At 43.0% G+C, this 72089-nt stretch overlaps 2 protein-coding genes across 2 annotated transcripts in view; both read right to left on the bottom strand.

Annotated features, from left to right (window-relative positions):
• The window catches only part of LOC137256013 (probable G-protein coupled receptor 139), a 19579-nt gene extending 17381 nt beyond the window's left edge, over window positions 1-2198 (bottom strand). Inside the window, exon 1 of the mRNA XM_067793668.1 lies at window positions 2110-2198. Coding sequence (XP_067649769.1) covers window positions 2110-2136 — 27 coding nt within the window. The 5' untranslated portion in view covers window positions 2137-2198. The remainder of the gene's footprint in view (window positions 1-2109) is intronic.
• Window positions 2199-18276: 16078 nt separating this feature from the next.
• LOC137255804 (ephrin type-A receptor 5-like) lies at window positions 18277-61243 on the bottom strand. The gene is made up of 21 exons (XM_067793345.1): window positions 61181-61243; window positions 60812-60900; window positions 52696-52788; window positions 51261-51356; window positions 50726-51007; window positions 48475-48607; window positions 44246-44453; window positions 42219-43066; window positions 37307-37430; window positions 36534-36725; window positions 35464-35500; window positions 33515-33772; window positions 30594-30650; window positions 29822-29958; window positions 29313-29511; window positions 28972-29091; window positions 28302-28456; window positions 27310-27438; window positions 23067-23181; window positions 22258-22351; window positions 18277-19814 (listed from the first exon to the last, which is right to left on the bottom strand). Exons 5-21 carry the CDS (start codon window positions 50940-50942, stop codon window positions 19667-19669), a joined length of 3171 nt encoding a protein of 1056 aa, XP_067649446.1. The 5' UTR covers window positions 50943-51007; window positions 51261-51356; window positions 52696-52788; window positions 60812-60900; window positions 61181-61243; the 3' UTR covers window positions 18277-19666.
• Window positions 61244-72089: the final 10846 nt, after the last annotated feature.

Genomic DNA, 72089 nt, shown 5'->3' with positions numbered 1-72089 from the left:
CCTAACTACATTTCTGTGAAATCCCCAAGGAAAATAACACACAATAACACAAGCAAGGTTTTATGTGCAATGAAGGGAGTAGTTTTGCCCGACGAAAGTGAATCTATCCATACATGAAACAAAGATGACAACAATGCTTTTTGTTGAGCTCCTGACAAGGTCGGAGATGGAAGTGTATGTTGGGGCGGGGCTGTCACCACGTGTCGACACGTGTACACAGATATCAAAACGTGTTCTGCCACGTCATGACTGGTGCTGTGTTCACTCAAGTTTACCTTTCAACTTTGCCCAGGTATCTGATTGTGTCAGTGCACTCTTATCTGATTCTATCAATCATTGCATGTGTATCTAAAGATGGCACTGTACATTATTGACTGTGTCATTGTAAAAGCATCTGGATTGTGTCATTGAACAGGTATCTGATTGTGTCATTGAACAGGTATCTGATTGTGTCATTGAACAGGTATCTGATTGTGTCATTGAACAGGTATCTGATTATGTCATTGTTCATTGATCTGATTGTATCCTTGTACCTTATTCCTCTATGATGCAGTTGTAATATTTCTGTAAACACTCTGCGGGCACATGGGGATTTAAGGGTAATTGCACAGGAAATTCATGCATTTCAAATATTGACTACAATTTTCTATGACAGCATGACAAATACAGCATAAAACAAGAGAAACGACAGAACAGTTCAGTGTGGTAAAATGTCTCAAAAACGAAAAGGTCTCCTTTCGCCCCGTCTCTTTAAAAGATTATTTCACGGAGTTAATACGGCTAATGTGAACTCAGTAGGGTAGGTAACTACAGATGTGACAAAGTGAGCATGGAAAAGTGAAACGACCGAACGATCATGGAGTCACAACGAATAAGTTCCTTCTAAATGTGCCGGTGTTCATATAACGTCCATAGTAGCTGTGTTCATATAACGCCCATAGTAGCTGTGGTCCTTGCACACATAATATTTGTAACGAGTCTGACGGGACTTATGAACCATGTAATTTCCCTAATGTCAGCAATATTCTATGAGTCTTATGAGTAAGAATACATTTCTGGTTTGTTTTCAAAGTTGGTCTCGTCAGCACATGGCTGGAATAATGCCGATGTGACGTAGACCTCACCTCACCTCACCTCACCTCACCTCACCTCACCTCACCTCACCTCACCTCACCTCACCTCACCTCACCTCACCTCACCTCACCTCACCTCACCTCAACCCAACCCAACCCAACCCAACCCAACGCAACTCAACTCAACTCAACTCAACGCACCTCAACTCAACTCAACTCAACTCAATCCAACTCAACTCAACTCAATTCGTTAAGAGAATTTTTGCTTCAACCATGTGGAGTGAATAGGCTACTACTCTGAATTGGCTTCTACTGTGAACGTGCTACTACTAATATTGTTACTACAACATTCACTGGAAGTCAGTCGTACATCTGCTTAGGCCTGCGCGTTAGTTGGAATGAATTTCAACCGTTATTGCTCATGTTGATTTAAACATGAGACATATTTTGATAATTGTTTCACTTCACAATTAGCGTTTTGCCGTTTGAAAAATCCAGTTGACTGAATGTGTATCAACAACACAGTTCATAACCATCGGTATTTAAGCACATTGATGTTACCTGATAACTGGAGAATGGTGAAGAATTAGGCACAGGTGTCACATGTACTATCACCGTATCAAGATGGCTCGATCAGCCAAGCAGGGTACACTAGACTTTACTCTTGATAAAAGACTTCCACTGCACATGATATGGTGTTGCTCGCATTTATTAACATCTCTGGAAGGCATAGAAGCAGGAGGAGTAAGAGCATTTCTCTTATAAATATTGTCGCATGTTTTTATTTTATGTTAACGTTTTATGATCACGGTTCACGGACATAATGAACGTAACTGCACTAAGTCACAGGTGAAGTTTGTAAACATCACCTGAACATCAAAGATATACAAGTGTAAGTAGAAAGTGTAAGTCATACAAAACTATCCGTGCGTCTATGTCCGGAATACTAATATGCGTTTAAGTAGTCTCTCATTTGTCATTTTCACATACGTAAAATATACATATCGAATAATAAAGTATGGTGTATACCACCTACCTCAGAGATTTCCATACACGTTTCCATCCATCCCTCGTCTTCTCCTTAATGCCTATATTTACACTTAACCCCCGCGCTGCGCTGCGCCGTGTCGGCCAGTGTGGGGCTCCACACAGACTAGCCGACTGCCAGGAATAGGCCGAGGAGGCGTCGATACATCACTTTGTGTGATGGAGTGTACAGATATAGTCTTATGTTCAATATGTATTCATTTTCCATCTGGTTTAAGATAAGCGATATGTGCGTTCACAATGTCAAACGTTTACGGAAAGGATGCTGGTATGTGTGGATAAACGATGTGCAGCCTGGAGATGCTTTTCAGATGTTGATTAGACAAACATTAAAAGACTTGTACGGATGCAAAAATGGCTTTGTATGACACACTCTGCTGGTAAATATAATTACTGTAAAATTTATACCCCCCATGTATCTTATCTAAATCTTCCATATATACAGTAACTTTAACACATTGTAGCTCACACAGATTCTTGCCCGAAGAGAACGATCCGTGAAGAAAGAACATAGATGAGTACATAAGATAGTTTAATTAACATTGAAGATGAAGAGCACTTGTTGCCAGTCTGCTGTAAATATATTATAATGAGACATAGTATTTTATCTTACCTCACACATAAATGTCGCTAAGCGCTTTTCTATTATTTTCAATGCACCCCACTTACAAGCGAGGTACATTGCAATGCACCCCGCTGCCAATGACAACTCACTCGGTTCTTCGTGGTAGTAATTCTTGACCTCGAATAACATTGAATGACGCATGATGCACAGAAATTGCCGATGTTTTGCGAATGCAAATCGATCGAAGGGAGATACCTCTAAGTCTGAATTCTTAGAAGTTTGGCTCCAAACGTTCACATGTAGTCCCTGTGAATATTAACACCGTAGTCCCTGTGAAATACACCGCGCTGAATTTACTAAATCCTGCTGGAAAAACAGCAAGATGCAAGATTCGAATCGTTTGATTTACACATTTTGGCTAGAGTGTACAATCCGATATCTATGCTTCAAACAGTTCAAAATTAACAATTAATTAATGTGTTCGGTAAGATAAATACGTCGTTCACTGGTCCCTCGAAGCCCATGGATTGATGTACCAGAATGATCGTAGCCTAATGTACCATCGATGTTTCGGGCTCGGAGAACATAAACAAACATCGCGGGTGCATCAACCATTGGCCCTTTCGTGACCAGTGCACATCTTATAATGTACACCCAAATATTCATCAATCTGTATCTTTATATTATCGTCACGTTGTGTTCAAGCAACACGAGACTTGATCATGTATCATGCAATGGTAAGGAGATAAACAAAGAGTCATCCACCGACATCGACCCCTGATCAACAGAAATCAAGGTTACTTCATCCCCTGAGCACAGGCCGAACTCACCAACTTACCCTCAGTGCTTGTGTAACATGCATAAACATGTCCCAACTCTCCTGCTCTGCACATCTCACTGACCTCTACATGTAATCCCCTGTCATTCTATAAATGGTTACTTACCAACGAATTTCTTCTTGTTCTTGTTAATTATGTACTGTGATATATACATATGGAAATTAATTAAGCAACACCAAATTCAAAGACACATAAAAACTTAACAAAGTTTAACGAAGTAATTTTGATGATTGATTATTCAATTTTGATGTATTGACATACAGCATGAGCTTTTCATGGGTTGATATGACGCGCGTGAAGCTTGCACAGCGCACGTGCATTGCTTTAACCTCAACTTTCGAAAAATGCACTTTTTCCCTGGGGTGTTTACAAGCGCAGGTTGTCGATTGCATTCGGTTTTTCATTCATTTCAATGTCATGGCACGTAGGAAATTATCAGAGGACACTCGTTGGCAAATAATCGGCATGAGGAATGCTGGTATGTCTCTAAGACAAATCGGGACTCAAATCGGACGACATCATTCCATAATTTCAAAACTTTTGAAAAAATACCGGGCCACTAATGAAGTTAAAAACCTGCCTAGACCAGGAAGACCCAGGAAGACCACAGTCCGGGAGGACAGAGCTTTACTGAGACTTGTACGGCGCAGGTCCTTCGACTCGAGCTCTCGGTTGAGACAGGAGTGGCTTCCAGGGAGACCCATCTCGAACAGGACTGTTCGGAATCGTCTGAAAGCTGCAGGATACCGGGCAAGGAGGCCAATCAAGCGACCCAGACTGTCTCCAGCCCATAAGGCAGCCCGACTGGCCTGGTGTAATGACCGTTTGCACTGGAACATTGCCTCTTGGAGGAAGGTCCATTTCTCAGATGAGAGCCGGTTCTTGCTGCACATGGTGGACGGTCGTACTCGGGTCTGGAGGCAGAGGAACACAGCAATGGCTCCACGGAACATCCAGGAGACTGTGGCCTTTGGGGGAGGTTCCGTTATGGTATGGGGGTGCATTTCCATGAACTGCAAGTTGGATATCATTACCATCCGTGGCAACCTTAACGGTGTTCGTTACCAACAGGAGGTTCTTGACAGGGCTGTGGTACCTCATTTTGAGAACCATCCTCTGGCAACGAGACCCATATTTATGGACGACAATGCTAGACCTCACAGGGCGCATGCTGTAAATGATTTTTTGCGGCAAAATGCAATTGACAGAATTCCATGGCCTGCCATGAGCCCTGACCTCAACCCCATTGAACATTTGTGGGACTTTATTGGCCGTCGTGTGAGGCAGAGAGACCCACCAGTCCATAATCTCAACGAATTGACGGCTGCCCTGCATGAGGAGTGGAACAGGATCCCCCAGAATCAGATCCGGAGACTCATCCAAGGAATGAGGAGGCGTCTGGAATCGGTGGTGCGTGCGCAGGGAGGACACACTAGATATTGATGAAAGTCGGTGTGCAGACTCTCAGATGACTGTTCTTTCTTTCCATGTGACATTTGTGTTAATACACCTGACAACAACGTCTGTGGATGAATAGTAAATTGTGTCCATTTTTTCATGAATTTAAGACAGTTTTAAGAATTTGGATTTCGTTGCAATAAAGCAAAGTCTTGATACTTTTTCCCTTTAAGTTGTTTGTCAGAGATCGTCTGTTGAATAAAAAAGTGTCAAACTATATCAACCCGGCATATTTTGATTGTCAGAACACTTCAAAGTTGCTCCAATAGAAAAAATTGGGGTGTTGCTTGATTAATTTCCAGGTGTATATATATCTGTCAGCTGTCTTTTCTGCCCCATGCTTCAACGCTACAAGAGTCTGTATCTAAACGGCGCGTCTCGTGAATAGAAAAGTTGTTTATGCATACAGTTTGTCCTTATCTGGTTCACCAACTTCTAAACATGCCACTCAAAGAAGTTAGACAAACAAGGATGCAAGTCTTATCGTGTCCTGCCGTTAGTCCATAGGATCTGCCTTCCATATCCCCCTGCTCATACAGCAGTGTATCAGCCTCACAGTAACCATGGTTCAGCTGACAGATTCCGAGTTTCTGTACCTCCCTATACATTGAAGATATCCTTCTAAAACGCGGCTGCTGCTGTGATATTGGATTCTCTCCCTTTTGCCCACAGGTGCGCTCTAAAGACCCATCTGTTCCTTTATTACGGACAATTGTTCAACCTTTCAGTTGTATGCGTGGGTACAGCACCATATGAGTTGCTTTGTTATTCTTCAGATTAAGGTATAATAAATCAGAAAGGCTATACTATTATCATTCAGCACACTACCATTGTTAGACAGCTTCCTTAGACAGTATTTAAAATGGACATGTGGCCCCACAATACTTATATGAAGATCAGAGCAATTGAGACAGTCAGATGCGTGGATGAGGTCACGTGAGGAATGGCACTGATGGACACAGGTAGGTGCGTGGATGAGGTCATGGTACCTTCATGGAGCATGGTACCTTCATGGACTGAATTACCCCAGACATGGATCACGTGTGAAAGGCTGTTCGAACTTTAAAAACGGCATGCCAATACGAAATAGCACAATGCTGTTTTAACTAAACTACAGTCTAGAAACAATACCGTATATAACAACATGCAGCTGTGGCGAATGGGCATTGGGAGTTCACAAAATGATTAAATGTATGAGGCCGTAATGCTTGCCTTAAGAAGGTATTTAGACCCTGATGCCGTCACACTGCAATATTCCTGCCACAGGGCAGCTGGCAACTGCTAGTCAGACAATATTCCTGCCACAGGACTGCTGGCTACAGCTAGTCAGACAATATTCCTGGAACTGGACTGCTGGCTACAGCTAGTCAGACAATATTCCTGCCACAGGACTGCTGGCTACAACTAGTCAGACAATATTCCTGGAACTGGACTGCTGGCTACAGCTAGTCAGACAATATTCCTACCTCAGGACTGCTGGCTACAGCTAGTCAAACAATATTCCTGCCACAGGACAGGGGGCTACAGCCAGTTAGACAATATTCCTGTCAGTTACCAGAGCTTGTCCTTTGCTATGCTGAGTTGCACCTGAATGTCTGATTGTGTTGTTCCACAAGCCGTTAGTCAATGCTCGGTGTGAACCGTAAAATACAATATTACATGATGGTTTCTTACACAACTTCTTTCGCGATCAAACCTGAAACGTCATACTTCAGATCTTGTTGGGTACACAGGTGTCAGGACCATGTGTCTCGTGTATGTTTTATGCACTTATCCCAATTTCGAGTTATTTAATCATTACTGACTATACATGCAGTCAGTGTTATTATCATTCTAACCAGGATATTATGTAGATAGGAAAACCGTTCTCGCAAAAACATGATATTACATTCAGGGTCATTCTAACCAGGATATTATGTTGGTAGGAAAACCGTTCTGGCAAAAACATGATATTACATTCAGGGTCATTCTAACCAGGATATTATGTTGGTAGGAAAACCGTTCTGGCAAAAACATGATCCTACATCCAGGGTCATGCTAACCAATATTTCAAATGTGGTTTTTATCGTATACTCTATACACACACGATATCTTCCATTTGTTCGGGAGATTACAAAGTGACTCCCTGTTTATCAATGTACGTATGCGCTTATAGCGTCACAATGTCAAGGAAGGCGGCAGTTGCCTAGACCAGACGTTGACTTTCACGACAGATGTTCAGGAAGTCAGTACGTGTCGTTATGAGATACGGTTATCAAAAGACCTCGTCTGCATAACGCGCTACAATTAAGGAAATCTGGAAATTTTGATTTGAACTTCGCGTATTAGAGCTGGCTTGACACGTCCTCTGTCGACTTCTTGTACACATCATTCATTGCAAGTCCCTGCAGTCCCTGCCGCTTTCCTCGAGTCTCGTATTTGAGGGAGGAAACAGTGCCCCAGAGCCTCCCGTCACACTCCACTGATAACGTACATGTAGTGCACTCTGTTCAACTTGAACTCCGTCTCTCTCGGATTGCTGTTTAAACCGGACAATAGTCGGTTTATCTATCGTTTTACAATCAAACTTCGATAATCGATTTTTAAAAATCCAATGGATAACACTGCATACTATCTGAAAGAAAAACATAAACGATTGGTGTACGTACAAGATGTGTAAATACTTTGAGTTCAACGTTTCTCAAGGATCGCATATACGATAAATAGTGATCTAAATTCATATTTAATTCATCAGCAGTATTACAGTAAAATATCTTCCGGCCAACACAAAGTTTTGACCAGGGAATAATTCGATCCTTCAAGCACTGATTTAGGAAATTTCTCTGTAACTCGGACTGCCGTCTAATTCGGATCTTTTGGTCGGCCCCAAGCCGGTCCGAATTAGACAGAGTGTACTGTAATCGACACTGGCGCAGTCATACCATTGGACCTTCAAGTGAAGGTCTCGAGTACAACATTTCATGCAGAGCCACTTTGATTATTCTGAACCCCTGTGGAGTCATGTTTTTCACATCGAAACCAAAGTAAGCAAGCTGCACTGAAATGCTCTACCACCGATGAGTGATTCACCGGCTTTAGCTTTACAGTGTTGATTCTCGAACTATTATTGGGCATTGGGAGTGAGTGAGTTTAGTAATATTCCAGTTGTATGGCGGCGGTCTGTAAATAATCGAGTCTGGACCAGACAATATAGTGAGCACCAGCATGAGCATCCATCTGCGCAATTGGGAAACCATGGCATGTCTCAACGAAGTCAGTGAACCTGACCACCCGATCCCTTTAGTCTCCTCTTACAAGAAGCATAACTTCCTTTTATGGCAAACATGGGTTGCTGAAGGTCTATTCTACCCGGGCCTTCACGCTTGTATTGGGCATTGGCGTGATAGTATCTGATGGTCACAAGTGTTGACATCATCATGAGTTGTTATAATCAGGGTTTATTCAAAGGCATATGCAAATATAAAACTCACTTTAAGAGGTAGCAGACCATCAATGTACTGCCATGTAGTCGTCACTCCTACAGAACTCTCCCCTACAGAATACGATGAATATACTCCTTAAACTAGACCAGACACGGTCATTAAGCTTGCATAAGTGGGCCGATAAGTAGCTGCCGTTCAGAGCCACATCCACCATTTAATTATCACTGTTTTGTGTCTCGTTACTATACAGCCTTTTAGTTTTGACTAGTTGTCTTGAAACCCTATGTGAATAACTTTTCTGTAAGAGGATAGTCCCATCCAACAAACAATCACTAAAACTGACCCGTCTATACCAAGTTTAGATTCATTCTGGAAGGTTCTTAACGACAAACAATATCTGCAAGTCTGTTCGCAGCGGGAAGGAAGGGAGATGTGTAACTCGGGATGGTGACTATGCAGAGACATCATAACGACATGGAGGTGAAATATAGGTTCTGTCCTAAATAGGTCTCCGCGATAAATAGACCTTTTTATTACATCCTCGTATAATAGTCGAGTGTTCTACTGCCTATTGTGGGTGTGTAGAAGCAAATAGAATGTTCAGTTTTAGTATGTTCTAAATTATTTCTTTCCCCGAAAAAGAAACTTTATATATAATTCGATTTAGCTGACAGTTTCTGTTCTCTGGTCGCAGTTTTCAAAAGTGTCCTTCGAGCGTAAGTGCTTCTTGTTTCTTAAGAGCATAAGGAAGACCATTTCCATCTTTACAGTGATGAATCAAGAGGTGCATGGTCAGATCAACTGTACATTGTTGAATCAAGAGGTGTAAAGTCAGGTCAAGTACACAGTGTTGAATTAAGAGGTGCATCTTCAGATCAACTGTACAGTGTTGAATCAAGAGGTGTAAAGCCAGGTCAACTACACAGTGTTGAATCAAGAGGTGCGCGGTCAGATCAACTGTACAGTGTTGAATCAAGACGTGTAAAGTCATCCTGAACAAGTTCTACCGGTCATGATATCGATAATAATTCGTAAAGCGTGGAGGTGTCCCTGACAGGTTCATGGTACATTTTCATTCTATTTCTCCAAACTTCAAAACCCTACCTATTGGAATACTAAGGACAGTCACCTAACACGCCAGGAACGAAGCTAGAAGTGTACTTCTGACTGCTCAGCAAAGTTACTGGTTTGTTTCTGGTTGGCAACACAGTTCCCCATTTGTTTCTTGTTTGTCAGCACAGGTCCCTACTTGTTTCTTATTAGTCAATACAGTTCCCCACGTGTTTCTGATTAGTCAACACAGTTCCCCATTTGTTTCTGGCTAGTCAACACAGTTCCCCACTTGTTTCTAGTTGGTTTGTAGAGTTCCCCACCTGTATCTGGTTGGTCTGTAGAGCTCCCCAATTGTTTCTATTTCTTCTGTAGAGCTCCCCACTTGTTTCTATTTGGTCTGTAGAGTTCCCTGCTTCTTTCTACTTGGCCTGTAGAGCTCCCCACTTGTTTCTAGTTGGCCTGTAGAGCTCCCCAATTGTTTCTATTTCTTCTGTAGAGCTCCCCACTTGTTTCTATTTGGTCTGTAGAGTTCCCTGCTTCTTTCTACTTGGCCTGTAGAGCTCCCCACTTGTTTCTACTTGGCCTGTAGAGCTCCCCAGTTGTTTCTACTTGGCCTGTAGAGCTCCCCAGTTGTTTCTATTTCTTCTGTAGAGCTCCCCACTTGTTTCTACTTGGTCTGCAGAGTTCCCTGCTTCTTTCTACTTGGTCTGTAGAGCTCCCCACTTGTTTCTACTTGGTCTGTAGAGCTCCCCACCTGTTTCTACTCGGCCTGTAGAGCTCCCCAATTGTTTCTACTTTGTCTGTAGAGCTCCCCACTTGTTTCTACTTGACCTGTAGAGCTCCCCACTTGTTTCTTGTTAGTGAATCCCCACCTGTGTCTAGTTGGTCTGCAGAGCACCCCACTTGTTTCTTTCTAGTCAATACAGTTCCCTACTTCCAGCAAGACATTTACTCAATTATCTCCACTTTCAGAGTTCACAAATCCGTATTTAGTACACATGGATCTTCAGTTTCCACCTCGCTACATCCTTTTCCAGTTTCCTCCTAGCTTCACAGAGTTCATCACTGCATTTAGGGTTGTGAAACAGGGCCACGAATTCATCATCAGATACTGTAGATCACGCGCACACCAGATGCTTCGCCTGCAGACGCTAACAGAACGTAGTACATTTCCATTTTATATGCGACTTGCTGGCCGCGTTCTTTGCAACAGCCTTACATATGTATATGTCCGGTATGTATGTATGTATGTATGTATGTATGTATGTATGTATGTATGTATGTATGTATGTATGTATGTATGTATGTATGTATGTATGTATGTATGTATGTATGTATGTATGTATGTATGTATGTATGTATGTATGTATGTATGTAATGTATGTATGTAATGTATGTATGTATGTATGTATGTATGTATGTATGTATGTATGTATGTATGTATGTATGTGTGTGTGTGTGTATGTATGTATGTATGTATGTATGTATGTATGTATGTATGTATGTATGTATGTAATGTATGTATGTATGTATGTATGTAATGTATGTATGTATGTATGTATGTATGTATGTATGTATGTATGTAATGTATGTATGTATGTATGTATGTATGTATGTATGTATGTATGTATGTATGTATGTATGTATGTAATGTATGTATGTATGTATGTATGTAATGTATGTATGTATGTGTGTGTGTGTGTGTGTGTGTGTGTGTGTGTGTGTGTGTGTGTGTGTGTGTGTGTGTGTGTGTGTGTGTGTGTGTGTGTGTGTATGTATGTATGTATGTATGTATGTATGTATGTATGTATGTATGTATGTATTATGTATGTATGTACGGATACATGCATGCATGCATGTATGTATGTATGTATGTATGTATGTCTGTGTGTGCATGCGTGTGTGTATGCGTGCGCGCGTGTGTGTGTATGACTAAGGCCAATATATATATCGTCATCAACATCAACGTCAGTTATATCATTAATATACAATGAAAATAGCCGTGGTGAAAGCTGGCAACCCTGTTTCACTGTACTCACACTGTCAAACAGTTGCATGTAGCCATCTTGTAATGATATACATGTACACATTACTGAATGTTTGTGCAGATATATTTCTCATTAAACTATATACAATGCAAAGTATGCGTGTGCGTGTCTCTCTGTGTGTGTATGTTTTCGTTTGTGCGTGTGTGTATGCATGTGTATGAGTGTGCGTGTCTCTGTGTGTGTGTATGTTTTCGTTTGTGCGTGTGTGTATGCATGTGTATGTGTGTGCGTGTCTCTGTGTGTGTGTATGTTTTCGTTTGTGCGTGTGTGTATGCATGTGTATATGTGTGCGTATGGGACATTATGTTGGGGCCAGTTCAAAGTGTGAGTGGAAATGTTTAAACGTCACGCCGAAGACCCGGTTTCGATTCCCTACATAGGTACAATGTATGAAGCCTATATCTGGTGTCCCCCGCCGTGACATTGCTTTAATATTGCTAAAAGCGGTGTAAAACTAAACGCACTCAAAATCGAAACTTTTATCTTGATGGAAGAGGCAGATGTCTTGGTGACCTTCTCTGAGTAAGATAAAACGCGTGTCACATGGCAGCATTACCTTGTTAGTGTAACAGCATGTATGGTGGTGTCACTGACCTGTATTAAATATGTCTGTCGTCTTGTAGTCTTGCGAATTTGCCAGCGTTGTTTGTACTTTTACACAACAAACTGAATTAAATGCATAGTGTTCAATGTATCTGGACTTTATGGGGAGTATAGAATGGGGTTTTGTCTTATGAAATTCCCAACGTTTGAAGTACGGATTAGTGGGAACTTGCTTTCTCCTGTTCCGCCAGGTGGCGGAATTTTACTGTTTCAGGTTATCAGTTTGGTGGATCGTAGATGAATGTAGATGAATGCATGCATATGAAACGCTATGCGTTTCAGTGTTTGCTCATTGGGCTGGTAAGTCTTTATAATATTGCATCTGTTCTCTATGAAGGTTGTGACTGGTAAGCTATTATAATGCTGCGTGAGATTGTTCTTTCTGGGGCTGGCAAGCCATTAGAATATTGCACATACCTGCATAAAATGTATATGTGAAAGCCATGGGCTGACAAGCCATTAGAATATTGCGCATTTCTGTCTTCCTATATCACACACATATGTAAAAATGTAAGTTGTATTTATCTGGTTAGGTAAGCGTTTACATTGTATAGGAAATCTGTAATTTTGTTGATTGAACATTGTTGGACTGGTAAGCCAGTATAATCTACCCGTGTCATTATATATTTTAAAAACGACCTTCAATTCAGTTCCAAGTTGTGATGTTTAAAATTTGTATTCCAGTGTTCTATGGGTTAAGTAATGCATTGTATAGTGCATATCTATACAAGATTGTACTGTAAACCCTTCATTATAATATTGTTACATTCGTAGAGGGAACACGGTTCCAGAGTGTTCTTATCTCTGGTTTTACGTGTCGGGTTTCAGCATGCATACTATTATTTTCGTTAAGTATACAATGGTTTTTTTTTTAATTTTTCTTTGAATACTAGAGGGAATAATCTACACCAAGTTGTTTGAAGTTCATGAAATACACCGGTCGCACCAGTCTCAAGCGTATTCCAGTAAACTGTGTTGTGTTGTGATGTTGTGTTGGGGTTAGGAGAACTATGGTGATGCCATGAAGCACTACAACGGATCCATAATGTCTCAGGTTTGCCGTTCATGTCGTCGTCTCTAGATAATAATGACCAATCAAAAAGTGTGAAATGAATCGGAAAATATGACATGCTTGATTTTGTGTTCCCCACTGACGATTTCATCGTTTGCCAGTTGGTATCTGGGATTACTTAAGGCACGGGACAACACGCGTCAACTACACACATCATAACTGTGTCACCCAGTTCACAAACAGACCATGCTACACACCAGACGAGGCTCGGGTCATGTTGGGGAAACGTATACTCTATGAAATTAATGTACATCAAGATAAGTGACCTCGTTTGCAACTATGACAGCTGCCCTGCACTTACATAATTATGCTAGGCATATATAGAACCTGTGCGAGGGAGGGGGTCCGACACGGCGTCCCGCCATACAACCTATCCTGAAGCAACAACATCGACCAGTCCGCCGAATGTGGTGCCGAAAACATATCCGCAGACCCTTGTTTTGGTGGGGAAATTTTGTTTTTACAGATGTGTTCAGGTTTAACATAGTGATGGACGTCAACATGCCTATAGAACGTTATGCGCAGGCCTGTGTCTTGGTGTGGAATCGCTTTGGTGGTGGTGGTGGTTCCGTGAAGATTTGGGGTGGAGTAAGAGCACGACAAAGAACTGTTTGGTGATTGTTCAGGGCAACTTAACTGGTGTGGGCTACAGGGATCAACTTCTTCGACCTGACGCAATTCCTCTTCTGCAACGTCGTGGCCCTGGGTTATCATGATTCCAACAGGACAATGCCCGCCCTCATACGGCAAGGGCGGTTTCGGGCAACAGGACAGCGTTGACTTACTGCTTTGACCTGCAAATGTTTGAGAGAATCTGGCGTGAAATCCCACAAGCCTTCCTTGCACGTCTGATAGGCTCTATGCGTCGTCGATGCACTGCTGTTCTCAATGTCGATGGTGGACAGACAGACAGACAGACAGACAGGCAGGCAGGCAGGCAGGCAGGCAGGCAGACAGGCAGGCAGACAGGCGGGGAGGCAGGGAGGCAGGGAGGCAGGGAGGCAGGGAGGCAGGCAGGCAGATAGAGATAACGGGAGAGAGAGAGATGTGAAGATGGCTGTTGGGGCGAAGGGGACAGAAAGGCAAGGGCGGAAACGGCGAGTACCCAGTCCCGCCATCATGTCTAATAACAACTGGTGTAACCCATCACTAACTCACACTTAATAGCTCAAACATCCTACAACACACACGATCACTAAACCGTTTACATTCAATCAATAAGATGCATAACAAGGCACAGAAAATCATTAACTCAAACGATGGCAAGCACATGCAATCGTTAACTCTCACAATGGTTTGCACATACAATCATTAATTTGAAAATGGCAAGCACAGACACTCATTAACATAACGTTCACTAACATGTATCGCCATTAACTCACACAAACTATAAACCACATGTACACGATGACTGATGTTGTGACGGCGGCTTCAAGATTTACTTCATTTGTCGGTTGGGTTTGTACATGGGTTACGAGGCGATTTTTGAAAACCATATTTGTCGTGTTTCACGATTGCCTACAATCCGACGACGTGTTTTTAAAAAAATAAAATAAAGCAACATAGAAGTAGTATTATTAACTATACATTGCAGACAGAGTTCCTGTTCTAAGACTTGAAAAGGTAACAGATTAACTTAGGTAGTGTTTGGTCACGCCATGTGTTTAACATGGCCAGGTCGCACGAGACAACATGTACATGTACAGCAAAGCCAATACGACGCTGCACGGTCTGGCGAGATGGGGCAATGATCTCTCAATGTGATTACTGCTCGACTGCCTGTGGGGGCTATTCTCTTACAAACGCGTGTTTCAAAATGCATCTCCTATGCTAAAGGGGGCAGATGAATGAAGTCTCCGAACAACGAGTTGCAAGATAAATAGTATTTGAACACCGGGTACACTGTTTTCTCAAAGTGGGGAACTGTCACATAACAAATCGATATGTTTACCCGTACCCTGGCCAACTGTTTACTACAGTAACTCAAACCTAGCCTCACCAAACAGACGTGCCATACTCGTGTGTCCCGCCCCACACAGGTGTCATAAGTTTGTGACTGGGTGCAAGTCAAATGATGTGTTTAATCTTCGGCACCTGAATACTTTTTGATGGCGATAGATCGTTTGCAAGTTTCATGTTGCATGTTGCTTTGTTGAGAAAATTTTCTTTGTTGTAATATTTTAAACGATGCTTTTTAATATGTATTACCATTATCATGTAAATCTGTCAGATATCAATTTGCTTAAGATTTTCTCTTGGATGCTAGTGTTGTTTCCAGTAATCTGTAAACTGTTCCTTTTCACATCTGTTCAGCGTCTTTTGCTGTTCTCGACTGGTAACTCCCTGATTCATGCCAAGGAACATTCTCTTCCCATAGATCTGGAGGGTCCTCCACTTAACCCCTGTTCTAACATGGCTATATTTCCAACCCCTGGTGCAAAAACTCGCAACATGAAGTATGTACCTTCTTTCCATCCAATCAGAACACGTGTTACATCGACTCAGATCAGTGGAGTCAGCTGATCAATATGGGATAGATGTACTCGATATTTCATGTTTAAATGAAAATAAGAAACTAGCAATACGAAAGTGGGACTAGAAATATGTTGATGTGACTCACAAGACATTTATTGGCTAGCTTGTCCGTTGTCAACGAGGGCGAAGGAAACGTCATCGGTCCGCCATTACACGACTCAATTCTGTCTAAAGAAGAAACGTTTGGCCATCGGAAAAGGTTCTACTTTTTCCGAAGTATACAAAAATTACCAAGGCTTTTGATTGCACAACTAAATCTAACTTCAATTAATCACGAATCTTGAACACTCGCATCATGAAAGGGTCGTACTAGAACAGTGGTTACGCGGGAAGTAGGAAGAGAATGGCAAAGGGCAGTAGCTACTGTGCATGTTTCCTAATGTAAGGCATTCAAGCACATAGAGTTAGAGAACAGGACGGTACATAACTTACACGTTCACAGGTAAGACTGAGTGAGTGAGGTTTGTTTTACGCCGCTCTCTGTAATAAAGCAGTTATATGGCGTGAGTCTGTAAATAATCGAGTTTGGACCAGACAATGCAGTGATCAACAGCGTGAGCATCGATTTACGCAATTAGGCTACGATCATATTGTTCAGAAGTTTAACCCTCAGGTCTCACTCTGTGGAGATTTACGCAATTAGGCTACGATCATATTGTTCATAAGTTTAACCCTCAGGTCTCACTCTGTGGAGATTTACGCAATTAGGCTACGATCATATTGTTCAGACGTTTAACCCTCAGGTCTCACTCTGTGGAGATTTACGCAATTAGGCTACGATCATATTGTTCAGACGTTTAACCCTCAGGTCTCACTCTGTGGAGATTTACGCAATTAGGCTACGATCATATTGTTCATAAGTTTAACCCTCAGGTCTCACTCTGTGGAGATTTACGCAATTAGGCTACGATCATATTGTTCAGAAGTTTAACCCTCAGGTCTCACTCTGTGGAGATTTACGCAATTAGGCTACGATCATATTGTTCAGACGTTTAACCCTCAGGTCTCACTCTGTGGAGATTTACGCAATTAGGCTACGATCATATTGTTCATAAGTTTAACCCTCAGGTCTCACTCTGTGGAGATTTACGCAATTAGGCTACGATCATATTGTTCATAAGTTTAACCCTCAGGTCTCACTCTGTGGAGATTTACGCAATTAGGCTATGATCATATTGTTCAGGCGTTTAACCCTCAGGTCTCACTCTGTGGAGATTTACGCAGGTTGAGTGTTATTTTTGAATGCTATGATATGATTTGCATGGTATTTCATTAATGTATGCATATTCTAAATATATAGTGGATCCTCACCTTGTGAGCGTGCTGTCCGGGTTATCCGATTACTGATAAGGAGGTTCGTGGTTAGCATTCGGCACTAGTGTTAAAATTTTATGTCCGCTTCTTATACTAAACGGTAAATGTTCAGCAAACTGTACCAAAGCAGTGTACAAGTAGGTATTGTTCGAAGGTAATTATATAACTGTGTTCTTTGTGTGAACAGCGGATTCCCATAGGTCGAGATACAAACTAGCATCGTAAGATTTATAATTTTAGTATTGCCATATGCTAATCTGATGAGAGTTGCCGCCCCTGTATCATGTCTGAATTTACGCTTTTCCATGTGGTGACAACGTCACGAACATTTCCTCCACCGTATCATACGACGTCGACTCAACGGCACAGCAGTCGGAGTGCGTCGGTCTTAGTGTATTGGTGAATAGTCACCCCACCCCACAACCATCAACACCGTTAATCCATTTGGAGGTCATACCAGGCACTAGCTACAGGCAACATGTTGATGAGTAACACCTCACAATCAGTTCCTCTGCGGGTCGACTAGGACAATGTCTAGGATGAGATTCCATGATATAGCATGTATATCTATATAGCCATTCGCATATAGGTTTAGAATTACACACTCGTACTGCTGTCAATGTCCCTTCAATGTGTTTCGCCGGGGGGTTTCGGGGGATTAAAAACTTTATGAGAGCTCTGTATTCAGGTTTATCCATTTCTACCGTTTCAACAGGGGTACATGTGATCAGATGTCACGTGACCGGAAACTAGCGACATGCGCATGTCAGTATTACGATAGTATTAGTATTTCAATATCGCACCGTTATTTTTATCACACACATATCAGCAGTATTTTAGGGGCTTTGATAGCCCCTCGTACTTTAAACACTTAGATTGTATTATTTTATTCACTCATTCATTGCCTTTTTCGTGTGTCGGAATTATTACTCCCATGGCCATATTTTTGGAATCAAGAGTGAACATTATGAATACTGTCGCCGCCACAATAGAATAGAATGGAATAATGCTGAGAGGTGCTTTGACATTTAGTGTTAGTTTTTAGGCATCAACGTGTGAATTACTGGGAAGCATTTCTCCTCAGAACAAGGTACAAACATGAACGGAAGAAAATGTCCTTCAAAGATTTAAACATGAACACGTATCATGTACTTTCACCAGGGCTTGTGTCCTTACAAGGAAACTACAGTTATGAAAAGAAATACGATTTATTATTTTATGAAAAAAAACAAAGAGAAAACAGCATCATATGTAGAAATGTTTATTCAAGCAAACAGAGATGTTAAGAAATGATAACGACAAGCAGCACCAACAAGCCGTATACATTTTATTCGGGGAAAATATATCAGGGTATCGCAAACCTAGTCGATGGATAATTACACACAACGTAAACGAAATAGTTCACAGGTAAAGGTCTATTTTTAATGTGCTTTTGCCGAAGACGAGAAGAATTGCCCGAAACTCACCAGATGACTAGTGTTACTAGATTTTTTTATGTTACCAGATGACTAGTATTACCAGATATATTTAATGTAACCAATAATGTTACCAGATGACTGGTGTTATCAGATGTCTTTAATGTTAAAAGGAGGGTGTAACCAGAATGCTAGTGTCACCAGAAGACTAGTGTCACCAGAAGACTAGTGTCACCAGAAATAGAATAGCATTACCAGATGTCTAATGTTAACAGATGTTTACTGTTACCAGAAGACTAGTGGTACCAGAGGACTAGTGTTACCAGATGACTAGTGTCACCAGAAGTCTCTAATGGTACGAGACGACTAGTGTTACCAGATATTTTAAATGTAACCAAAGTACTGGTGGCACCAGATATCTTTATTCTTACCCGAAGACTGGTGTTAACAGATATTTTTAATGTTACCCTATGACTGGTGTGACCATATGACTAGTGTTACCAGAAGACTAATGTCACCAGAAGACTAGTGTAACCAGATGACTAGTGTTACCAGATGACTGGAGTCGTCGTCTTCAATGTTACCAGCCGACCGTGTTACCAGAAGATTAGAGTCACCAGTAGACTAATGTTACCAGATGTCTACTGTTACCAGATGACTAGTGTTACCAGATGACTCAGAGAAAATGATATGTTTATGGCACACATAAAACATTATCAAGCATACATCCCAATCGTATATGATTGACGTCAAGCAGTGTAGCTAAAAACAGTGATACAGTTTGAAAATAATAAATCTTTAAAAAACATTACGGTTTCGTGTGCAAAATTAATACATTGAACATATAACATAAAAGATAACTTCATAACAAAAAGACAATATATCAGTTGCATAAAGCACAATTGTGAACACGAAATCTAAATTGGTGAAAAGCGAAACAGAAGAATAAATGATGCTGTGACATTTAGAATGTATTCATAAAAACCAAGTTAATATCAAGATAAGACAAGACACTGGATTTCACTGGAGCACATTATGGATAAAGGGAAGAATTATGGACTTAGATGAAATTAGGGTTTATGGAGAATTAGTATTTAAGGTAAGACATATTGCATCGGGAGAGAGCGGCGCATAGTGTTACAGTTATCAGCCAATAACAAGATGGTTCCACTGATAGTCAACACAGAGGCCACTTCAGCAGCTCTTTATGTTGAATCTGGTCCTAACGCTTATATATGGAAGAGTAGGTGGGATAGGTGTTGTCGGTGTGACCGCCTCTCATGACTTTGTTGTATGATTTCTCAAGTTCCCTGAACTTCGGTCTCCGTCTCGGTTCCTGCTCCCAGCACCTCTGCATCAAATCGTAGTTGCTGCAAGGAAAACACTCTTATCTGAGAAACAGGCGTCAGAACACGCTGTCCATACCTCTGCATCGTTACAACATGTCTCGAGGCAGCATATTCACTTACTTTCCGTCGGCACGTCTTTAGGCAAAATAGACACATATTTCTTTACAGCACGTCTCCAGGCAACACGTTTTTCCTTACAACACGTCTTTAGGCATCATATACACGTTTTTCCTTACAACACGTCTTTAGGCATCATATACACGTTTTTCCTTACAATACATCTTTAGGCATCATATACACGTTTTTCCTTACAACGCGTCTTTAGGCATCATATACACGTTTTTCCTTACAACACGTCTTTAGGCATCATATACACGTTTTTCCTTACAACACGTCTTTAGGCATCATAGGCATCATTTCGTTACATCACTTGTCTCTAGGCTAGGTATAAACGTATTTATTTATAAAGATAGTTTTAATAGGCTTTCGTAGCCACGATTTAATCATGTGTAGGCAGTGCGTACAGATATGTCTATATTACAGGGTCCATGCACAAGTATGTTGTTATAACTCACGTGTCTGGGCAGTGTGTACAGGTATATCGGTAAAACCACGTGAAGGCAATATGCACAGGTATTTCGTCATAGAGAGTGAGTTTAGTTTCACGACAGACTCAACAATATTCCAGCAGCGTGACGGTCTGTAAATAATCGAGTCTGGACCAGGCAAACCAGAGGTCAACAACATGAGCATCGATATGCGCAATTCGGAACCGATGACGTGTCAAGCAAGTCAGCGAGATTGACTGCCCGATTCCGATAATAGCTTCTTACAACAAGCATGTGTTTCTGAAGGCTATCATGCAAACCTTGACCTCTACGGATCGTATAAAGTTACAACCAAGTGTAGGCAATATGTACAAGTATTTCGTAATAACCACGTGTAGGCAGTATGTACAAGTATTTCCAAATAACCACGTGTAGGCAGTATGTACAAGTATTTCGTAATAACCACGTGTAGGCAGTATTACGGGTATTTCGTAGGCAGTACGTAGAAGTAGTTGGCAATAACTACGTGTAGGCGTTATTACAAGTGTTTCATAATAACCACGTGTAGGCAGTATGCACAAGTATTTCGTAGGCAGTACATACAAGTATTTCGTAATAACCACGTGTAGGCAGTATGTACAAGTATGGTGTAGGCAGTACGTACAGGTATTTCGTAATAACTACGAGTAAGTAGTATTACAAGAATTTTGTAATAACCATGTGTAAGCAGTATGTACAAGTATTTCGTTATAACCACGTGTAGACAGCATGTGCAAGTCTTTCCAAGCAGTATGTACAAGTATTTCTTAATAGCTACGAGTAGGCAGTATGTACAAGTATTTCGTAGGCAGTAGATACACGTATTTCGTTATAAACATGTGTAGGCAGTATGTACAAGTCTTTCGCAATAACCACGTGTAGGCAGTATGTACAAGTATTTCCAAATAACCACGTGTAGGTTGTATGTACAATGATTCCTTGGGCAGTACGTAGAAGTATTTCGTAATAACTCCGTGTAGGCATTATTGCAAGTGTTTCGTTATAACCGTGTGTAGGCAGAATGTACAGGTATATCGTAATACCCACGTACAGACAGTATACACACGTCTTTCGTAATAACCACGGGTTGGCAGTATGTAGAAGTATTTCGTTATCACCGTTATCGTATATACAGGTATTTTGTAATAACGACGTGTGGGCAATATGTACAGGTAATTATGCATTGCTTGTACAGGTATTTGGATATAACCACGTGGAGGCAGAATGTGCTGGTTATTGCTTATTACCAGCTGTAGGCAGTGTATAAAGATGTTTTCATATTACCACGTGTAGGCAGTGTGCAATTAGTTATAAGCAGGTTATAAACGCGTACATACACAAAATACAGGCATTCCGTTATATCTCACACGTGTAGGTCTACACTATGTACCAGAATGTCTTAATAACCCACATGTGTAGGCAGTACGTACAGGTAATTTGTAATAACGACATGTAGGCAGTACGTACAGGTAATTTGTAATAACGACATGTAGGCAGTACGTACAGGTAATTTGTAATAACGACATGTAGGCAGTACGTACAGGTAATTTGTAATAACGACATGTAGGCAGTATGTACAGGTAATTTGTAATAACGACATGTAGGCAGTACGTACAGGTAATTTGTAATAACGACATGTAGGCAGTACGTACAGGTAATTTGTAATAATGACATGTAGGCAGTATGTACAGGTAATTTGTAATAACGACATGTAGGCAGTATGTACAGGTAATTTGTAATAACGACATGTAGGCAGTATGTACAGGCATCTCGTCATAACTCACGTATGTAAGCATTGCAAGCAATATTTCGTTACGCTACAAGTGTCATCCATTACACATTTATCACATTTATTTAAGGCGTGTGTGATTACTCACATGTCGTCAGCGAACTCTGGGCGTGGCATTCTGTGACCGGCCTTGACCTTTTGGGGTACTTCGCTTGTCTTTATACCCGGATAAGGATTCTCACCTTAAATGTTGAAGCAAAGACATAATATGTACGCTAGCCACAATCCAAATCCTGACAGTACACCCAGAAATATAGTACACACTACATATCCTGATACAGTGCATACAGTACAACCACCACCCCTTAACACAGTAAATGCAGTACATCCTCCACCTCGTGGCACAGTGCACACAGTATATCTTTCACCTCCTGGCACAGTACATACAGGACCCCCTGCACTTACTGGCACAGTACAAAAGTACACCCAACACCTTCTAGCATACCACATGCAGTACCTCCTCCATCTCCTGAAGCAGTACATGCACTACACAGTACATACAGTACCCGCTACACTTCCCCACAGTACACGCAGCACACTTTACACCTCCTGACACAGTACATACAGTACCCGCTACACTTCCCCACAGTACACGCAGCACACTTTACACCTCCTGACACAGTACATACAGTACCCGCTACACTTCCCGACAGAACATGCAGCACACTCCATACCTCCTGACACAGTACATACAGAACCCCTACTCCTCCTGGCATAGTACATGCATTACCCCGTACACCTCTTGACAGTACATACAATAAACCCAGGCCTCCTCACACAGTACATACAGTACACCCTACACCTCCTGGCACGCTACATACAATACATCTTACACCTCTTCACACAGTCTGTGATAATTTTACTAGAGATTTTACTTGAGTTACACGGCTATCATACCCAGTGAGAAGATCTCCCACAGCACAACACCGAAGGACCATACGTCACTCTTCTCTGTGGCACCTCTGGTTGACTTGAAACACTCGGGGGCCATCCATCTGAGTGGAATACGTTCCTGGAACACAGAGTCAGACCTAGAGCACCCTGATCCGTGAGACCTTTCCTACACCTCCCACAGACAATATTTGGTAAACCTCCTAACAAAATCATTAACTTCTCCAACAATTGTGCATACAAATATATCAGCAGCAAGTAGGTTCCATTTACATCCTACAAACCACTCCATCACCCAACAATCCACTGCAACAGACACTTCCTATCCACATCCTACAAACCACTCCATCACCCAACAATCCACTGCAACACACATTTCCTATCCACATCCTACAAACCACTCCATCACCCAACAATCCACTGCAACACACATTTCCTATCCACATCCTACAAACCACTCCATCACCCAACAATCCACTGCAACAGACACTTCCTATCCACATCCTACAAACCACTCCATCACCCAACAATCCACTGCAAAACACGCCTCCTATCCACATCCTACAAACCACTCCATCACCCAACAATCCACTGCAACACACACTTCCTATCCACATCCTACAAACCACTCTATCACCCAACAATCCACTGCAAAACACATTTCCTATCCACATCCTACAAACCACTCTATCACCCAACAATCCACTGCAACACACATTTCCTATCCACATCCTACAAACCACTCTATCACCCAACAATCCACTGCAACAGACACTTCCTATCCACATCCTACAAACCACTCTATCACCCAACAATCCACTGCAACACACATTTCCTATCCACATCCCACATAACATTCTACCACACAGCAATCCACTGCGACACACCCTTCCTTCCTACATCCCACAAGACACCCTACCATCCAACAATCCACTGCAACACACTCTTCCTTCCTACATCCCACACAGCACCCCCCCACCCAGCAATCCACTGCAACACACTCTTCCTTCCTACATCCCACACAGCACCCTCCCACCCAACAATCCACTGCAACACACTCTTCCTTCCTACATCCCACACAGCACCCTCCCACCCAACAATCCACTGCAACACACTCTTCCTTCCTACATCCCACACAGCACCCTCCCACCCAACAATCCACTGCAACACACTCTTCCTTCCTACATCCCACACAGCACCCTCCCACCCAACAATCCACTGCAACACACTCTTCCTTCCTACATCCCACACAGCACCCTCCCACCCAACAATCCACTGCAACACACCCTTCCTTCCTACATCCCACACAGCACCCTCCCACCCAACAATCCACTGCAACACACCCTTCCTTCCTACATCCCACACAGCACCCTCCCACCCAACAATCCACTGCAACACACTCTTCCTTCCTACATCCCACACAGCACCCTCCCACCCAACAATCCACTGCAACACACCCTTCCTTCCTACATCCCACACAGCACCCTCCCACCCAACAATCCACTGCAACACACTCTTCCTTCCTACATCCCACACAGCACCCTCCCACCCAACAATCCACTGCAACACACTCTTCCTTCCTACATCCCACACAGCACCCTCCCACCCAACAATCCACTGCAACACACTCTTCCTTCCTACATCCCACACAGCACCCTCCCACCCAACAATCCACTGCAACACACTCTTCCTTCCTACATCCCACACAGCACCCTCCCACCCAACAATCCACTGCAACACACTCTTCCTTCCTACATCCCACACAGCACCCTCCCACCCAACAATCCACTGCAACACACTCTTCCTTCCTACATCCCACACAGCACCCTCCCACCCAACAATCCACTGCAACACACTCTTCCTTCCTACATCCCACACAGCACCCTCCCACCCAACAATCCACTGCAACACACTCTTCCTTCCTACATCCCACACAGCACCCTCCCACCCAACAATCCACTGCAACACACTCTTCCTTCCTACATCCCACACAGCACCCCCCACCTTTGTCATAGCTAAAGGTAACGTATTGATACCATCAACCCAATGTGGTGTCGTAGTATTTATTTTCAGTGTGCATACAAAGGCAGACAAACATATTTGCGTCATATCCTTCTCTCAGTGCTTGCTGATCCACTGCTTTCAACAAACCCCTCCACATTCACTTCTATACACCAAATTTTAGTTCACCCTTTCTAGCAAAAGCAATCATTTTTTTAAAATCCGAAATGGAACAATGGGTTATCCCCGTGGTGTTAAAGCGTTCGCTCATCATACCGAAGACTCCGCTTTATTCTCCTCATGGGTATACAATGCGTGAAAGCCATTTCTGTTGTCTACCGAAGTGAAAATAGTTGAATAATGCTATAACCCAACTCACTACACACTCAATCAGAAGGGCTATTGCTACCAAAAACAAGGATATGGAAACAAGATCCCACCACTGTCTCGTTGATAGTGTCGGGGTAGCCTCTATGAAGAGGTAAGATGGTTTGCTCATCAGGCATGATACTATATTCTCCAGATGAGTTCTCCATTGTGAATAGTGGGATGTTGGTGGAATACTGCTGAAAATGGTGTAAAACCAGATGCATGACAACCTACTCTCGGACTTGGGTCCGCCGCGTAAAACCAGATGCATGACAACCCACTCTCGGGCTTGGGTCCGCTGCGTAAAACCACATGCATGACAACCCACTCTCGGACTTGGGTCCGCCGCGTAAAACCAGATACATGACAACTCACTCTAGTGCTCGGGTCCGCCGCGTAAAACCAGATGTATGACAACCCACTATCGTGCTTGGGTCCGCCGCGTAAAACCAGATGCATGACAACCCACTCTCGGGCTTGGGTCCGCCGCGTAAAACCAGATGCATGACAACCCAGTCTCGTGCTTGGGTCCGCCGCGTAAAACCAGATGCATGACAACTCACTCTCGTACTTGGGTCCGCCACGTAAAACCAGATGCATGACAACTCACTCTCGGGCTTGGGTCCGCCGCGTAAAACCAGATGCATGACAACTCACTCTCGGGCTTGGGTCCGCTGCGTAAAACCAGATGCATGACAACTCACTCTCGTGCTTGGGTCCGCCGCGTAAAACCAGATGCATGACAACTCACTCTCGTGCTTGGGTCCGCCGCGTAAAACCAGATGCATGACAACCCAGTCTCGTGCTTGGGTCCGCCGCGTAAAACCAGATGCATGACAACTCACTCTCGTGCTTGGGTCCGCCGCGTAAAACCAGATGCATGACAACCCAGTCTCGTGCTTGGGTCCGCCGCGTAAAACCAGATGCATGACAACCCAGTCTCGTGCTTGGGTCCGCCGCGTAAAACCAGATGCATGACAACTCACTCTCGTGCTTGGGTCCGCCGCGTAAAACCAGATGCATGACAACTCACTCTCGTGCTTGGGTCCGCCGCGTAAAACCAGATGCATGACAACTCACTCTCGTGCTTGGGTCCGCCGCGTAAAACCAGATGCATGACAACTCACTCTCGGGCTTGGGTCCGCCGCATAAAACCAGATGCATGACAACTCACTCTCGTGCTTGGGTCCGCCGCGTAAAACCAGATGCATGACAACTCACTCTCGTGCTTGGGTCCGCCGCGTAAAACCAGATGCATGACAACTCACTCTCGTGCTTGGGTCCGCCGCGTAAAACCAGATGCATGACAACCCAGTCTCGTGCTTGGGTCCGCCGCGTAAAACCAGATGCATGACAACTCACTCTCGTGCTTGGGTCCGCCGCGTAAAACCAGATGCATGACAACCCAGTCTCGTGCTTGGGTCCGCCGCGTAAAACCAGATGCATGACAACTCACTCTCGTGCTTGGGTCCGCCGCGTAAAACCAGATGCATGACAACCCAGTCTCGTGCTTGGGTCCGCCGCGTAAAACCAGATGCATGACAACTCACTCTCGTGCTTGGGTCCGCCGCGTAAAACCAGATGCATGACAACCCAGTCTCGTGCTTGGGTCCGCCGCGTAAAACCAGATGCATGACAACCCAGTCTCGTGCTTGGGTCCGCCGCGTAAAACCAGATGCATGACAACTCACTCTCATGCTTGGGTCCGCCGCGTAAAACCAGATGCATGACAACTCACTCTCGTGCTTGGGTCCGCCGCGTAAAACCAGATGCATGACAACTCACTCTCGTGCTTGGGTCCGCCGCGTAAAACCAGATGCATGACAACTCACTCTCGTGCTTGGGTCCGCCGCGTAAAACCAGATGCATGACAACTCACTCTCGTGCTTGGGTCCGAGGCTTCGTCATCCCCGTCATCGGTCATGATGGTAGGACCAAATCCCGCAATTCGTACTTCCAGCAGGAAGGTGAGCAAGATGTTCCTCGCTGCCAGACGCCGATGTACGATCTGTGGTGGAGAAAACTATGTTATGACCCGCCTTTATTATTTCTTTAGTCTGCCGTTAGTGAATCAGTAGTAGTAGTAGTGGTGGTGGTGGTGGTGGTGGTGGTGACTTTGGTACTAGTAGTAGTAGTATTGGTAGTGGTGGTGGTAGTGGTAATAGTAGTAATAGCGGTAGTGGTAGTTGTAGTAGCAGCGGCAGCAGTAGTGGTAGTTGTAGTAGGAGTAGTGGTGGTGGTAGTAGTAGTAGTAGAAGCAGCAGCAGCAGCAGTAGTAGTGGTGGTGGTAGTAGTAGTAGTAGTAGCAGCAGTAGTAGTAGTAGTAGTTGTGGTAGTTGTAGTAGTAGTTGTGGTAGTAGTAGTAGTAGCAGTGGTAGCAGCAGCAGTAGTAGTAGTAGTAGTAGCAGCAGGAGCAGCAGCAGCAGCAGCAGCAGCAGTAGTAGCAGTAGTAGTAGTAGTAGTAGTAGTAGTAGTAGTAGTAGTAGTAGTAGTAGTAGTAGTAGTAGTAGTAGTAGTAGTAGTAGTAGTAGTAGTAGGAGGAGGAGGAGGAGGAGGAGGAGGAGGAGTAGTAGTAGTAGTAGTAGTAGAAGAATGATTCATGTGGGGATTAAACAGGAACCGTTCTGACCTGGACCTAATGGGAAAGCATATCTTACATCCTCACAGCAATAATGGAATATGCCTGGTTTGCAATACACAGAATTAAATATCCTTCAAGTCCATACAGTTATATGATGTGGCACTACTGTACTCTAATGTCACATTAACAACTATACATCAACCTCTAGGGAAGAGATCATCTTGTTCCAAGGGACAAGACACTGAATCGATTCAAAACAGACGCGTTCCTGTCATGAATATCTGTCATACCCCAACTCGAGCCAGGTACGCCATTCCTTGAACAACTCCATGTGCAAGCTGAAACATCCGATCCAGAACCTCATCATTAACTGTCCCTTTCTGCTGCACCAGCCACAGTTTCATCGGCCCAATTTCACAGTACTCCAATACCATCACCGGACCCCCTGAAAAGCATAGCTCCATCTCACAGTACTACAATAAATCACCAGACCCCCTTATATGTATAGCGCCATCTCACAGTACTAAACACCATCGTCGGACTCCCTGAAATGTATAGAGACATCCCACAGTACTAGAACACCATCACCAGACCCCCTGAAATGTATAGCCCCATCACACAATACTCCAGCATCATCACCAGACCCCCTGAAATGTATAGTCCCATCACATAATACTCCAGCATCATCACCAGACCCCCTGAAATGTATAGCCCCATCACACAATACTCCAGCACCATCACAGACCACAACAATATGGGCCTCACTTTAATTTAGGACTATTGTAGGCCGACTGAAGTAGGAATCTCTAATCTGACTGGGAAATATTTATCCGGAGTGTTAAATACAGGTCTCTTTATCTTATTGTACCCTATGTCCCTGTCCCCGAACTCCTTGATATACTGATCCTCTTACATAACTTCGTCCGAATTGACATGTTCTCCAAATTATGCAAGACTTACAAACATCATTGTCTACGACAGCGCCGAGCATTCTGAGGATGTTGCGGTGTTCTCCCACCTCATTCAGGTAAAAGAGGATCTTGCCTTTCATCAGCTGGAGGTCTTCATCGTTGTAGTTCTCTGTACAAATGTGCATCGGACATCTACATGATTCAGCGAGCCCTGTATTTTATAGTGTTGCTTTACGCAGTGGTTTAGTTTCGTTTAGCAATCAGTCTATATACAATTCATCTGTACACCCAGTGTCATGTAATATATGATGTTCCTTTATAAATGTTTTGAAGTATTCAAACACATTTGTGAAATGCACATTACGCCATACAAACAGTTGCCATGGTAACCTTTTAGCATCTTGGCTACGACGGTCTCGGCGTTACCGCCAGCTCGTGACAGGGTTGCCTTGTGGACCTTAGCGAACTTCCCTTCTGTTATCAGCGTGTCGAGTACCAGTCTCGCTGAAGACAACTGCACTCCTATAGGGATGTCGTAGTCGTTGCCACTGTACACGTAGATGTCGTCGTCAACAGCCGTGCCTCGCACCTGCAATTATAATAGTACATCGAGACATGGTCGGTAGAGTGAGAATCACCCAATTCAAACAATTATTAAAACCAGTAACAGTCTGAATGACAGTTACAGAAGCCCTTTAGTTTCCAGCTCAGTGTACATGAACCGTGACAAGGCGACGTGTCATCAACTGTGGGAAATTACACTCACTGAAATTTTGGATTAGTCTGAATCTGAATGACTAAAATCTGGTCGCATACGCGGTCAGAAAAATTCCAAGAATTAAAGGGTGTTTGGCACAACGGTAGGAAAAGGTGATATCGGGTGAATGAATTATACAAACCTTCCTGGACATGCGAGCGAAGGCGTTAGCTGCTTGGGTGCGAGGTTTGGCTTCCTTCTTGCCCTGGATGACGGCGATGATGCCAAGATGCCAGAGAAGGAATACGGCGACCGCAATCACCAGCAGCAGGACAACACCTGAACAAAATATACTCTCTCACATACAGGGTGCATGAGCAAACGTGGTAGCAATCGTCGGATATTATTTTTCAGTTGTGAGGAAAGTCCCCGATGATTCATAAATACGTTTTGTACGTTCATGACGTTAGTGATGTCGGGCGCATGGTGCAGAAGACCCAGGGAATCCAATCAGGTCGAAGGATTCTGGCCATGCCGCACAATCAGAGTGCATCACTATGCCATTTTAGGGCAGTCAATTACCTTCTCACTCATTATTGTATTCAATCATGTGAACATAGTTCGCTTCGATACAGACTGATGTGCAACACTGAAACAGGACAGTGCGTACTGATTGCTTCCATGTAAACTGATGTGCAACACAATACGGACTGACCCCTCCATACAGATTGATGTACAACCCTAAAATACAACAATACTTACTGATCAAGTCCATGCAGATTGTTGTACAACACTAAAACACGAAAATACGTACTGATCACCTCCATTCACACAGTACACTATTAGCGCCTTCGTAAAGACAATCCGTACTCATCGCCTCCATGTAGACTGATGTTCAGCACTAAAACATGGCAATACGTATTGCGCTGCCCAATACAGACAGCTTAACAGCACTAAAACAGGACAATACGTACTGATCGTCACGCCGGTTATCCCCCCAACAGTGAGAACTGTGGACGTAGGGATCGGTCCTGTTGACAGAACACAGATAGTGTTGTAGTGTTCAGACACATGGTAGAGACAGGATACAGAAGCAGGGAAGGGAAGGATATAGATAGTGTTGAATGTGATGTCAGATACAGGGTAGAGGCAGGATATAGATTGATTGAGAAAAGGGCAGAGACAGGATAAAGGTAGTCTTGTAGATGATTCAGATACAGGGTAGGATACAGGTACAGGACACAGGATACAGATAGTGTTTTACGTGAATCAGACACAGGGAAGAGGCAAGACACAGGTAGTGTTTTAAGTGACGTCAGACACAGGACAGAGACAGAATACACAAACATGTGATTCAGACGCAGGGCAGAGACAGGATAAAGGTAGTATTCTACGTGATTCAGACACCACAGGGTAGTGACAGGATACAGATCGTGTTTCAAGTGATAAAGACATTTGGTAGAGGCAGGCTACACATGGTATGAACGTGATTTAGACGCAGGGTGGAGACAGGATGCAGAAACAGGGTAGAGGCAGGATACAGATAGTGTTTAAGTGATTAAGACACAGGATAGAAACAGGATACAGATAGTTCTGTACGTGATTCAGACGCACGGTAGTGAGAGGATACAGAAACAGGGTAGTGACAGGATACAGAAGTGTTTCAAGTGATTAAGACACACGGTAGAAACAGGATAAAGATAATGTTCCACGTGTTTCAGACACAGGGTAGAGACAGGGTACAGATAGTGTTTTCCGTGATTCAGACACAGTCAAGAAGAAAGACAAAGGTAGTTTTGTGCGTGATGCCAGACACAGGGTAGAAACAGGATACAGACAGCGTTGTAGGTGGTTCAGGCGCAGGGCATAGACAGGATACAGAAACAGGGTAGAGGCAGGATACAGGTAGTGTTTCAAGTGACAAAGACAGAGGGTAGAGACAAGATACAGATAGTGCTGTATGGGATTCAGACGCAGGGCAGAGACAGGATAAAGGTAGTATTCTACGTGATTCAGACAACACAGGGTAGTGACAGGATACAGATCGTGTTTCAAGTGATAAAGACATTTGGTAGAGGCAGGCTACACATGGTATGAACGTGATTTAGACGCAGGGTGGAGACAGGATGCAGAAACAGGGTAGAGGCAGGATACAGATAGTGTTTAAGTGATTAAGACACAGGATAGAAACAGGATACAGATAGTTCTGTACGTGATTCAGACGCACGGTAGTGACAGGATACAGAAGTGTTTCAAGTGATTAAGACACACGGTAGAAACAGGATAAAGATAATGTTCCACGTGTTTCAGACACAGGGTAGAGACAGGGTACAGATAGTGTTTTCCGTGATTCAGACACAGTCAAGAAGAAAGACAAAGGTAGTTTTGTGCGTGATGCCAGACACAGGGTAGAAACAGGATACAGACAGCGTTGTAGGTGGTTCAGGCGCAGGGCATAGACAGGATACAGAAACAGGGTAGAGGCAGGATACAGGTAGTGTTTCAAGTGACAAAATGACAGAGGGTAGAGACAAGATACAGATAGTGCTGTATGGGATTCAGACGCAGGGCAGAGACAGGATACAGATAGATTTGTACGTGATTCTGACAGCGTAGTGACAGGATAGAGATAGTGTTTCAAGTGATAAAGACAGACAGCAGAGACAGGATACAGATAGATTTGTACGTGATTCAGACAGCGTAGGGACAGGATAGAGATAGTGTTTCAAGTGATAAAGACAGACAGCAGAGACAGGATACAGATAGTGTTGTACGTGATTCTGACAGCGTAGGGACAGGATAGAGATAGTGTTTCAAGTGATAAAGACAGACAGCAGAGACAGGATACAGATAGTGTTGTACGTGATTCAGACAGCGTAGGGACAGGATAGAGATAGTGTTTCAAGTGATAAAGACAGACAGCAGAGACAGGATACAGATAGATTTGTACGTGATTCAGACAGCGTAGGGACAGGATAGAGATAGTGTTTCAAGTGATAAAGACAGACAGCAGAGACAGGATACAGATTGTGTTGTACGTGATTCAGACAGCGCAGGGACAGGATAGAGATAGTGTTTCAAGTGATAAAGACAGACAGCAGAGACAGGATACAGATAGTGTTGTACGTGATTCAGACAGCGTAGGGACAGGATAGAGATAGTGTTTCAAGTGACATAGGTAGTGCTGTACGTGATGTATGACACAGGGCATAGACAGGATACAGATAGTACTGTACGTGTTTCAGACGCAGGGGAGAGACAGGGTATAGAAACAGGGTAGAGGCAGGATATAAATAGTATTTCAAGTGATACAGAAACAGGGAAGAGGCAGGATACAGATAGTGTTGAACGTGATTTAGACGCAGGGCAGAGACAGGATACAGAAACAGGGTAGAGGCATGATACAGATAGTGTTTTAAGTGATAAAGACACAAGGTAGAAACAGAGTTGTACGTGATTTATACGCAGGGTGGAGACAGGATATAGATAGTGTTGTACGTGATTCAGACACAGGGTAGTGGCAGGATACAGAAATATGGAAAGGGAAGGATACATATAGTGTTGTACGTGATTCAGACATCCTGTACATTGTTGGTTTAAGAACTTCTGTCGAATATTACATGTAATATATAGAGATATCCAAAGACACTCGGGTGAGTCTCTGTTTTCATACAAAGTCACTCTTTGTTAGTTTTCGATGAAAAATGTGTACCTCTGAACACTGCACTGCTATTCCACTTACAGTGCAATGGTGTCATTAGTTTTTCTATGTCAAAAATCTGTTGTAGAAAATCTACTGTTAAAATGATATCTCCCAGGAGATTTCCTATAATCTCACGCAAACAATATCTCCAGTGGAACACAGTATTGGATGATAAATCCCATATCAACACACCTGTTCTGAACCGGAACTCCACGGGGTCGCTCATCTCCCCACTGTAGCCAGTTCTAAGATAAGCTGTGTAGTTATATTCCGGCTGGAGGCCAGTCACGTCGTAGTAGGTTCTGTCACGATGAATCTTTTCCTTGGTAGCGGCTCCTGGGTAGTTGATCCATAGTTCGGTGACGTCGTAGCAGCTGGGGGAGATGACCCAGGAGATTCGGACTGTGTTGAAGCCACTCCGGATAACCCGAACGTCACGTGGAGGAGGGTCTGCCAATGTGAGGATGCATCCAATGACATACAAATACTTGGTGGGCCAAACGAAGCTAGGACATGTATACGGTGGACAGAGAAGGTGGAGTAAAGTAAGATAGAGACGTGAACAAGACCGTTCGTGCAGTGTGTGCAAAATGTTGGCTAGTTTAGGTCTAACAGTCTGGGGGTTATGGAGGTCAGTGCGGTCGGGAAGGCCACACCACCAGTTCCACACATGATCCGGTAAAAAGACACATTGGATATGTGTTGACAATGTCATGAAGGTTCAATATATAGCTTAGGTAAAGAGGTAGTGCTCGATAGACACACAGGTCATACAAATCTTAATGCTCAGTCAAAATTGGTAGATGGCATAGACAGCTGATGGACTGGTAAACACAGATAACGTTGAGGTAGAAGCAGTAGTTGGTCTGGGAGACACGGATATGGCTGAGGTAGAAGCAGTAGTTGGTCTGGGAGACACGGATATGGTTGAGGTAGAAGCAGTAGTTGGTCTGGGAGACACGGATATGGTTGAGGTAGAAGCAGTAGTTGGTCTGGGAGACATGGATATGGTTGAGGTAGAAGAAGCAGTTAGGTCTGGGAGACACGGATATGGTTGAGGTAGAAGAAGCAGTTAGGTCTGGGAGACACGCATATGGTTGATGTAGAAACAGTAGTTGGTCTGGGAGACACGGATATGGTTGAGGTAGAAGCAGTAGTTGGTCTGGGAGACACGGATATGGTTGAGGTAGAAACAGTAGTTGGTCTGGGAGACACGGATATGGTTGAGGTAGAAGAAGCAGTTAGGTCTGGGAGACACGCATATGGTTGATGTAGAAACAGTAGTTGGTCTGGGAGACACGGATATGGTTGAGGTAGAAACAGTAGTTGGTCTGGGAGACACGGATATGGTTGAGGTAGAAACAGTAGTTGGTCTGGGAGACACGGATATGGTTGAGGTAGAAGAAGCAGTTAGGTCTGGGAGACACGGATATGGTTGATGTAGAAACAGTAGTTGGTCTGGGAGACACGGATATGGTTGAGGTAGAAGCAGTAGTTGGTCTGGGAGACACGGATATGGTTGAGGTAGAAGAAGCAGTTAGGTCCGGGAGACACGGATATGGTTGAGGTAGAAACAGCAGTTGGTCTGGGAGACACGGATATGGTTGAGGTAGAAGAAGCAGTTAGGTCTGGGAGACACGGATATGGTTGAGGTAGAAGCAGTAGTTGGTCTGGGAGACACGGATATGGTTGAGGTAGAAGCAGTAGTTGGTCTGGGAGACACGGATATGGTTGAGGTAGAAGAAGCAGTTAGGTCCGGGAGACACGGATATGGTTGAGGTAGAAGAAGCAGTTAGGTCTGGGAGACACGGATATGGTTGAGGTAGAAGAAGCAGTTGGTCTGGGAGACACGGATATGGTTGATGTAGAAACAGCAGTTGGTCTGGGAGACACGGATATGGTTGAGGTAGAAGGAGCAGTTGCTCTGGGAGACACGGATATGGTTGAGGTAGAAGCAGCAGTTGGTCTGGGCGACACAGATATGGTTGTGGTAGAAGGAGCAAAATGGTAGATACCTAAACCGAGGTGATGGAATTACTTTTACAGCAGTTATTTGGAAGTAGAGTTGAGCATCTCCACTTCATAACACGGTACTGCGTTTGTTCAAAACAATGAATATACACTGAAGTTACCATACTCACATTCACCTATTCCACTGAATGTGTTGATATTCTCTATCTGAAAATAGAAAAGGATGTATTTGCTATCCCGTTATCAGTGTCCCATGACACATTGGTATGTTCGGGTAAACAGACCGTCTACGTGATTTCACTTTGACTGTCCACCTGTGGTCACTTTGTCTGCCTAAGGTCAACTGGGCTCTGAGGTCTGTTGCGCTCTACCTGAGGTCACTCGAACTCTGTTGTCACTTTGAGTGCCCACCAGATATCAATTGAAGTCTACCTGAGGTCAAACAGATTCAGTCTGAGGCTACTCTGACTGTCTACCTCAGGTCACTTTGACTGTCTGCCCGAGATCAGCTGAACTATACCTGAAGTCACTTGGAGTGTCTACCTGAGGTCAGTTGAACTCTACTTAAGATCACTTTGAAGCTCATTTGGACTCTACATGAGGTCACTTTGACTGTCTACCTAAGGGTTCTTTGATAGTCTACCTGAGGTCAGCTGGATTCTACCTGAGTTCCCTTTGACTGCGCACCTGCAGTCAATTAGATTGTGTACCAGAGGTTACTTTGTTTACATAGGGTCAGTTGGACTACACCTGGGGGTCATTCTGTCTGTCTACCTGGTCTCTTTGATAGTCTACCTGAGGTCAGTTGGACTGTCTGAGGTTACTATCTACCTGAGGTCAATTGGATTCTACCTGAGGTCATTGACTGTCTTCATGAGGTCAGTTGGACTATATCTGAAGTCTCTTTGATAGTCTACCTGTGGTTACAGGTTGTCTACCTTAGGCCACTTTGTCTAAGTGAGATTGTCTACTTGAGGTCTCTTTTATACTCTACCTCGGGTCACTTAGATTGTGTAGCAGAGGGCAGTTGGCCTCTACCTGAGGTCTCATTGAAAGTCTACCCGACTGACACTTAGCAAGCATAAACATGTTAGGATTAAATTTAATTACCTATAACAATATCAAGGGACGGAGATTTATGCTCGTTACATTGATATTAATTCTCTGACATAGCATAATGCCATAGTATAGTTACGGTTTGCGATAAAGATGTGTACAATGACTCAGATTACAGAGTGACCTGGCGAGAGCGTGTGGTACTCAGCATGGCCGCGTTGGTCACCGTGACGTTTAGGATTATAACTTCTGTAGTCAATCTCTTCTTCTCAACCGACAGCCAGCAGTGGTTGATGGGGAGGCTGAAGGTGTCTCTGAAGTAGGCTTTGGATGGCGTCTTGCGGCACAGCCCAGGGTGGTCTTCACACTCGGCCTCCTGAGGAATGGCAACACTTGTGCTAAGCCCTTTAATTAAAGTTGGAGTTTGGGGTATCCGGCTACAAACATCGCTGTTTTTTATTGCATAATGTGGGAACTGAATCTAGCTTTCAATGATTTCTGTCAATGTTTTGACACTGTAAGTAAGACTGTTGGCGGTGCAGGAAACAAAGGAAATCTTGACATCTGAACTCAGGTAAGTTGAACCATATATGCCACGTTGGACACTGTAAATAGTTTCCACCTGTGATTGATGTTTATTTAAAGTTCGTTTTCACAAATAGCCTCGTTGTATGGTTTATATCTTATGTTCTGTAATATAGTCAGTGAGTGAGTGCATGAGTTGAATATTACGCCACACTCAGCAATGTTCCAGCTATACGGCGGCGGTCTGTAAATAATCGAGTGTGGACCAGACAATCCAGTGATCAACAACATGAACATCGACCTGCGCAATTGACCACCGGATTAGTCATCTCTTACGGCAAGCATAGTCGCCTTTCATGGCAAGCATGGGTTGCTGAAGGCCTATTCTACCTCAGACCTTCACAGGTCTTCCGTAATCCACACAGCACTTACATTCAGCCGGTAATCTGTCGGACTCAACGTCCCTGTACGCGTCACTTTGCGTGTGCTGCTACGCAGAAGTCGCCAAGTAACTTCCTGTATTCCGCTGTCCTCGTCAAAGGCCGTAATACTGACACTGCAATTAATCAATATTCTCAAACAATCGTTTTTCTGACACACGCTGACATGGATTACACAGAACATGGACCTCGCACAACGTGGTATCAGACCATTCTGATTACACAGCAGACAGCATACCAACTGACAGGAAGCCATGTTCATAGCTGTGTGTAGTTACAGGAGGGGTGACACCCACTAACAAAGTTATGTACTTATATGAGAGATGATATATTCACACAAAACATGATATACTTACAGGGAAAAGATACACTCACAGAGATTGCGATACACTTACATGAAAGATGATAAACTCAGAGAGAGAGAGATAGAGAGAGAGAGAGAGAGACTTACAAGAGCCTTGATATACTTACAAGGAGTTAAGTATACTTACAGAAGAGATGATATACTCACAGAGAACGAATTATATTTAGAGGAGAGATTATAAACTTACAGAGAGTGAGGTATACTTACAGGAGAGATGATATACTCCCAGAGAGTTAAGTATACTTACAGGAGAGATGACAAACGCAAAGAGAGGGAAGTATACTTACAGGAGAGATGACATACTCAAAGAGAGGGAAGTATACTTACAGGAAAGATCACATGCTCAAAGAGAGGGAAGTATACTTACAGGAGAGATGATATACTCAAAAAGAGGGAAGTATGTTTGCCGGAGAAATGACATACTCAAGGAGAGTGAAGTATACTTACAGGAGAGATGACATACTCAAAGAGAGTGAAGTATACTTACAGGAGAGATGACATACTCAAAGAGAGTGAAGTATACTTACAGGAGAGATGATATACTCAAAGAGAGTGAAGTATACTTACAGGAGAGATGACATACTCAAAGAGAGTGAAGTATACTTACAGGAGATATGACATACTCAAAGAGAGTGAAGTATACTTACAGGAGAGATGACATACTCAAAGAGAGTGAAGTATACTTACAGGAGAGATGACATACTCAAAGAGAGTGAAGTATACTTACAGGAGAGATGATATACTCAAAGAGAGGGAAGTATACTTACAGGAGAGATGATATACTCAAAGAGAGTGAAGTATACTTACAGGAGAGATGACATACTCAAAGAGAGTGAAGTATACTTACAGGAGAGATGACATACTCAAAGAGAGTGAAGTATACTTAAAGGAGAGATGACATACTCAAAGAGAGTGAAGTATACTTACAGGAGAGATGACATACTCAAAGAGAGTGAAGTATACTTACAGGAGAGATGATATACTCAAAGAGAGTGAAGTATACTTACAGGAGAGATGATATACTCAAAGAGAGTGAAGTATACTTACAGGAGAGATGATATACTCAAAGAGAGTGAAGTATACTTACAGGAGAGATGATATACTCAAAGAGAGGAAAGTAAACTTACAGGAGAGATGATATACTCAAAGAGAGGAAAGTAAACTTACAGGAGAGATGACATACTCAAAGAGAGGGAAGTATGTTTGCCGGAGAGATGACATACTCAAGGAGAGTGAAGTATACTTACAGGAGAGATGGCACACTCAAGGAGAGTGAAGTATACTTACAGGAGAGATGACATACTCAAAGAGAGGAAAGTAAACTTACAGGAGAGACGACATACTCAAAGAGAGGGAAGTATACATACAGGAGAGATGACATACTCAGAGAGGGGGGTATGTTTGCCGGAGAGATGACATACTCAAAGAGAGTGAAGTATACTTACAGGAGAGATGACATACTCAAAGAGAGGGAAGTATACTTACAGGAGAGATGACATACTCAAGGAGAGGGAAGTATGTTTGCCGGAGAGATGACATACTCAAAGAGAGGGAAGTATACTTAAAGGAGAGATGACATACTCAAGGAGAGTGAAGTATACTTACAGGAGAGATGATGTACTTACAGAGACTGTTACATACTGACATGGGAAATGATATTTACTGATGTACAAAGGAAACTGTCTCTCCGACATTGGCGTAGGGTACTGTTTTCTGACGAATTCGGATTCTGTCCATTGAGGCCCACAGCCTGGTTCCCTGGGTCTGCTGCGCCTGCGCAAACGCTCCGACTCTGACTCAGTACAACCCCAAGCAGCAGTGACACGTTGGAATATGACTCGTTGTGGCTGTTGCTGCATAAATGGCAGGATCGCGGGCATAGCCTCATCGATATACCGTTAAGCATCCTGACCAGGGAAGCAGGCTGTTAGGCCCGAGGCAGAGACAGAGTGTACAGGAGGAGGGTTGAAAGAATAGGTCGTTGTCGTATACTGGAGTCGGACCGTATGATGACGGTTTGGTGTGGCGTATGCGGTGACCAGAGGACCGACGTTGTCAGCGGTGATCAGTCTGCTTAACGGTATATCGATAAGGTGCTGATGCCAACGGTCCTGCCATTTATACAACAACAGATACAACGAGTCATATTCCAGCACAACACTGCTCGCCAATGCGTTGTTTGGGTTGTACACAACATTCGGAACGCCAACAACGTCAACTTATAGAACATTTGTGGGATCAACTCGAAAGACAGATTCAGGGAAGACAGTATCCGCCTGTCGCAAGGCTTGAGTTGGTACATGCCTTCGTCACTAGACGCTTGACCGCTTCAGTCAGGAGACGTTATCTAATGCCAGAGTACGTATGCTTAGAGTCTGTAAATAGTCAAGTCTGGACCAGACAATCCAGTGATCAACAACATGAGCATCGATCTGCGCAATTGGGAACCGATGGCATGTGTCAACCAAGTCAGCGAGCCTGACCACCCGATCCCGTTAGTCGCCTCTTACGACAAGCTGAGTCGCCTTTTATGGCAAGCATGGTTTGCTGAAGGCCTATTCTACCCCGGGACCTTCACGGGTCGTATGCTTAGAGACTCCACCTGTCACATTAATTATGCTCTCTGCTTTGATTTGGACCAAGGAGTGTACCTACCCAGTGCCTGAGAAGTCAATTACGCCTATTGTTTGTACATCTCTCCCTTTCATAACGTGTGTCTTATAAACTTTATTGCATGTGCATGAAACACTGGCTTCATGTACAATTCAGTATGTACACTAACTGATGTATCAGTTGGTATCATTTCACCTGACGAAGGGGCAAGGAATAGCACAGAAACGTTGTGACATACAATAAACAAGCCGTTGTCATGCATGTAACTTGCTTTTCACTTTAATATCAAGTTCGTTCTTCTTTACGGCTAAATATTGTGTTGTGATTACTATATTTCTTGTTTGATGTGTGTATAACTAATTTCTTAAAATATGTAGTGTACACTTTTAACTTCGCCGTGTTGCTTTTGAATATGTTCAATTTCAAACAAGAGAAAGTTTCCTTTGCACGTCAGTGTAATTACATATCTGGTGATACGCTCACTCATTTAACATGACTGAGTTACAAAGTGTATGACATGCTTATGAGAATGAGGATGATATATTTACAGAAAGGAGAGATATATTTACAGAGAGGAGGATATACATACAGAGAGGAAGATAGACTTACAGAGAGGAGGATACACTTACAGAGAGGAGGATACACATACAGAGAGGAAGATAGACTTACAGAGAGGAGGATACACTTACAGAGAGGAGGATATACATACAGAGAGGAGGATAGACTTACAGAGAGGAGGATACACTTACAGAGAGGAGGATATACATACAGAGAGGAGGATATACATACAGAGAGGAGGATAGACTTACAGAGAGCAGGACAACCTTACAGAGAGGAGGATAGACTTACAGAGAGGAAGATAGACTTACAGAGAGGAGGATACACTTACAGAGAGGAGGATATACATACAGAGAGGAAGATAGACTTACAGAGAGGAGGATACACTTACAGAGAGGAGGATATACATACAGAGAGGATGATAGACTTACAGAGAGGAGGATACGCTTACAGAGAGCAGGATATACTTACAGAGAGGAGGATAGACTTACAGAGAGGAGGACAACCTTACAGAGAGGAGGATAGCTTATAGAGAAGAGGATGCGCTTACAGAGAGGAGGATAGACTTACAGAGAGCAGGACAACCTTACAGAGAGGAGGATAGACTTACAGAGAGGAGGATAGCCACACAGAGAGGAGGATAACCTTACAGAGAGCGGGATATACATACAGAGAGGAGGATTGACTTACAGAGAGGAGGATATGCATACAGAGAGGAGGATAGACTTACAGAGAGGAGGATACACTTACAGAGAGGAGGATAGACATACAGAGAGGAGGATATACTTACAGAGAGGAGGATAGACTTACAGAGAGGAGGATATACATACAGAGAAGAGGATACGCTGACAGAGAGGAGGATAGACTTAGAGAGAGGGGGATACACTTACAGAGAGGAGGATACGCTTACAGAGAGGAGGATAGACTTACAGAGAGCAGGATATACTTACAGAGAGAAGGATATACATACAGAGGGGAGGATATACTTACAGGGAGGAGGATAGACTTACAGAGAGGAGGATAGCCTTACAGAGAGCAGGATATACATCCAGAGGGGAGGATATACTTACAGAGAGGATGATCAGGATAGCCTTACAGAGAGAAGGATATACATAGGATATACTTACAGGGAAGAGAATATACATACAGAGAGGATGATATACTTACAGAGAGGAGGATAGGCTTACAGAGAGCCGGATAGAATTACAGAGAGCAGGATATACTTACAGAGAGGAGGATATACATACAGAGAGGAGAATATACATACAGAGAGGATGATATACTAACAGAGGGGAGGGCATATATATGGAGAGAGAAGGATATATGTACAAAGAGCAGGGTGTACGCACAGAGAGCATGGTATACGTACAGAGAAGAGTAATGGTACGTCCCATTCTGCACATTTTTCGTCAGCTTTTTCAGCTGAACTGTTGGCTCGGAGGCATCAAAGCTAACTAGAGTGCTGTCAGTCCTCGTGCTATTCATAATGTCCGTGGCTCGTACCCACACGCGGATAGTATCACCGTTGATTCGGGCTTCATTTTGAATGGTAAATGTTTCATGAAGTGCTATCTGCTGCCATTTTTCTGGTCCAAGTATGGTGAATCCGCCATAATGATCTCGACGGTAGGCTACTTCAAACTTCACAATACCTTGGATATTGGGGATTGCATTTCGAGTCCTCGCCCCATCGTCGTCATCGAATTGTATCCTCTTTACAGTAAAGGTAGAGGAAGCCGTTTCTCTTTCAATGTCCGTAAACTGAGGGGGATAGTCCGCAACTGCATTCAGAAGGTTGGACTTGTGGTGAACTTGGTTCGAAAAGTGTCCTGTCCAGTTCACTACAACATCAGCGTTCAGACTCGCCTGCCACCTGTAGTTGGTGGCTGCTGCTGCACTGGATATGAACAGTGGGTCGTCCACACTGACGCTGACGTTGGATGCGTCATCGTACAGAAAGAGCCGCCGAGCATAGCAAGAGTTATTGGCAAGGTCGGAGGCCTCCAGGATGACGGAGTACATTCCAGGTGCAGGGGGCGTGTACGTCACTGGGAAGGTACCGTTTTTCACTAGCCACTCCCTGTTGACAAGAGGTTCAAGGGGTTTCTTTTCCCGCAGCTTGCCTCCAGTGGTGTCCAGTCGGAATACTTCCCACGCGTAACGGTGCATTCCAGACAGGCTGTCCGTCCACCCTTCCCACTTTATTGAGACTGGTGTCTACAACATCATCATTGAAGTATTATTATCATCAGAATACCAGAAAGAGGCTCCATATTAAAATTGTCTGGAGATCCCCTCCCGTCTCCAGCAACAGCAAACGCATGAGAGACTCCAGGTTAAAGTTTCGCCTAGGTTGAACCCTTAGGTTGGTCCGCGTCAGCGAGAAAAGGTTAAAATGAACGGAACGAAATTCGAACACTACTAGTTTATCCTAACAACAAAGTAAAGTGTAACAAGCTAGAGACAAACAGGCATCATGAAATGGTGAGAAGTGTGATTGTGTGAGACAAAGGAAGTCTGCTGTGGCTGATCCGATGTGACAACGGACAAGTATTGTGTTGCAAGGGGTTGATGCAAATGACTCTGATTTGACGAACTATGACACGCGATGTTAAGAAAACTGGTGACATTTACTCGTCTATTGCTCAGTAAGAACATTACAGCCACGTGTCAACCTGTAAGTCATGTTACTGGCTGTCAGGGACCAAAAAACTGCAGATTTAAGTAATAAAGGGACACGACGTTGACCGATATGGGTCCACTCTTTAATATGGCAGGAAGTGACAGGGAGATAAAGCTAGGGATTGGTGGAAGTAGTACAGGTTGTGCTAGGGTTTGGTGGAAGAGGGAGTCCAGATTGTGCTGGTGTTTGGTGGAAGAGTGAGTACATGTTGTGCTAAGGTTTGATGGAAGAGTGAGTCCAGGTTGTGCTAGGGTTTGGTGGAAGTAGTACAAATTGTGCTAGGATTTGGTGGAAAAGTGGGTACATTTTGTGCTATGGTTTGGTGGAAGGGTGAGCACAGGTTGTATTGGGATTGGTGGAAGTAGTACAGGTTGTGCTAGGGTTTGGTGGAAGAGTGAGTTCAGATTGTGCTGGTGTTTGGTGGAAGAGTGAGTCCAGATTGTGCTGGTTTTTCTTGGAAGATTGAGTACAAGTTGTGCTAAGGTTTGATGGAAGAGTGAGTCCAGGTTGTGCTAGGGTTTGGTGGAAGTAGTACAAATTGTGCTAGGGTTTGGTGGAAAAGTGGGTACATTTTGTGCTATGGTTTGGTGGAAGGGTGAGCACAGGTTGTGTTGGGATTGGTGGAAGTAGTACAGGTTGTGCTAGGGTTTGGTGGAAGAGTGAGTACAGGTTGTCCTGGGGTTTTATGGAAGAGAGGGGGCGAGTTGACTTACACGAGTAATGTCCCTGTCTAGGGAGAGAGGTGATGTATTACAGGACGTTTCACCGAAGCAATGGGCAGGCTTAGTCAGGTCGAATTTGAACCTAAGGCTCTTGGATGAAGTCAGCTGGGTGTAGTTATCTTTCCTCTCGATTCTATTGTTATCGGGGTTGAGCAACTCCCTGTTGCCCCCGCTGGTGAATGTCAAGGTCACTTCAATCCTGAGTCACGTAAAACAAATCGAATACATGTGTTTAAGGAAAGCAACTTCTATTCTTTATACGAAATTTCAGAGCTATGTCTTGATCATCTATCAGGTAAATCCCGAGTCACTGCCCAGAGTGAATATAAATATACATAAAACATGTTTACACAACGCAGATTTGGAGAAAGACAATAAAAACAACCATTCACGTGAGCCACGAAACAATGAGATTAACGGTATAACAACGGTTAGTCTCTAATCGCCATCAGCGTCTAATCGCCAAAGCTGACTAATTATGATGAAAAAATGACCAGGCTACAGTGATCACGATAAACTGGTGTTATGAGAATATTTAGTTTAGTAGGAAGATAAGTATATAAGTATATAAGTATAAAAGTATAAGTATATAAGTATGAATTCCACTATTTATTTAGATGTAAAGCATTGGCGAATAAACATCCTTCTATTAGTAGTGTTTGTTTTTAATATTTGATATTTAGTTTCACATGTCAAAATATATGCAACTATTTATGCAAGTTTTTTCTTTCCAAGAGATACATGTTAGATTGGTCGCCGTCATGATATCCCAAACCATGACAATTCAGTCCACACTCCCTTAACAAAACTACACTTAAAAGTAGATGCCATACAAACTCTCGTGCCTGTTTGCAAAATGTGCGTAATGATGATTCTCTAATTCCAATATAGTGTACATAAGTATTAGTTGTTAAAGAGGACAGAGTAATTTTGCATTGGAAATATTTCAAATTTACACTCAGTGTACGTCTGTTATTATTGATTCTGGGGAAATCGTCTTCCTAATATTTCGTCCCATTAAGACATTAAATATCTTTTAATATCAATAAATAGAGTCATTTTATATCTCCGTGCTCCTTTTTTCTTCTTTCAAACAGAAAAGTCCCGTTTCAGATCATAGGGTGACGTTGCGTGATCTATTTTTGCGTAGTCTGTGGTCAACAGACCATGCAGTGTTGTTTTGAGAAAGCAGGCGAATAGAGAACAATCCATCACAATGAGATTGAGGGTGTAGCAGTGCAATTAACAGTACAGCACTGCGATTAACGGTATTACAATGAGATTAATGGCATAACAGTGAGATGAAGGTTATAACAGTGAGATAAACGTCATGACAATGTAAAACGAAGCCGATGGTGACGAAAGCTACTGAATCACCCCAAGCTACGACGCCACAGAATCAATTCAGCAAGGAACAGAAAACCACCACCAATTTTGCCTCTCTCGATGATAAATTTGACAACAGTCAAAACAGCATTTACACTGACGTCTAGGACACCCCACACGAACCAGTGTGTTCACTACCTGTCAGATCACCATCCTCAGATCAAACAAGCCATCATTACCATCATCAGTCGACGAACGTTACCACTTACCCTCTTTATCGCCATCACCACTAATTCTCTATGTCATAACAACCATATTTATCTCTAATCATCAATGATTCTTTATATCACCATTACCACTAATTATCTACATAACTATCACAAGTCATTCGCTACATTATAATCGTCAATAAAGTCGTTGCATAATAATCACCACTACAATTCACCAGTAATTCGTTTTATCACAATCATCAATAATTCGCTACGTCATAATCACCAGTATTTCGCTGCATCAAGATCACCACTAATTCGCCACATCGTAATCACCACTAATTCGCCACATCATAATCACCACTATTTTGATACATCATAATCATCAATAAATCGCCACATCATAATCACAACTAATTTGCCACATCATACTCGCCACTAATTCGTCACATCATAATCATCAATAAATCGCCACATTATAATCATCACTAATTCGCCACATCATAATCACCAATAATTCCTCACATCATAATCATCAATAATTCGCCACATTATAATCACCACTAATTCGCCACATTATAATCACCACTAATTCGCCACATCATAATCATCAATAATTCGCCACATCATAATCAGAACTAATTCGTCACATCATAATCATCAATAAATCGCCACATTATAATCATCAATAATTGCCCACATCATAATCATCAATAAATCGCCACATCATAACCTCCACTAATTTGCTACATCATGATCACCACTAATTCGCTACATCGTAATCATCATAAATCGCCAGGTCATAATCACCACTAATTCGTCACATCATAATCATCAATAAATTGCCACATCATAATCACCACTAATTCGCCACATCATGATCACCACTAATTCGCCACATCATAATCACCAGTAATTCACCAGTAATTCGCTACATCATAATCATCACTAAGTTGATTCATCATAATCACCACTAATTCTGTTCATCATTATCACCACTAAAGTGCTACATCGTAAACACAACTAGTTTGCTGCATCAAAATCACCACTAATTCGCTTCATCATAAGCATCGATAATTCACCAGTAATTCGGTACACCATACTTAACAATTATTCGTTACATCATAATCATCGATAATTTACTACATCATAATCACATCCAGGTCGTTACGTCATAATTACCAACAACTCATTCGCTAAATCATAATCACCACTAATTCACCAAAAATTTCCTACATCATAATGACCAACAATTCGCTAAATCACAATCAACTATAATTCGCTACATGATAATCACCACTGATTCACAAGTTCAAAATACCAAAAAGATTAGATAATGCTTCTTTGTATTGTAAAGACTAGCATGTTCAAATTAACATCGACAAAACAAAAGTTATTGCCTTTAGAAAAGCAAGAGGTCTTAAAAAGTATGAACGGTTCTCTTTAAATTAAGTTGGTGTAGAGATTGCTTCTACTTAAAAATATTTATGTATCTATTTTTCAAGCTCTGGTTCTTTATAATACACTCAAAAACACTTAAGTACACAAGCATGGAAGGCTCTTCCGTGTGTTAAATTGTCATTGGAAATATTTCATAATCGTGCCTTATCATAAACTCTACATATATTTCATGTTATAATTTTACCTATCATGTTATAAGGTTGTGAAGTCTGGGATTCTCATCCCTCACCAAATATAATTAATATTTATGATAAATTTTGTAAGTGAGTTTTACATTTATCAAGGAACACTCTCAATGTTGTTGGAAGGGGTGAATTTGGAAGTTACTTTGTAAAAGTTCACCAGTTTATAAAAATCCTAAAATATTGGTTCAGACATTTGTTTCAAGAGGAAAATGTAGTATTAAAACACGTTTTAATTATCAACTCAAATTGGCTTCTAAAGGTATCAACTGTTGGGCTCTTGATGTAAAGTATTTATTATTTACACATGGATTTGGGGTTATCAGGTGGTTGACAATTTTTTTAAATACAGGAATAGGTAAGTCTTGTGAAAGTATGTTCTAAGCTAAAGTTGCATAAAACTATAAAGTCGAGGGTTAACTCTGAACAGTATCTGGCGCTGGTTAAGGTTAATGGTTTTCGTTTTGTCTTGAGTAAATTTTGTTGTTCAGACCACCCATTAATGTAGGTATATGGGAGAAGAGTAAACATGAAACACCACGATCGATTCTGCCCTCTGTGTATTATACCTACCACGAAGTCAGAGTACTGCTTCTGTGCATTTTACTGTGATCTGAGAAACAGCCTTCGCCCACAACACTGCATAAACAACCCATGTGAAATTAACTTTATTAACCCATTATTGTCTTGCAATTCTACAACTGTCAATAACCTTGCTGAGTTTATATTTCTTGGATTGAAAAAGAGCGAAGTTTTTTTTATTTAGAGTATAAGATTAAGTGAGACATTGTACCTGTTAACATTCAGCTTCTATTATGTATTATTGATCATATTGTCACCTATCATGTAATTGTATAATGGGTCGGTGGCCGCTGTACGGAAATAAACTTACTCAAGAGTAATTCGCTACATCATAATCACTAGTAATTTGCAACATCATAACACCGCAATTCCCCTATGCAAGCACTCCTTAACCATGCGATGATCTCGCTTTCCTGTATCACCACTAGCTCCTACATATCCATGTCTCAGTAGTACTTACTCATCCGCATGCGTGATGGAACGGTCAAACCTTGGCTCTGTGGCCGTGCAATTCCAGTATTCAACAATGCCCCTTCCTTCCCTCTGTTCACAAGGGTAGTTCTCCTCATTGGTCGTGTACCGGGTGCCATTGTCTGTGAACAGTAAGTGCCAATCAGTGTATCACCGAGAGTTGTTTTATAGTCAGCAATTGCATCACTCGGAGTCAGCCAGCAGCTGACAGCAAGAGCCATACCTTTGATAAGACGCAGCCAGTTTGGGCCCAGATGCATCCTACTTTAAAATCACACCTCTTCATTCTGTTATTGTTACTGTGTCAAATTGATATATAGATATTTCCAACGTAGATCATTTCTACCATGAGGTCATGACACATTGTACGCGAATTCTTGAAGCAATCAGTGATTACCCAAATATTTCGAGAACGATCAAGGGCCTATATCTGAGATGGGTAGAAATAGCTTTTATTCTGCATTTAAAAGTAACAGTAAATTTGTATTGCACTTTTCCATGCTCAGTATTATGCGCTAAGCATGTACAGACACCGAAATATTTGAACAGTGTCAGTGATACACAATTAAACACCCCCAACGACAAGCGATATGGGCATGTTTCGTATTTTGTTCCGTATACACCGACTGCGGTCCGTTTAATCTCAGCCGTGGCGTATTGTCTAGTTAAACCTTGGTTTTGAGCTACTTCGGTAACAACTATCTCACTGGCTCTTTGCAATTATACCCACGCCTACTAGCCAAACATATCTGTCTGTCTCAAATGGATGTAATCGTTCAGAAGAGAGAACCAACATTTGTTTACTCTGTTAATGAAAATAATGACAGTTTTGTCGGAAACAGGGTGACAAATACACCATTAAACGTTTGAACGAGTCGGGAAAGACTTAATAGTTTAAAGTATTTTCACAAATTTTAGAACTCAATAATTCTTGAAAATACAGTTCTGGTAAAAGTTGCCAATCCGCCCTACCTCGACATTGATAAATTGGTCAATCCTTCTAACATGGTAGATTGAGTTTCTGCTATAAGGCAGTTTGTGAGAGAATGATGTCATCGAGTGTATTATCCCAATTATCGTCAACTATTTGTGACAGAGCAATGTCGTCTATAATATTATACTTCTCATATCTAGATACATCGGCAGTCTGAAACAGAATGATTTTACATTGAAAACTCCCGCGCAGATTTCGAAATTTGAACGCAGAGTCCATGGTAGAAAAGCAGTGACGTCATCCCCTCACTCGAGCATTGACCAAATACATCACGGCATGGTCGCTGGTGATTGGTCGATTAGAAAGAGATTACTACGTCAAAGTACATTCTAAAGTCTTTTGGCAGGAAGTGTTGTGACGCCATACACATATCCCTTGTCTTATGGCGTCCCACAAGGGTCGGTGTTGGGCCCACTGCTCTTCACAATGTACATCATTTCTCTTGGTGATATTTTCACAAATTACAGAATACCTTTCCATGGATATGCTGTCGACACACAAAAACATATTGCTATCAGACCAAACCGCATTACCACGGAACTTGATAGGCTAGAAAAATACATAGACAAAGTTTGCAACTAGATGGAATGAACTTTCTTAAACTGAATGAGGAGAAAGCTGAAGTCCTTCTTGTTCTCATCAACAATTACAGAAGATACCTGATTCTAAAACCATATGCAGAATTGGAGATACACGAGTAACGTCATGCAAACAAGTACAGAATCTGGGCGTTGTTCCTGACTCAAGTATAACAATGAAGGATACAGTAGCAGGAGTTTGTTAAAAACAGGTCATTTCCACCTCCATCAGATTGAGAAACTCCGCAGATACCTTTCTTAAGAGTCAACTAAAATGCTAGCTCAATCGCTTATCATCTCAAGACTACATGACTCTAATTCCCCGTTATGGCATATCCTCAACACTTCTTCATAAACTTCATCTCCTGCAAAATATAGCTGCCAGAATCATTAGCAGGACCCCTGAGCATCAACATATCTCAGTCCTCAAACACCTTCATTCCCTACCAGTTTCCAGCAGAATACAGTTACAAATTCTATTCCACACGTTCCAGTGCCCGAGGACAGACTCTGCTCCTTCTTATCTCAAAAACCTTGTCCACCCTCACACACCAATGTTAAATGTCAAAGCGTCAGTGTGAACAGTCGACCTGAATCTGAAACCTTTCAGCTATACAAAATTATTAGATTAGAGTAGTTAGATCACTAAATGCTGACGGGCATCCTACCTCTGTCCAGCTTCGTGTGTTTCACCTTTGCAGAGGCGCTGGTCACACCGAACGTCGAGCTGCGCACATAGGGAGGATTGGGGTACTCTATATCTGGATCAAACTCGGCAGCGCCCTCTATCTGTAGATAATTAAATCCCTTTTGGTTGGACCAAATGACGTGCTCTGTGTCTGTATCCGGGTTGGACGAGTCCGCGATGAATGCATACATGACCATTCCGGACGTGTTCCTTCTCTCCAGAAGAGCACGACATTGCCATATTTTAGGCCTCTGGTCCTTCACTGGCAGATGAAAATGGCGTTAGTATTTTGGAAGTATTTGAGAGGAAATGTATACTCTTCTATTCTGACACTCCACCCTAGTGAACATTTGATATAGTGGAAGTTTGGAGGAAATGTATACTCTTCTATTCTGACACTCCACCCTAGTGAACATTTGATATAGTGGAAGTTTGGAGGAAATCTCAACAGCCGTGCGAATAATCGAACACCGACATTGACGTGTACATTATGAATAACTGTTGGTCTTACTTACATGTCAAACATGTCTGTTGTGTGAATCCCGACTGACAAGTACAGCTTCCAGCGCAGGTGCCCGGGAAACACGGAGATAGGTGAGAGCAAGGTTCAACTGTAAACAGACAGGACACAATCAGTAGTTTAGTTTTATAGACTTCTGATACACTACTACACAGGTAACCCGTGTGTTTAAAATAAGGACAGTAGGGGACGCAGTATTCGTTCAAGTAGATGTGGTCGTCACGGTACTGTTTGCAAAAAAAATAGTTTTATCTTTGGAACAATACCTGACAATCCAACTTTTCCGTTATGTCAAACAGAAGACTATTCTGGTAGCTCCACATATACTCCATATTTCAACTGAAGGTTTTAATCAAACCCGATCTTATGTACCTTCCAAACAGTAGCGTGCCAGTCTTGCTCAGGCAACACTCACATCGAAGGTCTGGACATAATAAGGGTCGAATACAATGCCATGGTTTGGATTTGACACTCTTTTCTACGAGTGGACACGTGACTTTGCATGCGTTTGTGACTCTTGTTGGAAAAGGTAAACACACAATTCAACAGCGTTTTAGGAACATATGGTTTTTAATTACACGGATTCGCAAAATTCGCTTTGCGTCTAGTGGATATTTCTTATGACTGCGGTAATGTTTTCTTTGATTTGCATTCTAGAAGTTGGGTAGATGAAGGATGAGGACTATTTTTATGGATATACAACTTCTTTATTCTGCATGGGACTCGTTTCGACATAGATTCTAAGGTCGTTGTCAAGCAAGTGATTCATGAGAAGTAATTTTGGGTGACAGATATACACACATGCACACGCACACGCACACGAACACACAATGAATGAGGGATGAGACGAAAATGATTTGCTCATATAATGGAAGAGGTTGAAAACACAGGGTAGACAGCTTCAAGTAGTTTGCGGGTTTGAAATCAGTCTTGTTCGGCTTCGTGGTGTGGTTTGGATTGCCTTTAACGTGGTCACATATGAAGGATTTAGAGTCTTTGTTTCTCACAGAGGCCTGTGGTACGTTGGCGACTGGTACTGATTAACCTCTTAACCTCATCTATTGTACAAACATCTCGTTGCCAAGCAAGTGATACATGAGAAGTAATTTTTTGCGATATATGCATCACCCAAAATTACTTGCTTGACAACGACATTTGAATCTATGTCGAAACGCCGCCTATACAGAATAAAGAAGTTGTATATCCATAAAATAGACCTACGGTAATGTCTTAAATCTCTTTATTTGCAGTTACAGAAAGTACTTTCTTACTTGAAATCGGAACTGAGAGCACAAAATTCTCAGGAAAGGTGTTCACACACTATGTGTTATACGGGATATTTGTTTTTTAATCTCCTATGGCGGCACATCATTATTCTACTATGTAATTTATATCAATAGGTTTAGCACCCTAACAATAGCAATACTTACCTCCATTGCAAAAAGAGCCTACGTAACCACTTTTGCAGGAACACCTGCCAGGGGCAATGCACGTTCCTCCACCACACTTGGGATTGCAGACAGCTGAAGGGCAAGAAACAGTAAAAGCTGTCAAAGTTTAGAGCCCAATGAATAGACAACTGAAATAGATAGTAACATATGGTCATACTACGACCTGAACGCTGTCTAGTAGAGGACTCTCGTGTCAAAAGAGATAACTTTCAGACACTCTCTGAAAGTGGCGGAAATTCCAACACACTCATTAAAGATAGTACGTTCAGCATCCTATCAGAGCCATCCGTCACCAACATATAGAACACGCGTTTAGCAATAGCATATGAGAGCAATCTGCCACACACAAGGCAACAGGTTTTCAACTAATGGCTTATCAGAACAATCGCATTAAGCAACAAGTTTTCAACCAATGGCTCGTCATAACAATCTGTCACAGGTTAGGCAACATGCATGTAACCAGAACAATCTGTCAACCAATTAGGCAACAAGCTTTCAACCAATGGCTTATCAGACGAATAATTGTGTTAATGGTAAATGCAAGACAAAAGAACAAAGAAGCCATATTTTGAACTTAAGGCAACAATAACCACGTATTTATCCTGCATCCCCCGTAAAATAAGAGTTACGTTGCTACCAGTATTTTGGTCTTATAACATGTGCGAAGGTACTTTGTCACGCGGACAGAGGACACCACACATTTTAATAATACGACCTCATACCCGCCAGTGAACCCATGTTGATAACAGTCACTGCCCTGGAAGCCTGCCCACTGCCACTCATACCCCCACCCCTTAGTGAATCTTCGTTGATAACAGTCACTGTCCCTAAAACCTGCCTACCCCCTCCACTCCCACCTCCTGCCCACTAGTGAACCTACGTTGATTACAGCCACTGCCCCGGATGCTTATCCCTTCCACCTCTACCTCCTACCCGTTGGTGAATCTAGGTTGATAACAGCCACTACAACGGATGCTTATCCCCTCCACTTCTCTGTGTTGGTACTAAGTTACAACCACTGCCCCGACAGCCAGCCCCCTCCACACTCAACAAGTCCCACCTACCCGTTATTGAACCTACGTTGATCATATCCATTTTCCAGGAGGCCCCCTCCCACCTCCATTACCACCTCCTACCCGCTAGTGACTCCTATAACTCTATCCCCTCCACTCCCGCCTTGTCAGAGAACTGAGAAGGAGTTAAATAAAAACATAACAAAACCATGTGCGGCCACAACCCACAGGGGCAGAATATAAATTGTATGTTTGACGTTGTGGGTGGTGCGCTGTTTTTCTCCCATAGGGTTGTGGTCGACTGCGCCCAACCTGACAGCCCTGCGTTTTTTTTCTTTCGAACGGTAGACTTCGAACCTCAGTGGACAGAGTTGCACAGGTCTGCACCTTCATCGCACCCAACTTTCCAGACGAATACGTGTTGTGGCTTTCACGTCGAAAGAAAGCCTCCTAAAATCCAAAGTCGATGCACCCGGTGAGTTTTAAACACCCTGACCATGATAAAAAAGTTCATTGGACGTTGAAACAATTTCAGAACACACCATCCATTATTGAATGGCTCGTCTAAGCTGGGTTCTGTCTATACTAAGACAAATCAGTCACTTCACTTCCACCTTCAAAAATGTGGGAAGGCTTTCACATCGAATAAAGGTCTCATAACATACAAACAATGCTGAAGTGAATTTAGATCACATTGATGATGATATATGCGTTGATGAACGCTGAAAACCTGTGTAGAAACCACAATCGACTATTTTAAAGTCTGGTTGCATAAACTCGCAAAACGTATGAGTTATAAATAGCTAAATATATAGGTACTGGTACAGCCGGTTCGCTGCTGTAGACGGTAAGTGCAGGGCGTTGGATGGGGAGTTGTGAGATTAGCATCACCATGTAGATTGTCTTTTTTTGTATTAGGTTGACATCTACGAAATAATTAAAGGTGAATCTTTTAGGAGATCTTTCTTCTTGGCCAGGAAGGTTCCAGTGATATGTTGTCGGTCCTGTTCCATGAGCTTTTCTTTTCGTCTTCGTCGAGGTAGGTAGTTTTCCGAGTTTTAGTTTGAATCCCTTCCTCTATGCGGTGGTACTTGGCGAATTCGGATCAAATCAGACGGAACACGTGATCGTCGATCGTGTTCAGCTTGGCTTTGGCTAGCACCCTTTTCCGTTTTAAGGCTTTCCACAGGGGCCAACGCCTGCCACGCCTAATCCCATGCTGGTGGCCACGAGGGCGGTGTTGACCGCGTCAAACACATTCGTCGTCCTACGTGTTCGGCTTCGGGTTGTACATGGCTCTGAGCGACATGCAACTGAGGATTCATAAAGTATGGAATACTGTAAGGAACATTCACGCGAAAGTGGTGGGCTACAATAACGAAATTGTCATTTTGATGAAAAGTTGGAGATCAACTCCATTACACATGGTGGTCGAAAATCAAGAACACAGCGACTGTAACACAGCGACGTACACTAGACTGGTCACGGCAGTGACGACCAGCCATAGGTTTTGGCCGAGCCATGTGACCATTTTTGACAGGGGGCCCACCGAAAATCAACATGACTGTCAAGTATCTCGGTCTTGCCTACATGACACTACGAGAGTACCAAGTACGCACTGTGGTTGTACATGCAATCCACGGACGATAATCGGTAACCGTTGCATGGCAGTGAGTATCGTATTGATAATGCCAGTGAGGGGATCACCATTCAGATAACCAAGAAGCCTCAAACCAGCGGTAAATTAGACCTATATTTGGATGTGATCAGGGATGTGTAGTTGGACATAGACAATGGAAGATTTGTGCAAGGCATCTATTAATGATATCAAGCTGCCTCGCGATCCGCATTGCACCATAGTGTGTGGTCACACAGATTGCAGGAAGACTGTGTTTATCTTGGACATGTTGTATAGGTGTTATCAGAATGTATTTGATCTCATCGCCACTCTCTGCTCCACGATATGCGTCAGCCAGAGAGAGAGAGAGAGAGAGAGAGAGAGAGAGAGAGAGAGAGAGAGAGAGAGAGAGAGCATGGGTGATGAACGACAGAGGTGTATAACATCGAGTGCGTTTACAAGACTGGTTGCAAGCCCTTCGTGAGAAGCTCGAGGCAGTGCCAACAAGGAAACTATCGAAAAAAGAAAAATGTTATCGTATTGAGTGTTTTCAGGATGTCACATGAATCACAGAGTTTGGGTCCTCATGCAAAAATTCAACTTGGTCCTGAATGACCTCAGGGAACAAATGTGTTTCGTACCCACAAATCGCACCTGGGGAACTATCTGTTAGACAGGCGGATGACCGTTCAGTCTGACATCGACGTCAGTGATGTTAAACCTTCTGATGAGGACTGAATAGGAGTTGGCACGATGTAAAAACACAGCAAATGTCCATCAAAATGTTGCTCCAAAAACCTCAGTGAAATGGAAGCACTGAGTACATCAAACCTTATCTCAGAGGCAAGGTGGAAGTCATTACCCAATCCGACTCTATCCCTTCGACCATCAATACCTTGTTACAAAAAGTACAAGTATCGTCAGAAAAATATACCCACATGGGCTCTAGATGGGTGCTGAACACCATAACACTGTTTTTCTCCATATGGCGAATTACCAACCACTCAAAGGTGGCTTCCCGTCTCTAAGCATTTCAGAGATAAACATGCCATCATTAACCTCAAAACCAAAGGGGATGATGTTAATAATTATTGCGCGGTGGTGGCAGTCATAGCTGCCTCTGTCAAGCCAATAGGGAATGTGTGCAAACGTTCCAGCTACAATATGATGGGGACCTCTGGGTTTGACTTCATGGGTATAGAACCACTCACACCCATCTACTACTGGATGAGATGTTACGAGAGTGTATTTTCTGTAAATTGTATTATTGATTAAGTGACAATTATTATTTGGGTCACAATGTTTAACGTTTTGAGTGATAGTTATAATGGGTCACATATCATAAATGTTCCGTGCTATTAGTATTTTAGCGGTAGGCCTTAAAGGGGGCACTTGAGAGTTACCTTACTTTGGTTCGTTTGACTTGTCGATCACGAAACATGGTGATGGTTCTATGCTTCGATGGAATATTCAGGAATCAGTGACTGAATATACATAAAATGCTGGTTATTGCGGAGGGACACCCACAGATTAACACCAAGACTTCGGTCAGAGTAAATTTATTTCTGATCAAAAAGGCGACCAGTATCACTACATGGTGATCATAACTTTCAGCCGACTGTTGTATGATCAATCAATGTATAGAGCAAAAAAACCCATTTCTGCGGACGGTGCCGGAACGTTTCACGTGCGCCAATCTGCTGAAATGCTGGAGCCATACGTCATCCACGCTGACTTTGAAGCACTCATCAAAAGGGTCAACCACATCGTGCAGCCCGACATGACAAAGCAGGAACACAAAGCTTGCCATTACGTGACTCAAACATTTCTCATGTCCTTACAACGCAAAGATAGAAACATCAGAGAAGCTTTGTTGGATCCTGCCCCAATGGATATGACGTCGGAGGATAAACTCTCTCACAAGGAGGCTCAGCTACATGTCGTGAGAGATCATTGCCACATCGCATCATACAAAGGTGCCGCCCATAACGCATGCAACCTTAGGCTTAAACTCGATCCCTATCGCCGAACCGTCCCAATCCCGTGGTGCATATTTTGAGAGGATACGATGCTCGCCTGATTATGCATGCTATCTCGAACATCGAGGGCAAGTGAAAATGCCCACCCATCAACATGGAGAAATGCATTTCCTTTTTGCTCCAAGGTCTGAGATTCATCGAGCATCCTGTCGTTGCTCAACCGTTTTGTCAACCCTATGATACCATCGTGATCGTCGAGCGATACACTGACGTGCTTCGTAAGACAACATGGAGGCTTGGTCCAAGTTCGAGGAGACATGATTACCCCCTATCGACCACTTTTACAGTGACTTAACCGACTCCACCATTTCCCAGGATGATTACGATGAGAGCTGCTGTAAACCAATTTCTTCTTGTTGAACATACGCACCGAGGACGTGTACGAGGACATGGCAAACGTCACCTGTACGACACCAGCGATTACCTGCAAGACCATGCCCTACACACCAAGCCCTACAAAGCACCAATAAAAAGGTCTTCAGCAAGATGAAGGACGGATGCGCTGGGACACCCAGAATACGTCGGGTTAGGACCCAAAATGTATTCCATTAAGAAAGCCAATCATACACCGTCTTTAAACAGGCACTCCTCGAACACCCCATGAACGCGCTGAGAAGTGACAAACACAACATCTACGGCATCACTATCAACAAGACATCGTTGTCGCACTTGGATTCCAAATAATGGACTTCGAATGACTGCATCCACACTTAAAGCTATGGGTACCAACAGTCTGCCTAGGTCTCAACGCGTTGGGAGTTTCCGAGACCCCCCAATAAAGGAATGGAATGAGACACATCATGAAGAAGGTTTACTATTATAGCCCTCGGGGTTATTGAAAATGTGTAGGCGCAATCCTGAAGCTTGCCAAAGCAGCTCGTGTCTATCAAATGGTCAAAAAACAAGCCATCTGGCAAGTGTACCTGCCGGCTCCCTGACTCACCCTGAGAAGAAAGGTTAACATTGCCATTCCCAATTGTACCCATCAAGTCGACCCCCTGTTTTTTCCACATGACAGAAAGAGAAAGAAAACGTATAAGTACGTCCTGGCTGTTGTCAGTCGCTACAAGGACGTGGAGCCGTTAATCAGCAAGGAGTCGAGTCGAGTCGCCAAGGCCTTAGAATGGACACTCAGTCGCTTGACCAGGCCAACAAGTCGATCCCGGACATGGACCCGGCTGCATGGGAGCCATGTCACAGCTGTTATCGTAGCATGAAGTCCAGATGAGACATGGCGACCCGGGACCTTATTGAAGCCATGCCATCACTGGAAGATTTAACAGCACTTTAGCCGAGGTTTAGTTTGAACTTCAGTACGACCGAGAGATGGTCATCCCAGAAAACAATCTATATAATGGGTGGTATTCTACTGCGAGCGGTGTCAGTAATCAACAACGAAGTCAGTTGACTCCTTGGTAAAAGACCCATCGAAGCCATTAGAATGTACTCCATGACGACAGAATCGGCTGCGACATGGCGTCCTGGCAAAAACAAAATGCTTAAACGGGTTGTACCAGCCTAGGGAAGTTAAGGAGAGGATGAATGTCGTGCCAAAGACCCTATATGGTCAATGAAAACGTACCATGTCGACTGAGGGTATAGCAAAGATGACGAACCGAATTTGTATTACTTGAAAGGTAAGCCGGTAAGGGATTCATCCGAGAGGAATTACAAATTGTCACTCACGACACGGTATTAACCCCTTCTTATTAAAGATTCGTCTCTGTCTATCATTACTGGCATGTGGAGTCTGGTCAAGAAACGGTTGTTTAGACGCGTCGGATGGATGTCCATGGACGCGATGTTTACTCCACCGTGTGTGTGTCGAGTCATACGCTGAGGGAAATTTGCAAGCTTTAGTCTAGGTCTCAACGTCTGATGGATACGTAAGTCGATTATAGCTCCGAGACCCGAGAATGCACCACCCCATACTCGCATGTCTGCATACAATGTCTGCAAGTCCCGCACGTTCCCCCCATGCCAGCGAACAGGCTGTACCAACAGCATTGAACCGATATATAACCCATGTGTGCTTTGCAAGCTTATGTAACCCAATTGTAAAATAGTCGATTGGCGTGTACAGTGTGATCTAAACTACATAAGAGCATCGTGTTTGTATTTTAGAACATCTTTATTTGGCGCGAAATGCCTCCCCATATTTTCGAAGAGAGAAGGCGGAAGTGAAGTGACTGATTTGTTAGTATAGACAGAGCCCAGCTTAGACGTGCCATTCTATAATGGATGGTGGCTTCCAAAATTTTGCACAGTCCATCAAACTTGTTAGTCATGGTCGGCGTGTTTAAAACTCCCCGGACGCATTATGATTGTATTTATAGAGGATTTCATTCGAGGTGAAAAGTCACCACATGTATTCGACTTTGAGCGACAAGAGCGTTTGGAACCATTCATCCTACTTCCAGTTAAAAACTGGTTCAAGACTTCCTCAGCGCTCATTTCGAATACGTGTATTGATGCATCTATAGATGGAGCTGCGCTTAGGAGGATAGACCTGCTAACAGGATAGACCTGTTGAACCGAACATATGGCATTTTGGTGCTGTGTAGCCCAGTCGAACGACAGGGTTGTGGCCGCAGAAGGCTCTTACCATACCTTTATTTGAATTCCCTTTTAAAAGTATATAGGATTTCAAGTGTCTAGACTGGAGAGATCGACGGCACACCAAAGGGTGTCTCTGGCGAGCCTCGTTATTCTAACCCTGGGAGGCTTACATCTGAAAAATCAAACTATAGTAAAACATCCACTATATGACTACTCCGCTTCTACATCTAACCCATTAGTAAACCTACGTTAATTACAACCACTTCCCCGACAGCTTGCCCCCTCCACTCCCAAATCCTACAAGTGAGTGTACATATGTTGGACATTTTGTCCCTGACGCCTATCCCGTCCTCAGATTTGCAGGCAGACGCTCTACCGCACGGCCACCGCACGAAGACAGTTGGGTTGAATTACCTATTTATAGTTACCGTCATTAACTTAATCTGACATGCGCTTAAGTTATTGCTATGTAGCCTCATTAAATGACCATCTACATTGTAATTATCCTTCATTGACAGTATAATATGTTAGAGAAAACCCATCTCCTTCCTCCCCATCCGGTTTTACATTGTCTATTAAAACGTCAGAGCTGTGTTTTCTGCTATACGGCCCTGGAAGCCTATCCCTCCCCTCTCACCTCCTACCGGTTAGGGTACATACGTTGGTCACAGCCACTGCTCTGGGAGCCTGTCGCCTTCCCTCCCAAATTCTACCCGATAGTGAACCTACGATGATCACAGCCTCTGCTCAGGTGCCTGCCAGATCCACTCCTACCTGGTACTCGCTAGTTAACCTACGTTGATCAGAGTTACTGCCCTTGAAGCATATACTTTCCACTTTTATCTCCTGCCAGGTAGTGAACCTACGTTCATTACAGTCACCGCCCTTGTAGCCTCTGCAGCAGACCTGCTTTATCTCTATGACCGTCCTTGATACAAACCTATAGGCACAGCACCTGTGTAAAACGGAATCTGGATAAGTGGTGATGTGTCATTCACATTTATATGCGTGGACCAGTAATTGTTTTAGTCATAATTTCGATGACATCATAATGTTTCAACAATTATGCAATACACATGCAATAATACTTCTTGCGTGCAAATTCATTGTTGAAGAACAAATATAACATTGTTTGCGATTCACAACAGGACACGACGCCGTACTCTAGGATTTAAGTTTTTACCTTCATGACTTCTTAGCTATATGCATTATCCGACCAGTGAACAGAAACTTACCCTTGCCATGTCCTGTAGGTACATTCACGAACACGCTCGGACACGCAGAAAATATCCGTACACCAGCCTCTGTAATAGACAATAAGATCGTTATCAAAGTGCAAAATCGACATGCCTGGTGACACCACCTCCTGTAACAAACATTCAGGTCGTCATCAAAGGACGATATCTACATGTCCGTGAGACCACCTCGTGTAACACACAATAACGTCTTTATCAAATGACGATATCTACATGCCCGGTGACACCACCTCCTGTAAGACACAATAATGTCGTTTTCAAATGACGATACGTGCCCTGTCACACCACATTGACTGTATAACTTTGTATGGTCAACTATGATAGGGCCTTCCGTGCAGATACATGTCTTTATACACTTTGTCACCCAAATCGGATCTCTCGGTTCAAGTCACGTGCCATGTCTTATGTGTTTCCTGTCTATTTATCTGTTGAGCCACACGTGTTGCACACTGACAGATGGATGCAGTCAAAACCTCCCTGCATTTCTATAAAGTGGATATTATCGAAATGACTAATGAAACGTTCACGCCTACCATACTTCGCCCATTAAAGGTCTGCTTCTCATAGTCTAACCACCTGTTTCAAATACTGTGATAAGCCGATGATTCCAAGAATAATCTGTCTAAAGACCTTAGACTTACATAAACTGTCATAAGAAACAAAAGCAAGAGTTGCAGGATAAGCAGCAATAACATAATAACTAAAGCATCCTTAATATAATCTGAGTGAGACAACAAGCGGGATAGATTACCGCTTAGTAAGGGATGAATTGAGTACTTATTATCAATGTATAAAGACATATTTTTAAATGTATTGGCGAAGGTCATAATATGCTGAACACTATAAAGAAAATGAAATTCGTTCTATGCATTTACATATTCACATCATTTACAAAAATGACTCTTACGTGGAATGCCATCACGTCTGCCAATGTTCATGCAAATGGGTAATTCGAAAAATCCTTAGAAAAATAATTATTTGACGTGTATCTTTTGATTTTACATTGAGCAGGTCGGATCTGTGCAAAACCATTGTTTAATTTCAAAATAGACTATCTATAATGAGGCACCCGAGGCGAGCCACCTCCTCGTGGTGGGTGCTGGGTAACGCCAAGAGCTCGCCGACACCCCCGTAGTGGACCCGGGGGGTATTTGGTCCATCAACCCGTTTGCCGTGGGTTGCGGCCCTGTGTCGGCGGAGGAGGGGATCCTGGTGGTTGAGGGCAATAGGGACCTGTAACCGTGTTCCTGTTGCTCAATACACCACTTTGACCCTGACTTCGCCTAGACGGGTGGTCGAATGAGCCCGGTTCAACCAACCAGCTGGTCACGTCAAGCCCTGTGCGTGGATTATTTATGTAATTGCACAGATTTGATTTTGTACTGTTTCAATTTTGGCCTTGGCTTTTTCATTCACATAACACTTTTAGATTTGAAAACTGATGTTCTGAACTTTGCCTAGAGTCTTATGCCCAGAAGGCGGTGGCTCATGGGCCAATCTGGTGGATCGATTAATTTTGAATTAATCTTCTGCTGGAGTATACCATTCCAGTATCCTTGGTGCTGCCAGTCGGAGAGCCACTGGTATATAGCATTGTCCACGTGATGCTCGGTGGAGGGTGGGGAGCTGGGTTGGTGAACTTTCTTCTACTAACCATGGCTCAACCCAAAAAAACATAAACGAGCACTAGATGAGTGTTTGTCCTCTGACGAGGATAGCGCTACAAACAGATTACCGGATACATGGAGTAGATTTTTGGGTGTATCTTCTACTGACGGTGAACCTCTAAAACTCAATCTATTTACCACATCAAAAGCAGTTTATGGACTTGTTGGGGATGTCCAAGCTGTTACAAAAATTAGATCTGGGTTTCTCCTCATAGAGTGTAAAACAGCGAAACAATCAGCTACCCTCATAGGTACAAAACAGCTAGGAAATACTGCGGTATCTGTTTCTCCACATACGTCTCTGAACAGCAGCAAAGGCATCTTGAGAGACAGAGACCGGTGGCTTGCCCACATTAGTGAAACAGAAATCGCCACTGAACTACAAAATCAAGGAGTCACTCATGTCAAACGATTCACGTTTATGCAAACTGGAGAAAATTTAAATACAAACACTTATTTGATTTCTTTTTCACAGCCGAAACACCCAAAGTATATCAAAGCTGGATATTGTAATATCGAAGTGGAGCAATATATTCCAAATCCACTTCGTTGTTACAAGTGTCAAAAGTTTGGTCACAGTGCCCAATCTTGCAGGAATCGTGCAACATGCTACAGATGTGGTGATGAAGATCATGGAGGTTCTGACTGTTTGTCTTCTCCAAAATGTGTTAATTGTCTTGGAGACCACATGTCTTCATCAAAGTCATGTGAAATCTGGAAACGTGGATATGAAATTATCAAAATCAAAACTCAAAAGAATGTCACCTATCATGAGGCAAAACGTTTAGTAAATGCAGCCTTGCCTCAGTCATCAAGTATAACATACTCTGCTGTCGTTGCTCGCCCTCATGCTAAATCTGTTCTGTCTGTTTCATGCCAGACAGATATCACCTGAGTTAAGTCTGACAAACATACTTTAAGTACATCAAATTCTGCTGTTGATAAGACTCATGCAACATCAGCTTGTCAGACTGACTCACAAACAGTATCTCCTGCAGTGAAAAATCCTAGTCATAAAATAGATTATAGACAAAAATCTGATCGAGTACAAAAGGGATCACGTGATCCTGTACAGGTTTATAACAAGTTTCAACTTTTAGAAGACATGGACGTCACTCCTCATCCCCGTGCGCGAAATAGAAGCAATTCGCCTCGGAAGGGGAAAAGTCGGTCCCCAGTACTAGCACCTGCTATAAAATGAACAATAACTTCTTAATCCAATGGAATTGCAGAGGACTTAGGACCAATTTCAATGAAGTACAATTACTAGCAAAGGATTTTCAACCATCAGCATTTAGTTTTCAAGAAACGTACTTGAAACAAAATGATAAGTTCGAATTGCGTAAATACCATTCTTATCATTCTTTTTACCCCCTGGTGACAAAGCCACTGGTGGATCTTCCATATTGGTGAAACGTGGTATTATTCATAACCCTGTTCCTCTTAAAACCAATCTTCAGGCTGTTGCTGTTCGTCTTACTTTACATATAACCCTTACTCTTTGTTCCTTGTATATCTCCCCTTCTTCCATTCTCCACCAGAATGATCTTCAAGATTTGTATGACCAATTACCAAAACCCTGTATCATAATGGGTTATCTCAATGGACATTCCCCATTATGGGGAAGTTCTGATACCAACAGTAATGGGAAAGTTCTTGAAGACTTTATATTTGATAATAATTTATGTATATTCAATGATGGCTCTGACACATATTTACATCCTGCAACGGGAACATATTCTTCCTTAGACCTGTCACTCACTGATTCAAACATTTATAATGAGTCTGAATGGTCAGTCCATAATGATCTTTGTGGTAGTGACCATTTTCCAACAGTACTTACAGCAATTAACCCTTCCGATGATCCGCCCGTAAAAAGATGGAATTTTTCAAAAGTCAATTGGCCATTATTTCAGGCCACCTGCCTTAAGGAACTTAAACCAGACCTTTTCATGGATGAACCTGATCAAATTAAAATGTTCTCGGACAAACTAAAACGTATAGCAGATGAAACTATTCCTAAGTCGTCTGTAAATCCGAACATCCGTAAACCATGGTTTAATGATTAATGCAAACAGGCTAGGAAAAAGAGGAAGAAAGCAGAGAAATATTTTAGTCTTCATCCCACCGTTTATAAATTAAATAATGTAAAAATCAGTTATGCTAATTTTTAAGCTCGACGGTATTTTCATTACATGAACTTTATACTGCACTATCACAGGCTCACGATACTGCAAGAGTACCTGACGATATCCATTACCAACTCTTAAAACACTTGCCTGAATCATATCTCGAAACATTACTTGGCATTTTTGACCATATTTGGATAACACAACATTTTCCCCCTTCATGGCGAAAAGCCATAGTTGTTCCCATTCCAAAACCGGGGAGGGAGCATACAGATCCATCAAATTACCGACCTATTTCCTTAACTAGCTGCGTTTGCAAAGCCATGGAGCGAATGGTAAATAATAGCTTAGTTTGGTTTTTGGAAACCAGCAATCCGATTACTGATATACAATGTGGTTTTTGTAATAACCGAAGCACAACTGACCACTTGGTTCGTTTGGAATCATTTGTTAAAAATTCTTTCATTAAAAAACAACACGCAGTATCAATCTTTTTTGATCTCTGTAAAAGCAACCTCAAACTACTTGATTCTATCCACCATCAAGGTCTGAGACTATGTCTTGGGTCATTTAGAACTTCTCCTATTGACAGTCTTTACGTCGAGGCCGTGAGCCATCTCTTACTCAACGACGTATAAAACTTTCCTTACAATATACAACAAAACATAATCTAATGAGGTCAATCCTGCATTTAGCTTTAAATTTATGAGGATCTATACAATAAAAAGTCTTCTCTTGTTCCGCCTCCGGGACTTAGAGTGAAACCTTTTCTGTCTGCTTGCGGCACTAGCTAGCCAATGTATCTCCCTCCCCTCTACTTTCGTCTCCACCTTGGCAGTTAGTTAGACCCGAAGTTGACCTAACACTGACGAGTTTTAAAAAATCAGAAACAAATGAATTACAATATAAACAAGAATATAATCAAGGATGGTGGCGCCGTGGCTTGTGCCACTGTCATTGGATCCAGAACAATATCTTTCAGATTACCAGATAATAGTTCTGTTTTCACAGCAGAAGCCAACGCTATATTAACGGCTCTTAAACATATTGAAAGACATCCTAGACATAAACAGTATATTATCTATTCCGATTCTCTTTCTTGCCTCCAGGCAATTAAACTCCTGTCATGTAAACATCCACTTTTAATAGAAATAATTGAATTATATAATAATCTTGCTACTGGTCAATACGACATCGTCTTTTGTTGGTTACCAAGCCATGTAGGCATTTCTGGCAACACAATAGTCGATCTTGCTGCCAAGGCAGCACTCAAAAAATCTGTGACTCCACTTCTTATCCCATACACTGATTATAAAGCTACAATTAGATCGTATATCCGAGATCTGATGCAAAAGAGGTGGGACACCCAAGTGGGTGTAAATAAATTACATGCAATAAAACCTTATATTGGTTATACCAACTTGGGTTTTCAATCCAGATTTGAGGAGGTCATTATGCGGCGATGTCGTATTGACCATACGAGATATACTCATGAAGACCTTTTGAAAGGTGAGGATCCTCCGTTCTGCATCCCTTGTGATGAAAGAATCACAGTCAAGCATATCTTGCTTGACTGTGTTGAGTATTCCATCACAAGGGATCAGTATTTTAATTCACAAAGTATGAAGGATCTTTTAAGCAATATTAGCCCTCATTTAATTATTCCATTTTTACAGGAATTAGATTTATTAACTAAACTGTAAATAGATAAATATTTCAAAATTGGAAGATTAAATTAGTAACTCAAATCGTTAGTGGCTGTACCCTCAAAGGGGGTTGAAGTACCGTAAAATAATTGTCCTCCTGAGAGGGTACATAAGTCCAAAACATTTGAAGTAAACTTCAGTTTCCCAGCTGTTTAATCGTAGAATAAGTGTGTTTTTACTTTATGGCTAGATTTGTCTAAATTGCTAACAGCTGAAGGGATGATGTAAATCCAACTAGGGTCCATGCAGAAAGCAAATGTACTGTAAGTTCCCATGGTCCTTAGTATGGTGATCTACCTTCAGTTGTTGACAACCTATAGCTCATTTGTATATTGTACTGTCCTCTATAGATACATTGTTTTAGGTCTATTCACTAGTTTTACATTCTACTCTGTGATATTCTAGTTAGTGTTACTGTCCTTCGTCGACAGGGTTTAACAATGTATGCGCTATTAATTCATTTGTATTTTCATAATTACTCGTTCTCGTCACGATATGGCTGCAATATTGCCGATGTGACGTTAAATATCAATTCACTCACTCACTACCTATAATGAACAATTACATATGTCCGAGAATAGAGATTTGGTCAAAATCGACCTAATAGCTTTCGAGATATGGACTTGGAAGCGAGCATGGGGTTGGTTTGGGGACACAACTGGATGGTGAAGGATCCCTGATGATCAAAGAGCCAACTGAAATGATCTTGATGTCTTGCTTCACGAAATGTGAAGGTCATCAAGGTCCCTTACTGAAGGAAATATGCAAGGAATCCAACAGAGGCAGGGATACGAAATCACAATGCAGAGCCGCAGAACTCCACACCACAAGCCCGTACCCACAACTGATCCTGCTACCTGGGACTGATAGCTACGTTTCCAGTTTAATGAGGTTATATCCTGGGATCGCCTCATCCTCACCAAGCTTGGCTCCATATATAGAGGGGCGGTGGGGTAACCTAGTGGTTAAAGCGTTCGCTCGTCACGCCGAAGACCCGAGTTCGATTCCCCACGTGGGTACAATGTGTAAGGCCCATTTTCTGGTGTCCCCCGCCGTGATATAGCTGGAATATTGCTAAAAGCGGCGTAAAACCAAACTCCCCCCCCCCCTCCATATATAGATCCATACATACACGTCTTCAAACCAAGCGCCGAGGAAGTCTGGAAACAGTTTTGGCTCTATATATTTCTCCAGTCAGTTTACTTCCGCTTACACGCTTAAAAAGGTCGGAGGATCGAGAATCAATTGCTTCATTCTGTGTTATTTTGCGAGTTCCAAGAGAACAAAACGAAATTGCTCTTCTGAGATTTTGCTGTCCATGAGCGTGGAGGAATATGATTTTCTATCGTCTTATGCTTTCATTCAGCCAGAACTCTGATTTCGTCACGTTTCATTGCTTTGCATTGCAATCTACGAGACACGTACTTGAGTGCCAATCCGATCAACCCCGTGCCTCTGGCTGTGATTTCAATGCTCATCACCATGGGTGTGGTGATGATGATGGACAACCATCTGATGCATGATCCCATGCTGGTCGCTATCAGGGCGATGTCGATGCCCTTCACATAGTTGACGAATAGTTGATCGAACCATGACCCATTTGCTGTTGTTATTGTTGTTCTTGTTGTTCAGGACCAGATTGTATTGTGTGTTTTCTACGAGACTTCTGGTCTCTACATCATCTAAATTGCCTAGGTTTCCACCTCCTCCGCAGACGAATTCCGTTCGACTGTAAGAATTGTTTCTCAATTTTAACCTGAACATCTTGCCTTTGACACCAGGTTCGTCAAAGCCGCACATGTCCCTTAGGTCAGAGATCCCGATGGTAGGACATTTTCTCAGTTGCATGGCAGTTTCCAGACCTTGAGCTTGAGTCATCGTTGTTTGATGATCAGGTATCCCATATTCACGGGAATGTATTAAATGTCCAAAATGGAAACAGTCAATTCCGTGCAGGCACCTTGGACTAATTTCTTGTACTGCGGCAGTGAAAACGATTCAGTTTGAATGTCATTGTATCTTTCAATTTTCTACTGCATGGCTGTCAGCAGGGTCGAAGGGCATCGGCCTTGAACGTTTTCAGTTGTGCTCAGCTGATCAAGCTGAACGAACAAGTCATGATAGACGACGAAGATGGGATATCTCAGACGGTGGTGCTTTGTGGTCGTATGTCACTGTGTTTCCCCAAGGTTTTACCGAGCCTGATGAATCTTTCCCTGGCCTTTAACGTCATCCTGCCGTTTGACTTGTTGAGCTTGAGGCTGGCTCCAATTGGTCCAAGAATTTGGTTGTTCAGCATGCAAACGCTGTAATAACCGTTGGACAAATCATGGGGATTTCCATCGATGAACAGCCTCTTGTGGATCTGATGATGGACCATCATGGGTAAAACGTGATGTGACGGAGCATGATTTCAAGCCGACCCGACGCGTTGTTGAACATGTGCAGTAGTGGAACAGGCTTGCGCTTGTGATTCCTGGAAGCATGACATACATGTTACACATATGTGAGACACTATCGTATATACGCTATGAACACGCAAATCAATGTCAATCTTGCTTACGAGTTCGAGTGGTTGTGGCATGACATTGAATCACATGCGACGCCATGAGCTGACTCAGTGTTGGCTACCAGATCAGAAAAGTTGGGCGTCAATCCCAATGTCAACATCTCAAAGAACGTTGCAGCGGCAGTGGGCGAAACGGGATCTTGGCCCCAGCACTGGAAGTTGGACACCTGCAGTGGCGGCTGCCTCCTCCATATCATCTGCAGGAGGTCTATCAGCGTCACGTCGATCACACAACGGTACTCGCGGTAGGTGGAGTTGCAGTCGGGTTGTGCCTCATTTGGTTAAGAATTCTTTAGCGGCGACGTACACCAGTCCTACCATGGCGATGGCAAATGTCCACAGGTTTTGCTGAGCCACGTGATCATTTTGACAGCACGCCGAGCAACTACGAGATGATGCTGCCAGGATTCATGGAAGTGATTTGATGGCTCTGCCGGCAAGCTTGGCCAAGGCTTCGCAGAGCGATTTTAGATGCTTTTTGATCCAGTCCCTGAAGTCGTCGCTGATTCCTCATGATAGTAGAGGCAGCGGCGGTGGCATCATTGTTGCCCCTCCTTCTATCAACCAAGGTGGAAACAATGAAGCCCTGCGCTGTCAGAACGCTGGCAATGGTGATCCCTTGTTCTCGGAACAGAATTCCGATCCTGTTGGCCAACGTGATGTCCTCAATCGATGGTTTCATGTGCGTGACTGATTTGAGATTGAAGGGCTTCCCGGTGGGTGAAAGCGGCTTACATTTAAGCAGATCGTTTGTGCAGTCGCCTCAATGCAACGTCTGCTGATCTTGTTGTCGTAATCGTTCACTTGTTACGAGTTGTCCAACCCTCGCAGTTCGCAAAAGTCATAAGGGGTGGTATCTTTCATCATGGACAGTATGTGACTCAATCCGTCTGATGCTTCCTTGACGCATTGCGGCACATTTCTCAGATCCATTTCTCGATCCATGGTGACCAGTTCAGTTTGCACAGTTTGGAGGGCTTCACTGGTCTTCGCAGAAAGACCTTGTCAGTTGGAATCTTGCAAATTTAATCCTTCCCAAATGTACCCAACCCCGTGAAGTCTGGCCAGTGATGACAAAGCGAGGGGTTTTCCCAACCAGAGGTTCATAGTGAAGCATCTTCATCTTTAATGTTGATCATGAGAAGTCACAATATGTTGTTCAACGTAATATTTAGCTGGTGGCTGAGCAGGCTAGGCGGCTGACTTTGTGTGCTGGCAATTAGGTGCTTGAATCTGAGCGTGCGGGTTTGAATCTCAGATGGGACTCAAGTACTAAAATTTGTACTTTACTAAGAAAGTGTAATCCCAAATGTGACATATGTTACAGGCTGGAATGCGATCTCACATTCATCGGCTACAGCAACATCGTTTGCACCCCAGATGGTGATGTCAGCTGGAGGTTGACATGGTCACAAGCTCGGAAATGGCCTGGCAGATGCACCACCGTCCGGCTGTCCGTCCTGTACGAACAGGTCTTGTGGCACTGGACGAATATCAAGCACAAGAGTGACACACACACTGTGGAACGTCAACTTGAACATGCCTGTATCAATGAAAGGCATCCTGACCGTTCCCGTGGAGCACTATGAACCATTCGAAAGAGACCGTGAAAAGCTTTTTCAACCCCGAGATTATGAAAGTGGGAGTGCCCAACCAAGAGTTCAGCGAAGACATTACGGCAGTGGGACGAGATAAAAAAAACGTCGGCGATGAAAGCGTCCAAAAAACCAGCACGGTGGGCAAGGATCTCGATCTTGTCACCATGTCACTCAGGCAGTACCTGACCACCATGTACACCCTGTGGTTGGGCATGCAGTCCACAGACGATGATCAACTACACAGCAGCAGACGTCGCATCGACAATGGCAGCAAGGGGATCACCGTCCAAATCACCAAGAAGGCTCACGACAAATTAAACCAGTACTTGCACGTTATGGTGGATACCCAACTTAAAATAGACAATGGACAATTCATGCAAGCCATCTACTGATCGAGACGTGTTCGACCACATCATTAAACTCTGCCCGACTTTGAGCATGAACAAGATGCATGGGCGACTGATTCCGACGTGCAAAGAGTCGATCCAGGAACGTGTCTGCAAGACTGGCTGGCGCTTATCACAACAAACTTAAAGGAGAATAGACGCTGTTCCTCCTGGACGGCTGCATCGCCAACAGGGAAATCGACAAACAATGAGATGCACTCTCAAACCTGGCCTTCTCAGGCCAACACACGAAGCACACCGTTTGGGTGCTGGGGAATTCAAATCGGTGCTGAAATGCCATAATGAAGCTTGCCAAACTCCTGTTGAAAACCAACCAACCCGTAGCGCATGAAGTCCACTAGCTTAAGCAAACTTCTAACATAACTTGAGCAAAGTTCTCGCAAAATTCGAACAAATATGTAGCAAAATGATGTTCAAGCTCATCGTTGCGTGCAACTTGCCTTTCATCTCACTGTGTTTTGCATGCATTGAAGTTTGATTTATTAGGCTTAAAAATCATTTGTTGCAGAGGCTGGTGGTGTTGGCAGCAAAGTCACTACTTCCATGACTACATTCCTGACAAAATTCACAAAATGTCTGCCAAAGACATCAACAAACTGCATACGAGATACAAAACCAGACACAGATACCATAGATACATGCTTCTGGCTCCGGTGACTGCAGTGATCACGACCATAGGTGACGGAGGAAGAAGAAGACGCCATTGATACCGTAACCCCCCAAAAAGAAGAATCTCAAGAAAGTTGGCAGTCGCAAAGGCTGGTTAGTCAAACAGTGAAAGAAAACCAAAACTCATTGTCCATGGATCCTGT

This window comes from Haliotis asinina, chromosome 11, assembly GCF_037392515.1.
Source record: "Haliotis asinina isolate JCU_RB_2024 chromosome 11, JCU_Hal_asi_v2, whole genome shotgun sequence".
NCBI lineage: Eukaryota > Metazoa > Mollusca > Gastropoda > Lepetellida > Haliotidae > Haliotis > Haliotis asinina.
This window is presented reverse-complemented; position numbering and strand designations above follow the sequence as displayed.

Coding starts and splice junctions, on each gene's coding strand:
- LOC137255804 (XM_067793345.1), bottom strand. CDS start 50,942: ATGGTCATGTATGCATTCATCGCGGACTCGTCCAACCCGGATACAGAC. Junction 37,431..42,218: donor ACGTACCATTACTCTTCTCT/GTACGTATACCA, acceptor GATTAATTGCAG/TGTCAGTATTACGGCCTTTG. Junction 29,092..29,312: donor CGTAGCCAAGATGCTAAAAG/GTTACCATGGCA, acceptor ACATTTGTACAG/AGAACTACAACGATGAAGAC.